Source organism: Jaculus jaculus, chromosome X, assembly GCF_020740685.1.
Source record: "Jaculus jaculus isolate mJacJac1 chromosome X, mJacJac1.mat.Y.cur, whole genome shotgun sequence".
Taxonomy (NCBI): Eukaryota; Metazoa; Chordata; class Mammalia; order Rodentia; family Dipodidae; genus Jaculus; species Jaculus jaculus.
Genome location: NC_059125.1, coordinates 132,010,400 through 132,082,019, shown reverse-complemented (window position 1 = coordinate 132,082,019; position 71,620 = coordinate 132,010,400). Strand labels below are relative to the sequence as shown.

The following is a 71,620-nucleotide window of genomic DNA, read 5'->3' as shown; positions in this document are numbered from 1 at the left end:
GGCTCCACGTACCTGTAACTTCAGTGCTGAGGCAGAAGAGGAGACCAGAAGATCACAGGGGACTCATAGGTCAGCCTATCTGACCCAAAAAACAGTAGCTACAAGTTCGGTGAGAGAATCTGATTCAAGGAAATAAAGGGAAGAATGATAAAAGACACCTGACATTCTCCTCTGGCCTCTTCATGTGTGTCCACAGGGTGTCTGCACACACCACACACACACACACACACACACACACACACAAAAGTGAAAAGAGAACTTGGAGTATACTTCAGTTGTAAAGGCACTTGCTTGCAAAGCTTAAGGACCCAAGTTGATTCCCCAGTACCCACTTAAAGCCAGATGCACCATGTGGCACATGCATCTAGAGTTCGTTTGAAGTGGCAAGAAGCCCTGGCATGCCCATACTCATTTTTTCTGTGTCTACCTCTTTCTCTATATCTCAAATAAATAAACAAATACATTCTTAAGGTAGTGTAGTGGACTGGCATAGTTCAGTGGTAGAATATTCGCCTCACAAACACAAGGTGCCAGGTTTGATTCTGAGCTCTGCAAAAACAGTGCTGTTAGCTGGCAGTGGTAGCAGTTGACAGGCTGACACAGGAGGAACATAAATTTGGGAGTAGTCTGGGCTCAAAAAATAGACAACAAATCCCCTTCCCCAAAACAATATAATTAAAACTGAACTTCGGTTGGTAGAGTGCCTGCCTAGCATGCAGGAGGCCCTGAGTGGTATAAGCCTGTAAACCCAGCACCTGGGGGTAGAGGTAGGAGGATCATTCTAGGTCATCCTTGGCTATATAGCCCATTTGAGGTCAGCCTGGACTACATAAGATTCCATCTCCAAAACAAACAATCAGCATTGCATCTCCCTATTTATGTGTTTATTTGAGAGAGAGAGAGAGAGAGAGAGAGAGAAGCAAAGAGAGACAGAGGCAGATAGAGAAAGGGGTTACCAGGGCCTCCATCCTCTGCAAATGAACTCCAAATGTATGTGCCACCTTGTGCATCTGGCTTACGTGGGTCCTGGGGAATCGAACCTGGGTCCTTGGCTTTGCAGACAAGTGCCTTAACCGCTAAGCCATCTCCCTTTGGATATTTGGAGATTATCCTTGGTCTCTTGAGAGCCTAGGAAGTATGCAGCTGGAATTTTAGGGGCATTTCTTGAGATGAGCCAATTTGAGTGTTTGCTTTTGACTCCACGTAATGTGGGAAGTAGGAAAATAGGATGAGACGCTCAGAGATCAGTGAATATTGCTGTTTCAGATGAGGATGTATCCCAACACCCCAATCCAACAACTTCCACATGTCTGTTTAAACTTTTGCAAAATGTATTTATTTAAGAAAAATTATGTGTGTGTGTAAGATATATATATATATATATATATATATATATATATATATATATATGCATACATACATATATATATGGAGAGAGAGAGAGAATGGATATACTAGGGCCTACTACTGCTGCGATGTCTGTGCCTCTTTGTGTACCTGACTTTACATGGGTGCTGGGGAAATGTGATTTGGCACACTCTCCTGTTGCTGTTGTCTACCTGATGTTGGCCAGGAGATGATGTCCACCCTTGCTCATGCCATCGTTTTCCCCTGCCATCATGGAGCTTCCCCTGAAGTCTGTAAGCCAAAATAAACCTTTTTACCCCCCCACATACAAAAAAAAAACCCTGAACTTATTGCTAGTAATGGTGCACATGACTGTAATCCCAGTACTTGGGAGGCATAGGCAGGAGGATCACAAGTTCAAAGCCAGGGTTGAAATTGAGCTGCACAGAGATACTATTTCCAAAAAACAGGGATATAGATGGTCATAGCTAAACAAGGGGTCAGGTATACAGCTCAGTACGAGAGCATTTGCCTATAATATGAGGTTCAAGTCCCCAGCCAGTAATAATAATTTTATAAGGCCAGACATAGTAATTCACACCTGTAATCCAAGCAGTCTGGAGGCTGAGCAGGAAGACCACCCTGAGCTCAAGGCCATCTTGGGTTACATACTGAGTTGCAGGCCAGCTTGGAATACAGGCTAAGACTCTGTCAAAAACAATGGAAAAGAAAACGACATGGAGAAAAATTGGTTGAAAAAAGTTTCATATTTTTTTTTCCAGCAAAGGGAGGGGGTATAAACTGGATTTACAAATCACAACTGGAACAGGCCTTCTATCTTCCCACAATGTCATGTGAGTAGCTGCTTTCTTGTCCTGCCTATCCTTCAGGCATCCCTAAAGTTCACTCTGAAGATATTAGAAATAAACACAAAATCTTTGAATTAGAAGTCGATCCTGACATTGACTTGAAGACAAGCATTGATTTTGCATGAAGGTTACAGAGGTGGTAATTGGAGAAAATAGTTCCCCAGATTGTAAGAGCTCACTGAAGACACTGACACTTTAAAAAAAAAAATCAGTAAAGGAATGTATATAATATTGCTCTTGTAAACCGGACGTGGTGGCGCACACCTTTAATCCCAGCACTCAGGAGGCAGAGGTAGGAGGATCGCCATGAGTTCGAGGCCAGCCTGAGACTCCATAGTGAATTCCAGGTCAGGCTGGGCTAGAGTAAGACCCTACCTCAAAACAAAACAAAACAAAATCTTATTGTACCAATTGGTAAACTATTAAATGCCTATAAAACTAAAAAAAAATATAAAAGAAACATTAATTAATTATTAATTAACATTAATAATTAATAGATTGGTAGCAACCAATTCCTCAAACAAAATTCCTAATATTCTTGAGCCAAAATGTTTTGATTATGTGTGTGGTATGTGTGTGTGTGTGTGTGTGTGTGTGTGTAGACTGTTCTCAGAGGCTTATGCAGGCTAAGTAAATGTATGCCAACCCAGCCTCATACACTTGAAATTATCCATAAATCATGTGTTCGTCAAATTATAATAGTAGAAGAATACAAAGATAGTGTTACCTCCTTTTTCCCCTTTGAGACAGGGACTCATATAGCCCAGGATGGCTTTGTATTCCCTTTGTAGCCAAAACCGATCTTCTACTCCTGATCCTCCTGCCTCTACCTCCCAAGCGCTGAGATGATAAGAGAGTTCCACAACACCCAGCCTCTCTCTTTCCTTCTCCCTCCTACTCAAGAAAAAACAGTACATTATTCTTGTCTCACTGTGGGTCCCTCTATCATGAGCGATTTATACAAGTCTTTCTCCAAACCAACATAACATTCCTCTAAGTAGAATACACACATCTAAATAGAGAAAAATAGATGAGGGCTGGAGAGATGGCTCAGCAGTTAAGGCGCTTGACTGCAGAGCCTAAGGACCCAGGTGTGATTCCTCATTACACACGTAACGCCAGATGTACAAGGCGGCATCTGGAGTTCATTTTCAGTAGCCAGAGGCCCTGGCACACCCATTCTCTCTCTTTATTTATTTATTTATTTATTTATTTATTTATTTATTTATTTGAGAGCGACAGACACAGAGAGAAAGACAGATAGAGGGAGAGACAGAGAATGGGCGCGCCAGGGCTTCCAGCCTCTGCAAACGAACTCCAGATGCGTGCACCCCCTTGTGCATCTGGCTAACATGGGACCTGGGGAACCGAGCCTCGAACCGGGGTCCTTAGGCTTCACAGGCAAGCGCTTAACCGCTAAGCCATCTCTCCAGCCCCCATTCTCTCTTTTAAAAAACAAAGTAATTTAGGGCTGGAGAGATGGCTTAGCAGTTGAGTGCTTGCTTGTGAAGCGTCAAGACCCTGGTTCGAGGCTCAATTCTCCAGGACCCATGTTTGCTAGATACACAAGGGGGCACATGCATCTGGAGTTCGTTTGCAGTGGCTGATGGCCCTGACACACCCATTCTCTATCTGCCTTTCTCTGTCTGTCACTCTCAAATAAATAAATGAACAAAAAATATTTTAAAAATAATTTATTTGCTTAAGAGAAAAAGAGAGAGAGATAGAGAATGGGTGAGCCAGGCCCCGAGCTGCTGCAAATGAACTCCAGATTCATGCACCACCTTGTGCATCTGGCTTATATGGGTCCTAGAGAATTGAACCTGGGTACTTTGGCTTTGCAAGCAAGTGCCTTAACAGCTAAACCATCTTTTCAGCCCCCCATTCCTTCTTTATCTGCCTCTTTCTCTCTCTCTCTCCCTCTAATAAATAAATAAAATATTTTAAAGAGTTATTTTATTTATTTATTAAAGACAGAGAGAGGAAAAAGGAGAGAGAGAGAGAGTGAGAATGAGCACGCCAGGACCTCTAGCCACTGAAAATGAACACCAGTTGCATGTGCCACCATGTGCATCTGGCTTACATGGGACCTGGAGAATTGAACCTGAGCCCTTAGGCTTCACAGGCATTTTCCTTAACCACTAAGCAATCTCTCCAGCTCAATAAAATATTTTTTAATTAAAAAAAAAGAATAGATGGAAGAGTAGGACAGGGGGAACCTAACCTAACATGGAATCCAGAAAACATTTCCCTGAGCCAGGTCTGGTGACTTAGGCCAGTGTTCTCAGCACTCAGGAGGCTGAGGGAAGAGGATTTCACGTTCAGTGCTGTCTTGGTCTACAGAGTGAGTTCAAGGCCAGTCTAGGCAGCTGAGCAAGACTATGTGTCCAGAGTAAAAATCAAGGGGCTAAGGAAATGGATCAGTGGACAAAGTGCTTACTATGCAAGCATGCTGACCAGAGTTTGGATCCCCAGAAACCATGTAAATGCTGGGCAGGCTTGATGGCCCACCTATAATCCCAGCATCTGGGAGTTGAAGGTAGGAGAAGCTGGCTGGCTACACTAAGTGAGCCTTGGATTTAAGTGAGAGATCCTGTGTCAGTAGATAAAGTGGAGAATGACCAAGCAAGACATCTAACATCAACCTCTAGCCTCCACACGCCCACACAGACATGTGCAAGAACACCTGCCTACATGCATCTCCACACATACATGACTATGCATAAACACATGTGTGCATACCACACGCACACACTCACACATACACACTCAATAAATAAACGTAAATAGTAAAATAAAATAGGAATGAGGATATAGATCAATAGTAAAGTGTCTGCATATCATAGATGACTTTGGTTCAATAACCAATACAAAAAAAAAAAAAAGGCCAGCTCTCTCGTCACTCAGCAGTTAGGGACTGCGGGAGCAGGCGCTGTCGCGAGGGAATAGAAGTGGCTGGGTCGGTGACTTGTAGCCTGTAGCATTCCCCCGCATTAGCAATGAGTCTATCCCTCAATCCCAAACCTTTCCTCAATGGACTAACAGGAAAGCCAGTAACAGTGAAACTTAAGTGGGGAATGGAGTACAAGAGTGACCTGGCATCTGTACATGGCTATATGAACATGCAGCTTGCAAACACAGAAGAATACATAGATGGGGCATTGTCTGGACATCTGGGTAAAATTATTATCAACGTACTTCATATGGATACATCATGTGTTGGTTCCCTCTTTTCCCTTTTCCCTGTCCCCATTCCGCTGGGGACCCTCCTCAGTGAGGTTGCAGGTATTCCTCAAGGGATTGTGGTTTATGCGTCGTGGGAGCAGCAGCCAGTTATTTTGGGGGGGGGGGCGGGGGAATGTCTCTGGGCATGATGTCTCAACCTGTGGCTCTTACAATCTTTCTGCCCCCTCTTCCTTAAAATTCCATGAGCTGTGGTGGATGAGTTTTGAGTCTACTTCAGTGATGAGTTCTTAGGAGCCTCTGGATCTCTGCTTTGATGGCTTTTGAGTGTCCTCAGGGTCTGTCTTCTTGGGTAAAGTTTTTTTTTTTTTAATTTTAAAATTTTTATTAACATTTTCTGTGATTATAAAAAAATATCCCATGGTAATTCCCTCCCTCCCCACCCCCACACTTTCCCCTTTGAAATTCCATTCTCCATCATCTTACCTCCCCATTACAATCATTGTACTTACATATATACAATATCAACCTATTAAGTTCCCTCCTCCCTTCCTTTCTCTACCCTTTATGTCTCCTTTTTAACTTACTGGCCTCTGCTACTAAGTATTTTCATTCTCACCCAGAAGCCCAGTCATCTGTAGCTAGGATCCACAAATGAGAGAGAACATGTGGCGCTTGGCTTTCTGGGCCTGGGTTACCTCACTTAGTATAATCCTTTCCAGGTCCATCCATTTTTCTGCTAATTTCATAACTTCATTTTTCTTTACCGCTGAGTAGAACTCCATTGCATAAATGTGCCACATCTTCATTATCCACTCATCAGTTGAGTGACATCTAGGCTGGTTCCATTTTTGGGTGAAGTTTTAATAAGGTGTAACAATGTACTTTATATCAGAGGTGTTAGAGAAGAAGCGAGAGGAAATGAGAGAATAGCACCTTTTGTTGGAGATTTTTTCTGTGTATTTCTAGACAATAACGATTGTTTGTTTTGTTCAAAAAAAAGGCCAGAAAATATTTTTCCAGAAACATAATAGAATTAAAGGTGATTGTGCATAAATGATCACAGGAAGCTGTCTTTCTTAAAAAAATAAAAATAAAAATATTAGCCAGGCATGGTGATGCATGCCTTTAATCCCAGAACTCGGGAGGCAGAGGTAGGAAGATAGCTGTGAGTTTGAGGCCATCCTGACATAGCGAATTCAGGTCAGCCTGGGCTAGAGTGAGACCCTACCTTGAAAAACCATATATATGTGTGTGTGTGTGTGTGTGTGTGTGTGTGTGTGTAATTTGCAAGCAGAGAGACAGGGAGAGAGAGAAAGTCAAAGAAAGAGAGAACGGGTGTGCCAGGGCTTCTTGCCATTGCGAGCAAACTCCAGATGCATGCACCACTTTGTGCATCTGACTTTACATGGGTACTGGGGAATCAAACCCAGGCCGTCAGGCTATGCAAACAAATACCTTAACTACTGAGACATCTCTCCAGACCTCTTTTTTGTGGGCACTATCTGTTTCCTCTTTTATTTCCCACTCCCTTTGAAAGTCCTTTTTAAGGGCTGGAGAGATGGCTTAGCGGTTAAGCGCTTGCTTGTGAAGCCTAAGGACCCCGGTTCGAGGCTTGGTTCTCCAGGTCCCACGTTAGCCAGATGCACAAGGGGGCGCACGCGTCTGGAGTTCGTTTGCAGAGGCTGGAAGCCCTGGCGCGCCCATTCTCTCTCTCTCCCTCTATCTGTCTTTCTCTCTGTCTGTCACTCTCAAATAAATAAATAAATAAAAATTAAAAATAAATAAGCCAACAGAGACCCAGGTGTAGTGGCACAAGCCTATAATCCCAGCACTTGGGAGGTGGAGGCAAAAAAAAAAAAAAAAAAAAAAAAAAAAAAAAAAAAAAGTCCTTTTTTTTAAAAAAAAAAAAACTTGTTATTTACAACCTCCATACATATAGACAATATATGATTATCATAATCCCCAACAGCACCCTCACTTTTCCCTTCATGAATATCCCTCCCACTGTATTCCTTCTTCATCCCAACTGGTCCTTGTTCTATAGTTTTTCAATTATGTATTTATTATTTATTTGTGTATGCATGTAAGTACATAGGGGGGTACATGTGCTGTGGCACATATGTGGAGGTCAAAGGACAACCTCGGAGTGTCTGTATTTTCTTCCCTTCTTTTTCAAGAGGCAGATGAAAGAGAGAGAGGAAATGGGTGTGCCAGGGCCTCTAGCTGCTGCAAATGAACTCCAGATGCATGTTTCTGCCACCTGGTGCATCTGGCTTATGTGGGTACTAGGGAATCAAACCTGGGTCCTCGGGCTTCACAGGCTAGCACCTTAACCTCTAAGCCATCTCTCCAGCCCCTTTGTTCTATCCTGATGTCATCATTTCCTCCTCTTATTATTCAGGTCTTGTGTAGGTAGTGTTAGCCACTATGAGGTCATGGATACCACAGCCATTTTGTGTCTGGAAGACATTATTGCAAAGCATTCCTCCCCCGTTTTTGGCTCTTACATTCTTTCTGCCCCTTCTTTTGCAATGGTCCCTGAGTCTTGGAGAGAATGAGAGAGATGTCCCACTTAGTGCTAAACACTCCACCATCACTGTTTCTCAGCACTTACAGGAGTTTTACATCTCCCCAGTGGTCACTGCCACCTGAAAAGAGAAGCTTCTCTAACCAAAAGTGGAGTAGCAATAATATATGGGCAGAGGGCTGGAGAGATGGCTTAGCGGTTAAGCACTTGCCTGTGAAGCCTAAGGACCCTGGTTCGAGGCTCGGTTCCCCAGGTCCCACGTTAGCCAGATGCACAAGGGGGCACACTCGTCTGGAGTTCGTTTGCAGAGGCTGGAAGCCCTGGCGTGCCCATTCTCTCTCTCTCTCCCTCTATCTGTCTTTCTCTCTGTGTCTGTTGCTCTCAAATAAATAAATAAATAATTTAAAAAACAAACAAACAAAAATAATATATGGGCATAAACTTAAGTATTTAGAGGGCCGATTGATGTGTATAATATAACCATTTAGCCAGACAATAGTAGTAGTTTCTCCACTAGGGCTTATGAGGAAATTGCCTTTCTATGTAGCCCAGGTTGTCCCCAAACTTCTTGTGTAGACTGGAACTCCTTGTGCAGGCTATCCTCAAATTCACCATGCAGCCTAGGCTGGTTTCCAACTTTCTTTTTCTTAAAAACATTATTTATTTATTAGCAAGGAGAGAGAAAAAGAAAGAAAGAAAAAAGAAAGAAAGAAAGAAAGAAAGAAAGAAAGAAAGAAAGAAAGAAAGAAAGAAAGAAGACAACCAAAGAGAATGGGTGTGCCAGGGTCTCCAGCTGCTGCAAACAAACTCCAGATGCAGGTGTCATTTGGTGTATCTGGCTCTATGTGGATACTGGGGAATTGAACCCGGTTGTTAGGCTTTGCAGGCAAGGGCTTTAATTGCTGCCTCCAACTTTCTTTTTCTTTTATTAAGTGAAGGAAAATTAATTTTAGTGGAGAAGCTACATTAGGTCATGTCTGTCCTTTTAAAAAATATTTTATTTTTTAATTTACTAATTTGAAAGAGAGAGGCAGAGAGAGAGAGAGAGAGAGAGAGAGAGAGAGAGAGAGAGAGAGAGAGAGGAAATGCACATTAACCTATAGTCACAGAAAGCAGGTCAGTGTTTGCCTGGATGAAGAAGAAAGGGAGGAAGCAATGGGAAGGATGACAGAGGGGCACCAGGAGATTTTTTTTGGCGGGGGGGATGATAGATATATTGTCTGTCTTGCTTGTTATGATTTCATGGATATATGTATACATCAAAACTTATCCTTTGAAGACTTTAAACAAATGCAATTTGTGATATGTTTATTACACCTCAACTAATAAATATGGAAACTCTTTTAAAAATTTCATCTCAGGCCTAAAGGATAAATGGTAGGAAATTGTGATGCTGGCGTTGGTGAAGGGCTTCACCAGCTGAGCGGAGAATGCTTCTAGCAGTGAGAACAGCATGTGCAGGTTCTGAGTCAAGAAGAACCAGGCCTCACCAATGGGGATTCAGAAATGTCCTGTTGCAATAGGATTGACAAATCAAAGGGAATCATTGCGGGGCGGGGGGGGGGGGGGAGGTTGCAGAGGGCAGCAGGGCCTCCTGTTTATCTAGTCTTTTGGCAAATATTTGCCGAGTCCTCACTCATGCACCAAAAGCTGTCCCTAGGTGTTTGGAATTCTATTAGTTTCAAGAGCTGCCCAATAGCAAGGCAGAATGGGGAGCTGAACAACACAGATGTGTCTCTTCACAGTTCTGGAGACAAGGACCTTCAAAGCCAAAGTACCACCAGGGTTGGTCTCTCCTGAGGGTTCGTTCTCTCTGCTGTAAAGATGGGCCAGAAATGGGAGTATGTGCTTGGAATCACAGATCTTGGGGAGGAGAGGCAGGAGGATTTGAAGACCAGCCTCAGCTATATAGGAAGTTCAAGGGCAACCTGGGCTGCAGGAGACTCTGTCCCCCACCACCACCACCACCAAAAAAATTTCCAAAGATTTATAGTCTCATGAGTTTGTATTCTAGCCTGGGCTGACCTGGCAAGACCCTACCTGGAACCCCACCCCTAATACAAGAGTATCCAGGGGTACAGCTCAATTACTGGTAGAGCACTTACCTGACATGCAGAAAGTCCTGAATTTGACTATTCCTGAGCACCACATAAAACCATAAACCAAGCATGCCTGTAATCCTAACACTTAGGAAATGGAGAAAGAAGGATCAAAGTTCAAGATCATCCTTGGCTACACACACTGACACACACACACACAGAGAGAGAGAGATTTCCTTTGGATAAAAGTCTCTTGGGGGCTGGAGAGATGGCTTAGTGGTTAAGCGCTTGCCTGTGAAGCCTAAGGACCCTGGTTCGAGGCTCGGTTCCCCAGGTCCCACGTTAGCCAGATGCACAAGGGGGCGCACACGTCTGGAGTTCGTTTGCAGAGGCTGGAAGCCCTGGCGCGTCCATTCTCTCTCTCTCCATCTGTCTTTCTGTCTATGTCTGTCGCTCTCAAATAAATAAATAAAAAATGAACAAAAAAATTAAAAACAAACAAACAAACAAACAAAAAAGCCCAAAAAGCCAAAAAAGGGGGAAAAATGGTGGGAGGGCAGATAGAAAGCTATAGTAGTCCAGATGAGAAATAATTTGGGTTGTGAAGTAGAAAAATAATGGGAGATACACTTAAGATGTGTTGAGGAAATAGGTTCAGTAGGTAGGGGAGAATGGATAAAACAAGGATGGCCCTAGGGTGATGTCCTGTAAAACTTGATGGATGATGGTGCCAGTCCCTGGAATGAGGAGCATGAACGGAGGACTTGGTTTCAGAGAAAAGTCATAAGCTGGAGTTGGCATATGTGTAGGGTGAAATCCCCAAGTAGGGACACACGATGGTTAGATGTGTGAATCTAGAATTAGGGGGAAATTGTGAATTAGAGAGACAGATGTGGGAAAAGTAAGCTTATAGATGGTGAAAGCAATAGGAACGGTTAGTCAGCACAGCCTGGCATGACTACTTCGTTCCTCTGGTATGCTTCTCCCATTTTTTTTTTCAAAGTCCTGAGGTTTGAACCTAGAGCCCACTCAGGAGCAGAGGTAGGAGGATAGCCATGAGTTCAAGGCCACTCTGAGACTACATAGGAAATTCCATTTTAGAGGGGCTAGAGCAAGGCACTACTTTGAATAGATAGATAGATAGACAGATAGATAGATAGATAGATAGATAGATAGATAGATAGACAGATAGATAGATAGATATCTAGAGCCTTGCCCATGCTAGACAATCTTCTAACACTGAAATCACTGAGCTACTGAGCTATATCCTGATCACCAATCTTTTTTTTTTTTTTGCTTTTTTGAGGTAGGGTCTCACTCTAGCCCAGGCCGACATGGAGTTTACTCTATATTTCCAGGCTGGTCTCAAACTCACAGTGATCCTTCACCTTGGCCTCCCAAGTGTTGGGATTAAAGGTGTACTCCACCATGCCTGGCCACCAATAGCTTTTTGGGTTTTTTTTTTTCTTTGTTTTTTTTTGAAGTAGGGTCTCACTCTAGCCCAGGCTGACCTGGAATTCACTATATAGTCTCAGGGTGGTGATCTTTGTACCTCGGCCTCCAACGTACTGGGATTAAAGCCATGCACCACCATATCCAGCTTCCAATAATTTTTTTTTTAATTATTTTGAGCAGGCCTTATTTTGTGTCTGGTGTGGTGGCGCACGCCTTTAATCCCAGCACTTGGGAGGCAGAGGTAGGTGGACTGCGGTGAGTTCAAGGCCACCCTGAGATTACACAGTGAATTCCAGGTCAGCCTGGGCTAGAGTGAGACCCTACCTCAAAAAAAAAAAAATTATTTTGACACCAAGTGGTGTTAAGTTGCCTGGGCTAGTTTTGTACTCTCACTGTTGCAAAGGCAGGCCTTGGACTTTTGATCCTGCTGCTTTAACCTATTAAGTAGCTGTGATGACAGCTCTTGGTTTCCTACTTTCTCCAATGACAGTTGCACACTTTTCTCACCCTATTCAAACCTTCTATGACTCCTACATAAATAATACACAAACACATGCCAACACTATCTCCGACACCATCATCCTAACTGAGCTCCAGACCTTAAGTTCCTTTCCTTGAATCTTGCTCATTATTATTCCTTCTTTCTTTCTTTCTTTTTTTTTTTTTTTGCGAGGTAGGGTCTCACTTTAGCCCAGGTTGACCTGGAATTCACTATGGAGTCTCAGGGTGGCCTCGAACTCACGGTGATCCTCCTACCTCTGCCTCCTGAGTGCTGGGATTAAAGGCGTGCGCCACCACACTCCTTCCTTCTTTCTTATGTAAACTTTTTTAATTCAAGCTCCAGACCCTCATATCTTCAGAACAATTACGCTTCACCTCACCCCTCTTGCCAGCCACCATCCTTTTTCCACATCATCATTAAGCATCTCCGGAGACTCTTCTATTCTTTTTTGTTTGTTTGTTTGTTTTTTGAGGTAGGGTCTCACTCTGGCTCAGGCTGACCTGGAATTCACTATGTAGTCTCAGGGTGGCCTCAAACTCTCGGCAATCCTCCTGCCTCTGCCTCCCGAGTGCTGGGATTAAAGGCGTGCGCCACCACGCCCGGCTTCTTCTATTCTGTTTTTTTTTTAATTTTTTTTATTTATTTATTTGAGAGCGACAGACACAGAGAGAAAGACAGGTAGAGAGAGAGAGAGAGAATGGGCGCGCCAGGGCTTCCAGCCTCTGCAAACGAACTCCAGACGCGTGCGCCCCCTTGTGCATCTGGCTAACGTGGGACCTGGGGAACCGAGCCTCGAACCGGGGTCCTTAGGCTTCACAGGCAAGCGCTTAGCCGCTAAGCCATCTCTCCAGCCCTCTTCTATTCTTTTTTAAAGGTTTTTAATATATCTATCTATTTTTTTTTCTTTTTTAGGTGAGATCTCATTCTATCTAGCCCAGTGTTGCAGTCCGGTTCGCATTGCTGGTAGAAATCACCCAACCAAGAGCAGCTTCTGGGAAAAAGAGGTTTATTTTGGCTTACAGGCTCTAGGGGAAGCTCCACGATGGCAGGGGAAAACGATGGCATGAACAGAGGGTGGACATCACCCCCTGGCCAACATAAGGTGGACCACAGCAACAGGAGGGTGTGCCAAACACTGGCATGGGGAAACTGGCTATAAAGCCCATAAGCCCGCCCCCAACAATACACTCCCTCCAGGAGGCATTAATTCTCAAATATCCATCAGCTGGGAACTTAGCATTCACAACACCTAAGTTTATGGGGGACACCTAAATCAAACCACCACACCTAGGTTGGCCTGAAATTCACTGTGTAGTCTCAGGCTGGCTTCAAATTCACAGAGATCCTTCCACCTCGGCCTCCCAAGTGCTAGGATTGAAAGTGCACGCCACCACACCTGCCAGTCTTATATGCTTACTGCCTTCATTTTTATACTACCTATTCATTTCTCAGTCTTCCTTAATCTGTATTCTGCACAAAACATTGCATTGAAATCTTTTTTTTAAAATTTTTTTGGGGTTATTTTTATTTATTTATTTGAGAGTGACAGAGAAAGAGGCAGAGAGAGAGAGAGAATGGGCGCGCCAGGGCCTCCAGCCACTGCGGACGAATTCCAGATGCGTGCAACCCCGTGTGCATCTGGCTAACGTGGGTCCTGGGGAATCGAGCCTCGAACCGGGGTCCTTAGGCTTCACAGGCAAGCGCTTAACCGCTAAGCCATCTCTCCAGACCTGCACTGAAATCTTATAGAAGGATCAGCAGGCTCTTCGTACGCCCATGTCTACCGGGAACTTTTTGATTCTCATCCTCCTTGTCATCTCACAATCATTTGGGGCAGCAGACAATAGTGGAGAACAAAGGCTGTTTTCTAAACTTAAAGTGGTAAGCTCACTTCATTCGTTTATGAAAAAATTCTGACAAATATTCAAATATAAATAACCACAGTTTGTCAATTCTTCTCTCATGTAATTTGACGAACAAAAGCAGTTAGTTTGTGACTCAGCTAAGCAAATTGCTTTTCTGACCTTTTTTCTTACTTCTGTTTTTTATTATCTTTTATGTTAAACTTTGTACAAAACAATGACTTTTTGAGGCAGTCTCACACTAGGCTGACCTAGAACACACTCTGTAGCTCAGACTGACCAGGAAGTATGACAATCCTCTTATCTTATCCTCCCAAGTGATGGGATTAAGGGCATGAGCCACCATGCCCAGCCTGCAAATTACTTTTTTTTTTAAATTTTTTTTATTATTTATTTGAGAGCGACAGACACAGAAAGACAGATAGAGGGAGAGAGAGAGAATGGGCGCGCCAGGGCTTCCAGCCTCTAAAAACAAACTCCAGACGCGTGCGCCCCCTTGTGCATCTGGCTAACGTGGGACCTGGGGAACCGAGCCTCGAACCGGGGTCCTTAGGCTTTGCAGGCAAGCGCTTAACCACTAAGCCATCTCTCCAGCCCTGCAAATTACTTTTTATGTTTTTGTTTTATAGAGGTAGGATCTCTAGCCCAGGCTGACCTGGAACTCACTCTGTAGCTTCAGCCTGGCCTTGAACTCAGAGCAATCCTTCTACCTCAGCCTCCTGAGTGCTGAGATTAAAGGTGTACACCACCACACCTGGCTGCAAATTACTTTTCCAGATGACCACTGTACATCTGTTTGCTGAGCATACTTTCAACTGTGTCCCACAGAATATTGCAAAGACTTGTATTCGAGGGTTGACACTTAATAAAGTTAACACATTTTAGTGTTTTGTCTGGGAAAAAAATATATTTTTCCTTCTTCAAGTATGTGATAATGGCCAGGAACGGTGACTCATGTCTATAATCCCAGGACTTGGAAGACTGTAGCAGGAGAACTGTCATAAAATTTGAAGTTAGCCTAGGCTTCTGTTGGAGTTACCGTCTCATTGTCAGGACAAAGCACCTGACCAAAAGCAGCTGATGGGATGGCAGTGACGTTGGGATGACTCAGAAGGCGTCATGGTGCTGGAAAGAAGTGACCAGAGTGCTCAGTACTGCAATATTTCTATCACACCTTCCAAGGCTCAGGGTCTATTGCGAAAGAGGTGGCGGAAAGAATGTAAGAGCCATAGGAAGGGTAGGACTCCTTACAACGTGCTCCTCCAGACACAAAATGGCCTGGACATCCATGACCTCGCAGTGCCTGACACTACCTACACAAGATCATCATAAAAGGAGGAAAAGATGATGACATCAAAATAAAAGAGAGACTGATTGAGATGGGGAGGGGATATGATGGAGAATGAAGTGTCAAAGGAGAAAGTGGGGGGAGGGAGAATATTACCATGGGATATCTTTTTTATAATCATGGAAGTTGTTAATAAAAAAATTGAGAAAAAAAAAAGCAGCTGATGATGGGAAGAAAGTTTGTGTTTTGGTTTACAGTTTTGAGGAGGTTTCACAAAGGCAGGGTAAATAAAGCATGGCCTGGCATGGTGGGCATCATCTCTGCCCAGCATGTGGAAAACAGCAAGAGTGTGAGCAAGGCCTGGCAAGGGAGAATTCTCTAGAACACCCCTAAGCCCATCCCCAATGACATACCTCCTCCAGCAAGTCTCTACCTCCCAAGTTGCCAAGAGCTGGGGACCAAACACATGAGTTTATGGCAGCGGGAATGGGGAAAGGACATCTGATTCAAACCAGCAGAACTTCATAGTGAATTCAAGGCTAACCTAGGTCATGGAGTAAGACCCTGTTTCAAAAACCAATAACGAAAGTGTGTGGTGATGAGAAGAACACCATCACATTGATTTGCAGCAAGGTACTAGCAGTTTTTACTTCCCATTTCAGCCCATAAATGAAAATACTTACATAGAAAAAGAAGACGGTGGGGCTGGAGAGATGGCTTAGAGGTTAAGCTCTTGCCTGTGAAACCTAAGGACCCCGGTTCAAGGCTCGATTCCCCAGGACCCACGTTAGCCAGTTGCACAAGGTGGTGCATGTGTCTGGAGTTCATTTGCAGTGGCTAGAGGCCCTGACTAACACCTTTAATCCCAGCACTCTGGAGGCAGAGGTAGGAGGAGCGCCATGAGTTCGAGGCCACCCTGAGACTACCTATTGAATTCCAGGTCAGCCTGGGCTAGAGTGAGAGTCTACTTTGGAAAACCAAACTAAATTAATAAATTAAATTAAATAAAAAAGGAGAGCCATGTGTAGTGGCTCACACCTTTAATCCCAGCACTCTGGAGGCAGAGGTAGGAGGATCGCCATGAGCTCAAGGCCACCCTGAGACTACAGTGTGAATTCCAGGTCAGCCTGAGCTAGAGTGAGACCCTACCTTAAAAAATAAAAAAGGGAGAGACTGATTGAGATGGCGAGGGGATATGATGGAGAATGGAATTTCAAAGGGGAAAGTGGTGGGGGGGAGGGAGGGTATTACCATGGGATAGTTTTTATAATCATGGAAAATGTTAATAAAAATTGAGAGAAAAAAAAACAAACAATAAAAGGAGGGTGCTGGAGAGATGGCTTATCAGTTAAGCGCTGGCCTGTGAAGCTTAAGGACCCCGGTTCGAGGCTCAATTCCCCAGGACCCACGTGAGCCAGATGCACAAGGGGGCGCACGTGTCTGGAGTTCGTTTGCAGTGGCTGGAGGCCCTGGCGCGCCCATTCTCTCTCTCTCTATCTGCCTCTTTCTCTCTCTGTCTGTTGCTCTCAAATAAATAAATAAAAATAACAAAGAAAATACAAATAAAATACAAGTAAAAAGACCACACACCTGTAGGAAGCTGAGACAGTAAGACTGCTTGAGCCTAGAGTTCAAGACTGGCCTGAGTTACAGATCAAGACTGTCTCTGTCTCTGTTTCTCTCTCCTCCTCCTCCCTCCCTTTTTCCTTCACTATGGCTCACTATATAGGCCAGGCTGTTCTCAAACTTGCAGTGTTTCTACCTCATTCTCTCACACGCTAGGATTATAGGTGAACACGTAGCTCTTTGTTCTTTTTTTTTTATTTTACTAAGGGTTGAACCAAGGGCCTTACACATGCTAGCAAGTGTTCTACCATTAAGCTACATCCCTGGCTGTCCTTTTACATTTATTTTATCTTGAGGCCAAGTCTCACTAAGTTGCCCAGGCTCTCCTTGAACTCACTCTGTTGTCCAGGTTGGCTTTGAATGTGAGATCCTCCTGCCTCAGCTTCCTGAATAGTTGGAATTACAGGCCTGGACCACCAAGTCCGGTTTAAGCCCTGTTTCTGCTTAGGTGAGGTGGTGCACACCTGTATTTCACACACTAGGGAGGTCGAGGTGGAATTGTCTCCAGTAACAGGCCAGCTTGGGGTTACATAGTGAGTTCAAGAACAGACAGAGCTGCAGAGCAAACCTCTATTTCAAAAACCAAAAATACTACTGCTTTTGTTTGTTTGTTTCCATTTCTTAAAAAGAATACTAAATTGCCAGGCGTGGTGGCGCACGCTTTTAATCCCAGCTCTTGGGAGGCAGAGGTAGGAAGATCACTGTGAGTTCAAGGCCAGCCTGAGACTACATAGTGAATTCCAGGTCAGCCTGGGCTAGAGTGAGACCCTACCTCAAAAAAAACAAAAAAAAAAACAATATCAAAGGAAAAAACACTAAATTAACAATAAATGAAAGAACAGGGCTGGAAAGATGGTTTAGCAGTTAAAGGTGCTTGCCTGCAAAGCCAAAGGAGCCCGGCTCGATTCCCCAGGACCCACATCTATTTCTCTCTCTCTCTCTCAATCTCTCTCTCTCTCTCTCTCTCTCTCTCTCTCCCTGCCTTTCTCTTGCAAATCAATAAATAAAAGCAAATTTAAAAAAAAATGGAAGAGCAAGCCGGGCATGGTGGCTCACGCCTTTAATCCCAGCACTCGGGAGGCAGAAGTAGGAGGATTGCTGTGAGTTCGAGGCCACCCTGAGACTACAGAGTGAATTCCAAGTCAGCCTGAGCTAGAGTGAGACCCTACCTCGAAAACCCCCAAAATAAATAAATAAATAAATAAATAAATAAATAAATAAATAATGGAAGAGCAAATAATAACTATTTTTATACAAATAGTTTTGATTTGATGAGACCTTGGAAAGGAAACTCCACCAACCACACTTCAAAAATTGTCATTTCTAACCAGGAATGGTGGCACACATTTTTAATCCCAGCACTCGGCAAGCCGAGGTAGGAGGACCATGGTGAGTTCGAGGCCACCCTGAGACTACATAGTGAATTCCAGGTAGGCCTGGGATAGAGTGAGACCCTACTTTGAAAAACCAAAAAAATTATCATTTCAAAGTGTGGCCTGATAATACACACTTGTTATCCCAACATTCTGGAGGCTGAAGCAAGAGTATTGCTATGAGCTGGAGGCCTATCTGAGTCCTGAGATTACAGCTGGGCACTCCTATGCTGAGAATTTATGAGTAAGTAGGTGGGAAAGTACTTCAAAAAAGTATTGAAGTTGTGTGTGGTGGCTCATGGCAGTAATCCTAGCACTCAGGAAGTGGAGGCAGGAGGAACTGAAGTTTAAGGACATCCTCAACTACATAGCAAGTTTGGGGGCAAACCCAGATTACATGAGCCCCTGTCTGAAAAGAATGATATAGAATACACCTCTGGTAAGTGACCTGTCTTCTTTTTATAAAAAAAAATTATTTTTAATTATTTATTTTACAGAGAAAGAGGGAGAGAGAGAGAGAATGGGCTCACCAGGGCCTCCAGCCACTGCAAACGAACTCCAGACTTGTGCGACCCCTTGTGCATCTGGCTAACGTGGGTCCTGGGGAATCGAACCTGGGTCCTTTGGCTTTGCAGGCAAATGCGTTAACTGCTAAGCCATCCCTCCAGCCCAACCTGGCTTCTTTTTTTGAAATTTTTTTTTGTTTATTTTATTTATTTGAGAGTGACAGACAGAGAGAGAAAGAGGGAGAGAGAGAGAGAGAGAGAGAGAGAGAGAATGGGCACGCCAGGGCTTCCAGCCACTGCAAATGAACTCCAGACGCGTGCGCCCCCTTGTGCATCTGGCTAACGTGGGTCCTGGGGAACCGAGCCTCGAACCGGGGTCCTTAGGCTTCACAGGCCAGCACTTAACCGCTAAGCCATCTCTCCAGCCCTACCTGGCTTCTTTTTAAAGTATTTTTTTATTTATGTATTTGACAGAGGAAGAGGGAGAAAATGGGTATGCCAGAGCCTCCAGCCACTGCAAACAAACTCCAGATGTATGCAACACTTTGTGCATGTAGCTTTACATGGGTACTGGAGAATTCAACCCACAGTGGCGGCTTTGCAACAAGCGCCCTGAACCACTAAGCCATCTTTCCAGCCCACGTTCTGGGTTTCTGAGATAAGAGTGGAACTTTGAACAAGAGCAAATGGAAAATATTAGGATAAAAACATCCATGGGAGATGGAAGGGAGTAAATATATAACTAGAGAAGCTTTCATTTCCCTGGATTGAGACCTGACTGCCTCTGGGAGGAGCTGACTCAGGCCTCCAGATTTCAGGTAAGGTTTCAAAAAGAGCAGACCATGAAATTATCACACCTCAAACATGGTGGAAGGGAAGGGCCTACACCCAACATTAGTGGCACACATGCTCCTGCACACACACACACACACACACACACACACACACACACACACACACAATAAAATAGAAGATCAAAAATGAGGCTATAAAATGCCTCTTCTCCATGTTTTTAATGCCTGCCTCCTGGCATTCACATTTAGGGGGAAAAAATGCGACTGGATTATAGGTCTGGTCACTTTTGAAGTACAAAATCACATGGGCTACAGCAGCATATAATTATATCCAAGCTACATCTAAGTATGTGTTACTGCAGGATCGTTCTGCAATGGCTTACTTACTCATTCCAGTCAGTGAAACCAGCTGGGCCTCTGTGCTTACCTTAAAACATGCTTTTGGCCAAGTGCATTACCTCAGTCTGCCTTTTAAATTTGCTCATGTGGGTGAGTGTCATAGTTTCTACACATTGGATACTTCTCTCTCTCCCTCTCTCTCTCTCTCTCTCTCTCTCTCACTCTCTCTCTCTCTCTCTCTCTCTCTCTCTCTCTCTCTGTGTGTGTGTGTGTGTGTGTGTGTGTGTGTGTGTGTGTGTTTTGAGTGCTGGGACTACATACATGTACCACCATGTTCAGTTTGATTTTTGCTTTCTTATTGTCTTCTTCCTTTTACTCTACTCCTTTCCAAAGTCTATATTTCCTAGGGCCCTATGTTTTATATTTACCTCCTTGGCTTCTCTCAAAAAAAAAATGGTGGGCCTGGGCTAGAGAGATGGCTTAGTAGTTAAGGCACTTGCCTGTGAAGCCTAAGGACCCAGGTTCAATTCCCCAGTACCCACATAAGCCAAATGCACAAGGTGGCACAAGCATCTGGAGTTTGTTTCCAGTGGCTAGAGGCCCTGGAGGGCCCATTTCTCTCTCTCTCTCTCTCAATCTCTCTGTGTCTAATGAATAAATTAAATAAATAAATAAATTTAAATACATTTTATTAAGCTGGGCATGGTGGCACACACCTTTAATCCCAGCACTTGAGAGGCAGAGGTAGGAGGATCACCATGAGCTTGAAGCCACCCTGAGACTCCATAGTGAAATAGTGAATTCCAGGTCAGCCTGGGCTAGAGTGAGACCCTACCTCAAAAAAATATTTATTTATTTATTTATTCATTTATTTATTATAGAGAGAAAGGAAGGAAGGAAGGAAGGAAGGAAGGAAGGAAGGAAGGAAGGAAGGAAGGAAGGAAGGAAGGAAGGAAGGGAGAGAGGAAAAGAAAAGGCACACCAGGGCCTCTAGCCACTGCAAACAAACTCCAGATGCATGTGCATTTGGCTTATGTGGGTTCTGGGGAATCAAACCTGAGTCCTTAGGCTTCACAGGCAAGCACCTTAACGTTATGTCATTTCTCCAGTCCTCTTCTTTTTTTAAATTTTTATTTATTTATTAGAGACAGAGAGAGAGAAAGATAGAGAGAGAGTGAGAATGGGTGCACCAGGGCTTCTAGCCACTGAAAACGAACTCCAGATGCATGTGCCACCATGTGCATCTGGCTTACGTGAGACCTGGAGAATCTATCCTGGGCCCTTAGGGCTTCTCAGACATGCGCCTTCATCACTAAGCCATCTCTCCAGCCCCAGTCCTCTTCTTTTTTGAGACAGGGTCACATATAGCCTCAAACGACATGAGTAGAAGTTGGCCTTAAAGCCGGGCGTGGTGGCGCACACCTTTAATCCCATAACTCGGAGGCAGAGGTAGGAGGATTGCCATGACTTCGAGGCCACCCTGAGACTACAGAGTGAATTCCAAGTCGGCCTGGACCAGAGTGAGACCAAAATTTAAAAAAAAAAGAAGTTGGCCTGTGTCTCCTAAATGCTCAGATTAAAGATGAGGGGGCTGGAGAGATGCTTCAGCAGTTTAGGCATTTGCTTATAGAACCTGACGACCCGGGGTCAATTCTCCAGGACCCACGTAAGCCAGATGCAGAGGGTGGCACATGCATCTGGAGTTCGTTGGCAGTGGCTGGAGGCCCTGGCATGTCCATTCTCCCTCTCTCTCTTTGCAAATAAATAAATCAAATTAATTTTAAAAAGATGTGGGCCGGGCGTGGTGGTGCACGCCTTTAATATTCAGCACTCGGGACGCAGAGGTAGGAGGATCGCCGTGAGTTCAAGGCCACCGTGAGACTCCATAGTGAATTCCAGGTCAGCCTGGGCTAGAGTGAGACTCTACCTCAAAAAAAAAAAAAAAAAAAAAGGAAAAAAAAGATGTGGAGTACCATGTTTGCCTTATTTTTTATTTTATATTTTAGGTTTTTTTTTTTTGGCTTGTTTATTTGTTTTGGTAGGCTGGGTCTCAAAGTAGCGCAGGCTGACCTGTACCACCATGCCCGCCTAGTGGGGTTGTTTTGCTGTTTATTGTTTTATATTGTTTTGCTTTGTTTTTGACACAAATCTTGTTAATATAACTCAGGCTGGCGGGAACTGACTATGCAGTCTACACTGACTTTGATCTCGTGACTCTACTTACCCCAGTCTTCTGAGTGATGAGATTACAGTTATGAACCACCATGCTCAGCTCAATCTTTTTTCTTAAAGACTTAATTTTCTTAGAGCAGATTTAAGTTCACAGAAGATCTACGAGAAAGATACAAAGATATCTCTAATAGCCCCCACTGTTACTCATGGAGAGCCTCCCCCATTGCCAACGTCCCCTTGATGTTTTACAGTAAAGTTGATTAGCCTCAGTCACCCTTTCTTTTTCCTTTTTTTTTTGAGGTAGAGTCTCATTCTGGTCCAGGCAGACCTGAAATTCACTATGTAGTCTCAGGGCGGCCTTGAACTCATGGCAATCCTCCTACCTTTGCCTCCCAAGTGCTGGGCTTAAAGGCGTGTGCCACCACGCCCAGCTAGACACCCTTTAAGCCCCAGATTCTCCACAGTAGCAGCTGCCATGGGCTGAAGGTCTCCTGTGACCTAGTCTTATTACAAACATGCCTCAGCTCAGGTCAGAAAAGTTAAGCAACTTACCCCAGCTTTCATGAATCCTGAAACCATGCTTCTTCCACGAGCCCACATGCTTAATGTGCGTCTTTCTATGGCCATATTCTGTCATCAGAAAGATTTCCTAGCCAGGCATTGGGGCACATCCAGCTAGTGGGGGGTATGGGCAGAAGGATCAGCAGTTTAAGGCCACAGGAGGAGAAGGCAGGAGAGGATTGCCATGAGTTTGAGGCCAGCTCGCATTACAACAGGAGATCTGGGCTGGAGAGGTGGTATATTGGGTAAGGTGCATGCCTGAGAAGTCTAAGGATCCATATCCAGTTCTCCAGATGCACATGGTGGTACACGCATCTGGAGTTTGTTTGCAGTGGTAGAAGCCCTAGTGTGCCCATTCTCTCTCTCTTTCTCTATCCCCCTCTCTCAAATAAATAATTTTTTTTTTTTGAAAAGAAGCAGGGCAAGTATGGTGGCGCGCGCCTTTAATCCCAGCACTGGGGAGGCAGAGGTAGGAGGATCGTGGTGAGTTCAAGGACACCCTGAGACTACGTAGTGAATTCCAGGTCAGCCTGGGCTCAAGTAAGACTCTACCTGGGGAACAGAAAAAAAAAAAAAAAGGAGACCCTGCCTCAAAAAATTAAACCAAACAAACAGGCAGAAAAAGATTGTCTTTTCTCTTAAAACTATGCTTAAAACTGTCTCCCTGTCTTGGTCAACTTCCTCCATTGTAGTGACTGGTGAACTTGTGTAATACTGCTGTAATCTGATCGACACAAAGAGTCCCGCGTGTCCTTGTCACAGCAGAAGGTAAAAACGATCCTTGGCACTTCCCACAGATTCTATCACCCACAGGCTAAGTCATAGTCCCCTTTTGACATCCGTAAGGCCACCTCCAGCTCCTGGAGCATGGAAGGTACTCCTACTCTTTAAAAATAACACAAACAAACAAAAAAAAAATGTGGGTTGGGGAGATGGCTTAGCAGTTAAAGGTGCTTGCTTGCAAAGCCTGATGGTCCAGGTTCAATTCCCCAGAATCCATGCAAAGCCAGATGCACAAAGTGGCACATGCATCTGGAGTTCATTTGAAGTGGCAGGAAGCCCTGGCATTTTCATTCTCTTTCTTGTCTGCCTCTTTCTCTCTGTGTGTCTCTTAAATAAATTAATTAATTAAAAATTATTAACACAGGCCATGATGGGGGGGTGTTCATTTGCAGCAGCAAAAGGCCCCAGAATGATCTTTTTTTTTCCCCCTCTCACTCTCCTTCTTTCTCAAATAAATGAATAATTTTTTTGGGGGTGGGGCGGTTTCGAGGTAGGGTCTCACTCTGGTCCAGGCTGACCTGGAATTCACTATGTAGTCTCAGGGTGGTCTCGAACTCATGGTAATCCTCCTACCTCTGCCTCCCAAGTGCTGGGATTAAAGGTGTGCACCACCATGTCCAGAAGAATGAATAAATATTTTAAACATAAAAAACATTCACCTATAGCATTGACATCTACCAGGTAATTTAGTAAGTTTTTCTTTTACTAGCTGATAGTTTAGTAAATTTTTGGTGTATGTAGTATGTGGTGTGTGTTTATGATATATGCATGTGTGTGCATACCTAAGGAAGGCTAGAGGAAGATGTCGAATATCCTCCTGTATTGTTTTTCTGCTTTATTTCTTTGAGACAGGGTCTTGTACTGAACCTGAAGTTCCCCATTTTTTGTTTTTTTTTTTATTTTTCAGTGAACCTCAGCAACCCTCCTGATTCCACCTCCCTCAGTCCTGTGTCCACAGATATGCATGGTTGTGCCTGACTAAATTTCGTAATTAAAATAAATTAAGGCTGGAGAGATGGCTCACTAGTTAAAGGCACTTGTTTGCAAAGCCTGATGGCCCAGGTTCAATTCTCCAGTGCCCATGTAAAGTCACATGCACAAAGTGGCACATGCATCTGGAGTTCATTTGAAGTGGCAGGAAGCCCTGGCATTTTCATTCTCTTTCTTGTCTGCCTCTTTCTCTCTGTGTGTCTCTTAAATAAATATAATTAATTTAAAAAAATTATTAACACAGGCCATGATGGGGGGGGTTGGGGAGGCTGTAAAGTGCAGGACAGTTTCTCTGTAGCTTGATTCTATAAGTTTAGACAAGGAATAAAAGCAAGTGAAAACCTAGTTCAGAGCCTTGGGCAGAAATTTCTAGCCAGGCCTATCAGAGGCTCAGTCTAGTTCAGCAACTCCCTTGTACAGATGAGTGAATTTCCAGGCCCAGGAAGAAGTAAGGCTTAGCTCGAGGTCACACAGCTACTTAGTGCAGCAATGAAAACTGGTTCTTACTTTTGCAAAAAGTTCTCCAGGCAATTTCGAGCTTCCATTCTCTGCTCAGCCACCACGTGCCTGCAACTGTGACTCCTATTCCTTATGTTTTCCGAAGTGAATTATTGCATAAATGAACAGGAAAGGAGTTCTGGGCAAAGGTGACTTAAATGGCTTAGCAATGTGACATGTCTGACTGCAAAAGTTCTGGCCTCACATACCTTTAGACTGGACTGACCATGTATTGGGATTGTCAGTGAATGGGAATACCAACCCTGTTTTGGCCACATCTTCCAGTGACCAACCCGTGAGGGAAGGTAATGGGGGGAACTAGACAATAGTCCTGTTTCTCTCTCCCTCCTCTCCTCTCACCTTCCCTCTTCTTCCTATTCCGAAATTGTTTCTGACAGGGTCTCACCCTGTAGTCCAGGGTAGCCTGGAAATTGTGTAGTCCAGGCTGGTCTTCATGTAAAGATCCTTCTGCCTCAGCCTTCCAAGAGTATTTAGTCATGCACCTCCATGACCAGCTCTTCCTAATTCCTCCCTTAAAGCTCTTCTCAAAACTAAGCTCAGCTCAACTCACACGTAGCATACTTATGTCAAGGCTATGAATAGTAAACTCTCACTGAGTACATAGCCCAAGATAGCCAGAGCCAGTGCCTCCTGGACTACACATCTCTCCTGAAGTAGCTTTGCCTATTCACTCTTCAACAAACACTCTTGGACCAGACCTGGCGGCATAAGCATATAATTCTCACTACACTAGAGGCAGGAGAATCCCAAGTTCAATGCTAGCCTGGGCAACTTAGTGAGAGCCCGTCTCAAAATAAAATAAAAGGATTGGTATTGTGTTTTGGGGGAGCTATGAACACGTGTCTGTTCACCCCAGATATGGAACAATTGAAAAACTGAAGGAATCATTCTATTCAAGTCTATTTTGGTAAAAATCAGCGATTTTCCAGTTGCATCAAGAGGTCCCACCCCAGCACAGGTGATGACTTCCCAAATATTGTATTGCTCCTCTTCAGTTTTTGAGTTCTCCTTATCTGAAAGGCCTTTCTTAAAAAAGAATTCTAGGGCTGGAGAGATGGCTTAGCGGTTAAGCGCTTGCCTGTGAAGCCTAAGGACCCTGGTTCAAGGCTCGGTTCCCCAGGTCCCACGTTAGCCAGATGCACAAGGGGGCGCACGCGTCTGGAGTTCATTTGCAGAGGCTGGAAGCCCTGGCGCGCCCATTCTCTCTCTCCCTCTATCTGTCTTTCTCTCTGTGTCTGTCGCTCTCAAATAAATAAATTTAAAAAAAAAAAAGGTTTTTTTTTTTAAAAAAGAATTCTAGAGCTGGGTGTGGTGGTGCACGCCTTTAATCCCAGCACTCAGGAGGCAGTGGTAGGAGGATCACCAGGAGTTCGAGGCCACCCTGAGACTACATAGTGAATTCCAGGTCAGCCTGAGCTAGAGTGAGACCCTAGATCGAAAAATCAAATAAATAAATAAGAACTCCTCTAGCCGGGCATTGTGGGGCACACCTTTAATCCCAGCACTCGGGAGGCAGAGGTAGGAGGATCGCCGTGAGTTCGAGGCCACCCTGAGACTACATAGTGAATTCCAGGTCAGCCTGAGCCAGAGTGAAACCCTACCTCAGAAAAACAAACAAACAAACAAACAAAAAGAATTCTAAGTTAATTTGTTTTCATAAGTTAATATCTTAAACTGGAGAGATGTCTTAGAGGTTAAGGCACATGCCTGCGAAGCCTAAGGACCCAGGCTTAATAGTCCAGGTCCCATGTAAGCCAAGTACATATGGTGGCACATGCATCTGGAGTTCGTTTGCAGTGGCTAGAGGCCCTGGTGGGCCCATTCTCACTCTTTCTCCCTCTCTCTGTCTCTAATAAATAAATAAAAATAAATCTTAAAGGGCTGGAGAGATGGCTTAGCAGTTAAGGCACATGCCTGTGAAACCTAAGGACCCAGGTTCGACTCTCCAGGTCCCATGTAAGCCAGATGCACATGGTGGCACACGCGTCTGGAGTTTATTTGCAGTGGCTTGAGGCCCTGGTATGCCCATTCTCTCTCTCTCTCTTTCTCTCCCTCTCCTTCTGTCTGTCTCAAGTAAATAAATAAAATCTTAAAAAAAATAAATGTTTTTTTTTTTTGTTTTTGTTTTTCAAGTAGGGTCTCACTCTAGCCCAGGCTGACCTGGAATTCACTATGGAGTCTCAGGGTGGCCTCGAACTCACAGCGATCCTAAAAAAAAATAAATCTTAAAAATAACTGGTTATAGCGGGGCATGGTGGTGCACGCTTTTAATCCCAGCACTAGGGAGGCAGAAGTAGGAGGATTACCTAGAAAAACCAAACAAATAAAAATAAATAAATAACTGGTTATAGCAGAGCTTTATATCCTACACATGCCCCAGGCTATGGGGTCATTTCAACTGCATTGCCAATCTTCGCATTGTGTATTTGGTAGGGCTGAGAATCTGTTTTTAAAAGGAGCCCAGGGTAATTCTTTTCCTTATGCAAATTTTGGAAACATGATCTAAACAAGCTGTCCTTAAAGATAGAACTAAAGACCCAGCTACACCACTCTTTGGTATATGAGGAACCTACGTCAGTACACCACAGAGATACTTGTTCATCCTGTTTATTGCTGCACTATTCATAATCGCCTGGCAAAGGAACCAGCTTAGATGTCCACCAACAGATGAATGGATGAGGATAAATGACCCATATACACAGTGCATTTTTTAAAAACACCTTTATTTACATTTTTGTATATTTTTATTTATATGAGAGCGACAGACAAAGAGGCAGATAGAGAATGGGCGCGCCAGGGCCTCCAGCCACTGCAAACGAACTCCAGACGCATGCGCCCCCTTGTGCATCTGGCTAACGTGGGTCCTGGGGAATCGAACCTTGAACGGGGATCCTTAGGCTTCACAGGCAAGCACTTAAGCACTAAACCATCTCTCCAGCCCCTGCACTTTTTCAATATACTTATTTATTTATGTGAAAGAGTGAGAGGGAGAGAGAATGCAAAGGAACTCCAGATTTATGCACCACCTGTGCATCTGGCTTATGTGGGTCCTGGAGAACCGAACCAGGATTCTTTGACTTTGCAGGCAAACGCCTTAACCACTAAGCCATCTCTCCAGCCCCACATTGTAATTTTGTTCAGCTGTAAAGAAAAGTAAATAATATCTTCGGAAAAATGGATTCACTATAATAGCAGCATAGTAAGAGAAATAAGCCAGACTCAGCAAGACAAATACTCAAGTTTTCTCTCATATGTTGGTCATAGATTTTTTAGAAAAATGTGTGTGTGTGTGTATGTATGTGTGTGTGTGTGTGTTTGTACATGGGTGTATGTAGTTATGCATGTGTGTAGATCATGAAAGTAGAAAGGGGGCTGGAGAGATGGCTTAGCGGTTAAGCGCTTGCCTGTGAAGCCTAAGGACCCCGGTTCGAGGCTCGGTTCCCCAGGTCCCACGTTAGCCAGATGCACAAGGGGGCGCACGCGTCTGGAGTTCGTTTGCAGAGGCTGGAAGCCCTGGCGCGCCCATTCTCTCCCCTTCTCTCTCTATCTGTCTTTCTCTCTGTGTCTGTCGCTCTCAAATAAGTAAATAAAAATTAAAAAAAAAGAAGAAAGTAGAAAGGGATCAGAAAAGGAGAGGAAAAGATCTCAAAGGACAGATGGAAAGGATAAGGGAATACATATGATGTGAAAATGAAAAGGGGAACTACTGGGGGAAGGAAGGAAATGGGGGACAGAGCACATGGACAAGGGCAATGGGGGATGTAGTAGATTAACAAAGTATAATGATAGCTGGCTGGAGAAATGGCTCAGTGGTTTAATGCACTTGCCTGTAAAACCTAAGGATCTGAGTTTGATTTCCCAGTACCCAAGTAAAGCCAGATGCACAGAGTGGTACATGTGTCTGGAGTTTGTTTGCAGCAGCTTGGGGCCCTGGTGCACCCATTCTCTATCTAACCGCATGTGGTGGTGCATGCTTTTAATCCCAACACTTGAGAAGCCTGGAGAGGAGGATCTCTATGAGTTCAAGGCTAGCCTGAAACAACATTGAGAATTCCAGGTCAGCCTGGGCTACAGCGAGACCCTACCTTGAAAAACCAAAATAAATAAATAAACAAACAAATTAAAAAGGTGTGTGCCGCCACACGTGGCACACTTATTTATTTATTTAATTTTGTTTGTTTGTTTTGCGAGGTAGGGTCTCACTCTGGGCCCAGGCTGACCTGGAATTCTCTATGGAGTCTCAGGGTGGCCTTGAACTCACTCCGATCCTCCTACCTCTGTCTTCTGAGTGCTGGGATTAGAGTGTGCCACCACGTCCTGAAGCCCAGGCCTTTAATCCTAGCCCTTGGGAGGCAAAGGTAGGAGAATTGCTGTGAGCTCAAGGCTACCCTGAGATCACACAGTGAATTCCTGGTCAGCCTGGGCTAGAGTGATACCCTACCTCTAAAAATAAAATTTAATGCATAATGATTGATATGCATGAGCATACCATAATGAAATCCACCCATTATTTTGTATGCTTACTTATGAGATAAAAATTATATTAAAAAAGTAAGTACTCTCCCCAGGAATTTACCTTTTGATTTTTTTTTTTTTTGAAGTAGGGCTTCACTCTAGCCCAGGCTGACCTGGAATTCACTATGTAGTCTCAGGGTGGCCTTGAATTTATGATGATCCTCCAACCTGTGCCTCCCAAGTGCTGGGATTAAAGGCGTGCGCCACCATGCCTGGCTTGACTTTGATTCTTTTTTTTTTTTTTTAATGATTTTTTAAATTTTTTTTGTTTATTTTTATTTATTTATTTGACAGTGACAGAGAAAGAGGCAGAGAGGGAGGGAGAGAGAGCATGGGTGCACCAGGGCCTCAAGCTACTGAAAATGAACTCCAGATGTGTGCGCCCCCTCGTGCATCTGGCTAACGTGAGTCCTGGAGAATCGAGCCTCGAACCGGGGTCCTTAGGCTTCACAGGCAAGCGCTTAACCTCTAAACCACCTCTCCAGCCCTTGCCTTTGATTCTTAAGCACCCATGGTTAAATAGTGAAGAATCAAGAATTTAAAAAATTAGAGCTACCAAAACTACAGGCTAGGGAGATGGTTCAGTAATTAAAGCACTTGCTGTACAAGCATAGGCACCTAAATTCAGCTCCCCAGAACACACTTAAAAGCTCCAGTTGCTGTGGCTGGTTTCTGTAATCCCTGTGCCTCTATGACAAGAAGGGAGGCAGACAGAGTAGAATCTTCCAGAATGTTCACTGGCCAGCTAGTCTGGTGAACGCAATTGTGAAGAAATGAAAGCTCCTACCTCCAAAACAAGGTAGAAGGTGAGAAACACACACACACAGATACACAATAATGTTACAGGCTGGATATGGTGGTGCATGCCCTTAATCCCAGCACTCAGGTGCCAGAGGTAGGAGCATTGCTGTGAGTTGGAGGCCAGCCAGCGACTACATAGTGAATTCCAGGTCAGCCTGGGCTAGAGCAAGACCCTAGCTCAAAAAACAAAAAGCCCTCTCCCAAAAAAGGGGGAAATATTTTTAACTTATTTGAGGGAGAGAGGAAGAGGGAGAGAATGGGCACGCCAGAGCCTCCAGCTGGTGCAAATGAATCCAGACACATGCACCACCTTGTGCATCTGGTTTATGTGGGTCCTGTGGAATCCAACCTGGGCCCTGGCTTTGCAGGAAAGTGCCTTAAGTACTCAACCATCTCTCCAAACCACAAAGGAAAAATAATCTTACAAATTTAATATGTTTTGAAAAGCATCCTGGAGTTTATAGTATCACAATTACTACATTAGAAACTTTCAGGAGCCTGGTACACTGGGTAAACCAAGGATTTGCATCCCTATTTTTCATTTTTATTTTTGGTTTTTCAAGGTAGAGTCTCACTCTAGCCCAGGCTGATCTGGAATTCACTATGGAGTCTCAGGATGGCCTTAAACTCACAGTGAATCTCCTACCTCTGCCTCCTGAGTGCTGGGATTAAAGGCATGTGCCATCACGCCCGGCTTGCATCCCTATTTTAAGGTTACAGCAAACCTGCCATATGGATAGCTTGTAATATAAACAGAATATAAATGCACCCTAAACGATTGAAGAGCAATACAATGCAAGGTGCCCACTTTTTCAAAAGAATACTTCATAACACAAGGTGTAATGTTTGAAGGGACATAGAACCCAAGGGTAGCTGAAACAAATAGGATTCAAAAGCCCCTCCAAAGCTAGGACACAACAGCTATTTTGAAACTCAACTATTTTCTATGGCACCACATACTTCTGCACTGGGCTCTGTGTGAGCTGTACCAGCTATGTTTTTTACAACCACATATTGTACCACAAACCAGTCTGACCTGCAAGGGAAGCGCACACTTTGGTCCTTTTGCAACATGCTGCTGCCTAACCAGTTTGTGTTTGCAAAAGCAACACATGGCCAGGTCAAGATGGAGATGTCTTAGTGAAAGGAGGGCTCTTGTCATCATGAAGCCTTTCCTAGAGTCTTTTCTGGGTCTACTTAGGGCTTTTGATGCAGCAGAGATAAAGATTAATAATAACAACCATTATTATTATTATAATTATTATTTTGGTTTTTCAAGGCAGTCTCACTCTAGCTCAGGCTGACCTGGAATTCACTATGTAGTCTCAGGGTGGCCTCGAACTCACAGCAATCCTCCTACCACTGTCTCCTAAAATTCTGGGGATTAAAGGTATACGCCACCACACCCAGCTGAGACAAGATCTTATGTATAACAAGCTGGCTTCAAACTCACTATGTAGCAGAGGATGACCCCTGAATTTGTTATTCCTGCTTCTACCTCCCAAGATCTTTTTTTTTTTTTTTTTTTTGGTTTTTAGAGGTAGGGTCTTTCTCTGGCCCAGGCTGACCTGGAATTCACTATGTAGTCTCAGGGAGAGTGGCCTCGAACCCACGATGATCCTCCTACCTCTGCCTCCCAGGTGCTGGGATTAAAGGTGTGCGCCACCACGCTCAGCCTCCTCCCAAGATCTATTAAAACACTGAGTTTTTAGTGCCTTGCCCTGAAAAATGACCCTTCATCTGGAAGGACACGTGAACAGCACCATCTGCCTGGCACCACTCCCGTGGCAAGGAGTGATAAATAACATTCCTGGGAGTAAAAAGGGTGCCAAGCTATAAATTTACTGGGGTGAATTGGAGCGGTAGAGGCAAATGGGCATATTAAAATCATACCAGGAAAAGCAATCCTAAGAACTTCTGGGACATACCTGACCAAGGAAAGGTAACTCCCTTACCAGGTCCCCATAAAGAAGCGGTCATGTAGCACTGGGATGGCAACAGTCTCCATTGCCCTATCATCTGACCACCTAGTTTCAAGGAACTCCCAATGGTTGCAGGGGCTTGGCTAGGTCTTGCTGTTGACACTGGCCTCCTCAACTGCTATGTGCCTGTTCACCTCTTTGTACCTGCTATCTGTCCATTGGTCTGGACGCAGTCTTGCCTTTTACTGTGTCTGGCTCTAGCAGCTCAGCTCTGAGCCTCCAGCCTGACTCAAAGGCCAGCAGCTTCCCTAGCTCGGTGTGTTATCTTATCAACACAAAAACCTTTGCATTTTATCAGTTTCCCCAGTTCTGGCCTCTCAAGCTCCTTGGAAAACCTTTTACCTCTATAACCCTTTGTAGTCACTATGTAACCTACATATATGCATACATAGAGAGACTAGATATATTGACTGTGTGATGTGTGATTTGAGAGTTAACAACAACGGTGATTAGAATTAAAAAGCCAGGTGTAGTTTCAGAGGCCTTTAGGAAGATCACTGAGGCTAGCCAGGGGCTACAGAGTAAGTTCCAGGTCATCAGGAAGACAGTGAGAACCTACCTCAAAAACATACAAACAAGACAAAAAGATTTGAATATGGGCTAGAGAGATGGCTTAACTGTTAAGGTGCTTGTCTGTGAAGCATAAGGACCCAGGTTTGATTTCCCAGTACTTCCATAATCCATGTGCACGTGGTGGCACATGTGTCTGGAATTCTTTTGCAGTGGCTAGAGGCCCTGGCATGCCAATTCTCTCTGTTAAATAAATAAATAAATAATACGTAAAAATATTTTTGGCTAGAGAATCTTATCTTTTTCAGATAACATTGACTTGGGATGGCTCAGAAGGCACCATGATTCTGAGACAGAGGAGTGTTCAGCACTGAAATATTTCTATCACATTTTCCAAGGTTCAGGGTCCATTGTGGAAGAGGTGGAGGAAAGAATGTAAGAGCCAAAAGATGGAGGGAGGGTTAATCAAAATCTAAGATATAAAAAAAATCATATGGAAACCTACATTTTTTGGACAATGGAACACTCAGGAGCCATAGATTGTTGCATGAAAATTTTCAGTGCCAGGGATGGGACACTTTCCAGTGAGTTGTTGGCTAGGGAGGTCCCTGATGCCCCCAAAACATTATAGGCCATTGCTGAGGCCCTTGGTTTCCCACCACAAATAGATGGTAAGACCCTATTGCTGAAGACTCCACATACTTGGGCTGCAAGACCACTGAGAAATCCTGCTAGAACTGAGCTGATCACCTCCTCCATGTAGACCAGCTGACAGAAAGCTGGAAAAAGCCATTCTGCATGGAGTTCAATGGGAGAAAGAGAAAACACCAGTGAAGATACTCAACAGTGGACACTGCAAGCCTTATATTTGGCCAGCCAGGCAAAATGAGCCAACGGGTGCAATAGTGACACGTCTGTCATGGTGGAAACCAACTGCCCTCTAATTGGACTGGAGGCCCACTCCATGGGAGGGAATACATCTCTGATACTGAAAACTTAGAACAGGGGTAGTCATGAGCCCTAAGGGTGTAATGTCTGCTGCTGTCTGGCTAAACATATATACTATGCTTATCAAACTGCCCAGTAAGCACTTCTCTTAATGTTCATACCCTTATATTAATGCTACTCTCACTTTTGGCAAAGAATCTTCTCTTTTCAGATGGCAGTGACCTTGGGATGACTCAGAAGGCATCATGGTGTTGAAAAGCAGTGACTGGAGTGACCAATACTGCAATATCTCTATCACACCTTCCAAGGCTCAGGGTCTAATGTGGAAGAGGTGGCAGAAAGAATATAAGAGCCAAAGGAAGGGTAGGACTTCTTATAACGTGCTCCCCCCCCCCCCCCGACACAAAATGGCCTGGATATCCATGACCTCACAGTGCCTGACACTACCTACACAAGACCATCATAATAGGAGGGAAAGATCATGACATCAAAATAAAAGAGAGACTGATTGAGATGGGGAAAATGGAGTTTCAAAGGGGAAAGTGTGTGTGGGGGGGGAGGGTATGACCATAGGATTGTTTTTATAATCATGGAAGTTGTTAATAAAAAATTTAAATAAAGAAAATAAAAGAATGTAAGAGCCAAAGGAAGAGTTGGACTCCTTACAACGTGCTCCTCCAGACACAAAATGGCCTGGATATCCATGACCTCACAGTGCCTGACACTACCTACACAAGACCATCATAAGAGGAGGAAAAGATCATGACATCAAAATAAAAGAGAGGGCCTGGAGGGATGGCTTAGCTGTTAAGGCGTTTGCCTGCAAAGCCAAAGGACCCAGATTTGATTCCCCAGGACCCACATTAGCCAGATGCACAAGGGGGCGCACGTGCCTGGAGTTTGTATGCAGTGACTGAAGGCCCTGGCACGTCCATTTTCTCTCTCTGTCTCTCTCTCTCCTTTCTCTGTCAAATAAATAAATAAATAAATAAATAAAAGTTTAAAAAAATAAAAGATTGATTGAGAGGGGGAGGGTATATGATGGAGAATGGAGTTTCAAAGGGGCAAGTGGGGGGAAGGAGGGAATTACCATGTGTTATTGCCTACAATTATGGAAATTGTCAATGAAAATAAATTTTTTTTAAAAAGATTGGAATAGGGCTGGAGAGATGGTTTAGCGGTTAAGGCTCTTGCCTGTGAAGCCTAAGGACTCATGTTCGACTCTCTAGGTCCCATGTAAGTCAGACACACAGTGATGCAAGCGCGCAAGGCCACACATGCGCACAATGGGGCATATGCGTTGAGTTTGATTGCAGTGGCTGGAGGTCCTGGTGCACCAGTTCTCTGTCTCCCTCTCTGACTCACACACACACACTTTTGCTCTCTTGCATAAAAAAGGCCAGTCTGTTAGGCTTTCCTCAAAAAAAAAAAAAAATGGAACAGAAAAAGTTGTTTGGCTAGGAGTGGTGATGCACACTTTTTAATCTCAAAACTCAGGAGTCTGAGTTAGGAGGATCACAGCAGTAAGTCAGAGGTCAGCCTGAGCCTACAGAGTGAGGTCCAGGTCAGCCTCGGCTGGAGTGACACCTTCCCTCAAGAAAACCTGTTTGCCTGGGTCAGAGTGTCAGGGATAGGGTTACCAAGGAAAGCAGGCATATCTGGCAAATTTCTGCCATTGATACTGCATCACCTTGTGAATTTGTTGTTATTCAATAATCCCTGACAATATGGAAAGTGCATCTATGCCTTGAACACATCAGACCCACAACAGTGGGACAACCAGGGAGAATCTATGGAGTTTTATACTTGTGGTCATTATACCTGATTCTTCCTTTCCAAATATGTTTTTTTGTTTGTTTGTTTTTCAAGGTAGGTTCTCGCTCTAGCTCAGGCTGACCTGGTTCACTATGTCCTCTCAAGGTGGCCTTGAACTCAGGGCAATCCTCCTACCTCTGCCTCCCAAGTGCTGGGATTAAAGGCGTGGGCCACCACGCCCGGCCAAATATGAATTAATTTTAAATTTGAAACATTTCTTTTTTAAAAAAAATATTTATTTATTTTAGAGAGAGGCAGAAAGAGAGAGAATGGGTGTACCAGGGCTTCTAGCCACTGCAAATGAACTCCAGTTGCATGGACCATTTTGTGCATCTGACTTACATGGATACTGGATAATCAGGCCCAGGTCCCTAGGCTTCACAAGCAAGTGCGCTTAACATCTAAGCCATCTCTCCAGTCCCCTGTCTTTTTTACTTGTGCATGTGGCCTATGTGGGTCCTGGGGAATTGAACTTGGGCCCATAGGCTTCACAGGCAAACACCTTAACTGCTAAGCCATTTATCTCTCCAGCCTGGAAATTCTTTTTAATTTAAATCATTACATCTTTATTCAGGAATATCAAGGATATGAGAGACAGGGAGAGTTAGAAAACCAAGGAAGTGAAGATGGACACACCCATGTGGTCCAGGAGCCCATGTGGGTGTCAAACATGGGTCTTGGGACAAAATGTGGAAGAGGAATTTTTGATTTAGAATGGAAAAGAAAAGTACAGAGAGATCATCACTACTCCCAGCCAAACAACTTTTTCTGTTCCAATTTTTAGGGGTCAGGGTCTCCTCCCAGCTCAGCCCAACTAGCCAAGATAAGGGGGCTTACTTGAGCAGGCACCTGGAAATTCAGGAGAGGTGCAAAGCCAAGAAGAAGGCTTGCCCTCCGGCTAAGGATCTGTATATAATTCTGTTGTGGTGGGCTTTACCTTCAGGCTCAGGTAAGCCTCAGAGAGGGCTGACTGGTCTGGCCTAAGGGCTGGCTCAAAAAGAGGCCAGACATAATGCCAAGTTTAAGGTCGAGTTGAATCAACCGGAATTCCAGGATCAGGGAAATTCTATGGTTTTTGTTTGTTTGCTTTTGGACCGTTGAAGGTAGGGTGTCTCTATCCCAGGCTGACATGGGAGTCACTCTGTAGTCACTGTAAGTTCAAGGCTAGCCTGAGGCTACACAGTGAATTCCAGGACGGTGTTGGTTAGAGCAAGATCCTACCTCAAAAAAAAAAATAAAATAAAATAAACCATAAAAACAAACAAACAAACAATAGGGCCGGAGAGGTGACTTCGCGGTTAAACGCTTGCCTGTGAAGCCTAAGGATCCCGGTTCGAGGCTCAATTCCCCAGGACCCACTTTAGCTAGATGCCTGGAGTTTGCTTGCAATGGCTGGAAGCCCTGATGCGCCCATTCTCTTTCTCTCTCTCTCCCTCTCTGTGTCTGTCGCTCTCAAATCAATAAATAAAAATAAACAACTTTATGTGGCTACAGAACTTGCTGATACTATGCATTTCTTTTTCTGACACAAGCTGTCACTATGTACCTAGGTGAGCTAAATTCAAGATCCTCCTGCCTGAGAGTCCTGAATCCTGGGATACCGGCCACATGCACGACTTCGCTGGATGCCTGGGGTCGCTATGGGGAAGATGGCTCCTGTAGCCAAAGGTAACAGTGGAAGGCAAAGAACCAAAAGAATCTGCTGCCTAAGCGGAGATGAAGAAAGAGCAATGGTCAGCGAGCCAAGGCTCAGGAGTTGTAAAAGCCTTGGATTCGCAGTAGGCTCATGCGGGGAGGGGGAGGGGAACGAAACTAAGCCGGCGGCCAAGGTGACAGCCAGGCATGTGCAGAGATAGCCCCGAGTGACAGCCTTCCGTCCTCCCGGGGGGCGGGGGCAGGGGAGGGGCAGCGGAGGACAGAGAAGGAAGTAGTTTGGGGCTCAGAGAAGGAAGAAGCCATGAGAGGCCAGGTGGTGACATCGAAGCCCCGCCCCCGGCCCCACCTCCTCCCCCTCTTCCCACCCAGCCCCCAGCCACGACTCATCCTCGGGGCGGGGAGAGGTGGCACCGGAGTCCTCCCGTATCCCAGCAGGCAGTGCAGTCCGGAGACGCTGACAAAGGAGCCGAGGAACAGTCGCAGCTGCTATCCGAGGAGCCGGTGTTGCCGAGGTGAGCGTCCCCCGCCGTCCCGTCACCCACTTCCTCTGGCTGGTGACAACGTGGGATCTCTGCGTTGGAGAGGAGGGTCCCCAGCCCCCGCGCAGAGAATGCCCCGTCCCCTACGCCACAGCTTCACTGGGAGGCTGGCCGCGGGGCTGCACGTCGGTGGACTGCGGGTGGGTGGCGCGGAGGCAGAGAGGGTCTGTTGCATTCGGCCGGATCTGTCACTGTCGCTGACGCTGACGCTGGTCCCGCGGGTGGCGGCTGCGGCCGCAGGGTCGGTGGCCGCTGGTATGTGGCTAGCTCTTGCCCGGGCAGAGCTAGGCTCCGGAGACTCTCGGTGCCTGCCCTGTGGAGTTCAGTTGCCCAGGGGATGTGGCTCCAGGGACAACTCTTTGGCCGACGTTCCAAGGAAAAGCTGTGGGAGGGAGGTCGACTCCCTGTCCCCTGTCCGGGGTGACACTGTCCTCGATCCTCGCCCTTCCTGCAGCCTAGCCAGTCCTCCCCGCCAGCCAGCAACTGGAAGGAAATGGAGGGGGGCGGGCTGGAACGAGGCGTCCCGGATGGCTTCAGCTCTGCTCCTTTTGCCCAGAGGGACTTGAAAGTGAAGCGGAGAGGTTAGGACAGGGGAGATCGAACACCTTCCTGGAATCTTGGAAGGGGGGGAAGGGGGAACGTGGCCTGTATCCTTCCCCCTCCCTGGACCTCTGCACGGATCCTGATGGTTGCACCAGCTGCTCGGCTGTAAACAGGCTCACATGACTAGTTTCACATAGAGCCACCAGTGTGGGGACTGGGCTGGAAAGGCTGGGCGCTAAGCAGGTTGGGCTGATGTCTTTAAGGACCAAGCGTTTTACACTCCCTCCCTAGACCTCAGTCCCCAACGTTTCTAGGTTTCCCATCAAAGGAAAGAAACTGACATCTCTGCCTTCTCCCACTGAAGTAGAATTGCTGTCCCAGTAGAATCAAAGGAATTTCACTTCGAAGAGCAAGGGGCAATTATTATTTATTTATTTATTTATTTATTTTGGTTTTTCGAGGTAGGGTCTGACTCTAGCCCAGGCTGACCTGGAATTCACTATGGAGTCTCAGGGTGGCCTTGAACTCACAGTGATCCTCCTACCTCTGCCTCCCTAGTGCTGGGATTAAAGGCGTGCGCCACCACGCCTGGCTAAAGGGGGCAATTATTAAGTGAAACCAGTCCCACCCTTTTGATCTTTGTGGGGAAGTAAGAGGAAATGAACCAGAAAAAAAAAGGGTTGTCTGAATTTTGCCTAAAAAGCAAAAGTACTGTTATTTTGGAATGCACTTTGTTCCTAATGTGAAATCCAGACAGAAAGAGGTCTACTTTTCAGGCAAGGCATACATGAGATTTAATACTTTTATTCATTTATTTGCTTGTTCATTTATTGTTTGTTTCGAGGTAGGGTCCCACTCTGGCCCAGGCTGACCTGGAATTCACTATGTAGTCTAAGGGTGGCCTCGAACTCATAAAACTCTTAGCAGTCCTACCGCTGCCTCCCAAGTACTGGGATTAAAGGCACGTACCACCATGTCCAGCTTAATACATTCTTTTTTTTTCTTTTGAGGGGGGAGGAGGTAGGCTCCCACTCTGGCCCAGGCTGACCTGGAATTAACTACATAGTCTCAAAACTCACTGTGATCCTCCTGCCTCTGCATCTGTCTCTGCTGGGTTTAAAGGTGTGTGTCACCACACCCGGCTGCTTAATATATTCTTTTTTTTTTTTTTTCGAGGTAGGGTGTCACTCTAGCCCAGGCTGACCTGGAATTCACTATGTAGTCTCAGGGTGGCCTCGAACTCATGGCGATCCTCCTACTTCTGCCTCCCTAGTGCTGGGATTAAAGGTGTGCGCCACCACCACGCCTGGCTTACTTAATACATTCTTGATGATGAAAATCTTGTCCACACTTCCTCTAAATTGTGACATCTCTTTTCCTATAAAATATTACATTCAGAAAATAGAGTCAGGGGTGAACCCATAGCTGTTGGATTATATGTCTATTTGGCATTGTTGTAGTTTGAACCAAATGTTTCCTTATAAACCCACATGTTTTGAATGCTTGGGCCTCAGCTGGTGGCAGTTTGGAAGGTGGAGACCTTCTGGAAGAGGTATGTTGCTTGGGGCCAGCTTTGGGGTGTTGTATCTTGCTTTCCTCTTGCCAGAGCTTATCTCACATTCTTGCTATTTCTGCAAGTTGCTATGGCAAGAAGAAATGTCCTGTCTCTACCATCCTTCCCCTGGTATGATAGAGCTTCCGTTTGAGATTTTTTTTTTTTTTTTTTTTTTTTTTTTAGTTATTTGAGGTAGGATCTCTTTCTTGCTTAGGCTGACCTGGAATTCACTGTGTAGTCTCAGGGTGGCCTTGAACTCACAGCAGTCCTCCTACTTCTGCCTCATGAGTGCTGGGATTAAAGGCGTGCACCTACCACTCCTGACCTCCCCTCTACATGTTTTTAGATTTTATTTTATTTGAGAGAGAGAGAGAGAGAGAGTGCCAGGGCCTGTAGCCACTTCAAATGAATTCTAGACACTTGTGCCACTTAGTGTATCTGCCTTAAGTGGGTACCGGGGAATTGAACCTGGGTCCTTAGGCTTCACAGGCAAACCAATCATATCTCTCCAATCCACCCACTAGATTTAAAGAAAAACAAGACCTTTCTTCAAGCAGGGCATAGAAATAAAGTTCCTTGAATAGAAGCTGTGAGGAACCATGACATGCAACCATTCGTTATAGTGGAGACCCCAGGATTTTGGAGATGATAGGACTATGGGATGGCCACCAAAATGGCTGCTGGCTCAGGATGGCTTTTTCCTCCTGGCCTGTGAGATTGAAGGGTGGAACTACTCAAGCCTTCTGGAGCATTTGATCAGAAGTCCTGGATGCCAGGCATGGAGCTGAAGGATTTTATATTTGCCCTGCTTGCTTGTTTTTGATCTTGCATTAGTTCAATCTTTCCTTGAAATGCTTTCTTTGTACTGGAAATGTTTACTCTGTGCTGTTATGTGCTGAAAGTATTTAACTTGTGTTTTGCTTTTACAGGCTCATAGTTAAGATACAGTCTCAGATGAGACTATGGACTTTAAAATAGTGTTGTGATTGGTAGAGAATACGGAAACTTTTAAAGTTGTACTGAATGCATTTTACATCATGAGATATTCGTGAGTCAATGAGGACCAGGGGCAGAATGTTGTAGATTGAACCAGATGTCCTCCATAAATTTATGTGTTTTTAAAATTATTTTATTTATTTGAGAGAGACATAAAAAGAGGCAGATAGAGAGAATGAAAGCACCAGCATCTTTAGACACTGCAGACAAACTCCAGATGCATGTGCCACCTTGTGCATCTGGTTTATGTGGGTACTAGGGAATTGAACCAGGGTTCTTTTTGGCTTAAAAGTAGGCAAGCACTGTTAAGCCATCTCTCCAGCCCAAGGTATGTGTTTTGAATGTTTGGTTTCCATTTTGCTCACTCTTGCTGCTCGTCCGTGGCTATGGCAAGAAGTTATGTCTGGCTTCTGCTCTACGCGCCTTCCCCTGCCATGCTGAAACTCCCTCTTGAGACCAAAATAAAATTTTTCCTCCCATCAGTTGCTTTTGGTCAGGTGTTTTGGCCCAGCAATATGAAGGTAACTACAGTTGGTCTTAAGCAGTGGAAAACAGGAAAGAGGGCCTCATGTGTCTAAAGTTGTACAGTCTATAGACTCCAAAAGGTGACTCTACTTTTTGAAGCATTCAAAGAATTCTCAAAACAAAGGTTGGGCTGGAGAGATGGCATCGCATTAAGGCGTTTGCCTGCAAAGCCAAAGGATCCCGGTTCAACTCTCCAGGACCCCCTTAAACCAGATGCACAAGGTGGCGCATGCATCTGGAGTTTGTTTGCAGTGGCTGGAGGCCCTGGTGTGCCCATTCTCTGTCTGTTGCTTTCAAATAAATAAATAAAAATCAATAACAACAACAACAAAAAAAACCAAAGGTTCTCTGAAATACCAGGGTACTTGAAATTTTTGAACTTTTTTACATTTGTAAACAACAGTTGTGATAGATTCCATTTATATGTATTATTAGTTAAATTTAATGGATAGAACTCAGAATAAAGTAACCCGTAATAGGCAAAGACAAAAACTAATGTCTTTCCTAAATTATTCTTATATATTATTTTCCATTGTTTAAAAAAATATTTATCTATTTATATTAGTGAGAGAGAATGAGAATGGGTATGTCAGGGCCTCCTGCCACTGCAAACAAACTCCAGGTGCATGTACCACTTTGCATTTGGTCCTACCTGGGCATGGAAATTGAACTTGAGCTGCCAGGCTCTGCAAACAAGTGCCCCAACTACTGGGCCATTTCTCTAGCCCCAAGCCACTTTCATTGTTTTTTGAGGTAGAGTCTCAATCTAGTCCAGGCTTAACCTGGAACTCACTCTGCAGCCCCAGGCTGTCCTTGAACTCATAGTGATCCTCCTACCTCTGTATCTCCACTCTACCTTCTTAGTGGTGGGATTAAAGGCATGGACTACCACACAAGGATTTCCCATTTTTTTGTTTTGATATTTATTTCTTGTTCTTTTTTTCAAAATAGGATTTGGCCTCAAGCTCATGGTGATCCTCCTACCTCTGCCTCCCAAGTGTTGGGATTAAAGGCATGAGCCTCCATGCCTGGCTCAGTTTATTTACTATTTTTATTAACAACTTCCATGATTGTAAACAGTATCCCATGGTAATTCCCTCCCTCTTCCCACTTTCTCCTTTGAAACTCCATTCTCCACCATATCCCCTCCTCGTGATCAGTCTCTTTTATTTTATTGTGATGTCATCATCTATTCCTCCTATTGTTTATTTACTGATATTTTATTTATTTGTTGTTTGGGTTTTCAAGGTAGGGTCTCACTCTAGCTCAGGCTGACCTGGAATTCACTATGGAGTCTCAGGGTGGCCTCGAACTCTCGGCGATCCTCTTACCTATGCCTCCCGAGTGCTGGGATTAAAGGCGTGCGCCACCACACCCAGCTGAGAATTTCTTTTTAGTTTTAAATATTTTTATTTATTTATTTGAGAGAGGGGAGGCAGAGGCAGATAGAGAGAATGGGCGCACGAAGGCCTCCAGCTACTGCAACTGAACTTTAGATACATGTGCCACCTCGTTCATCAGGCTTACGTGAGTCCTGGGTATTGAACCTTGGGAGTTTGGCTATGCAGGCAAGCGCCTTATCTGGTAAGCCATCTCTCTAGCCAGAGAATTTCTTCTGAGACAAGGTCTTACTATCCATCCTGACCTAGAACTCACTATGTCTCAAGTTTATGCAAGTGTGCAGGTTTTTTTTTTTTAAATTTCTTTTGTTCATTTGTATTTATTTATTTGAGAGCAACAGAGAGAAAGACAGATGGAGGGAGAGAGAGAGAATGGGCGCGCCAGGGCTTCCAGCCTCTGCAAAGGAACTCCAGACGCGTGCGCCCCCCTGTGCATCTGGCTAACGTGGGACCTGGGGAACCGAGCCTCGAACCGGGGTCCTTCGGCTTCACAGGCAATCGATTAACCGCTAAGCCATCTCTCCAGCCCAGTGTGCAGGTTTTTTAAAAAATTACTTCTTTGTTTCTTTGAGGTAGGGTTTCACTCTAGCCCAGGCTGACCTGAAACTCACTCTGTAGTCTCAGGCTGGCCTCCAACTCACAGCAATTTTCCTACCTCTGCTTCCCAAGTGTTGGGATTAAGGGCATGCGCCACTACACCCTGCTTTTTATTTTAATTTTTATTTAAGTGTACAGTTTTTTAGATATATATTTGCAAGCAGAGAGATAGAAGAGAGAGAATGGGTGCACAGGGCCTCTAGCTGTTGCAAACAAGCTCCAGATGAACGTGCCACTTTGTGCATTTGGCTTTATGTGGCTACTGGGGAATCAAACCCAGCTCATTGGGCTTTACAGATAAATGTCTTAACTGCTGAGCCATCTCTTCAGCCCAAGTGCAGTTTTTTTTTTTTTTTTTTTTTTTTTTGAGGTAGGGTCTCTCTCTGGCCTAGGCTGACCTGGAATTCACGGTGATCCTCCAACCTCTGCCTCCCAAGTGCAGGGATTAAAGGCATATGCCACCACGCCTGGCTCCAAGTACAGTTTTTGATAGGGAACTATTTGGAGACAAATAAATTGGTCAAATAAACCAAGATATTGATACCTACTAAAAACTATGTAGTTATAAGGTATCCAGAGTCATGATAAAAATGAATGTTGTACCCTGTAAAATTCACATAAGGTAAATGAGTCATAGGTTGACTTGAATCTCTCGCTCTAAATCAGAAAATTGAAGATGGCCTGGGCTCAATCATGCCCCCTGAGTTGGAAATAGCAGCTTCACTTGACTTTCTTGACTCTGAGAATGTAGAATATTCTATTTCAGTCATTCAATTCAAGTTGCTTCCTGATTTCAACAGGGTCTGTGGTTTTAGTGACAGTGTTAAAAAACAATAACGTAAGGTCTCGCTCTCTAGCCCTGGCTGACCTGGAACTCACTGTGTAATCTCGGGGCAGCCTTGAACTCATCATCTCAGTGACACCTTTGTATGATTGAACTTTGTCACCTCAGATCATTTCTTGTAGTTTTCTCCCTTCCATTCCTATTGCCTTAGCCTAGGCTTGCATCATCTTCATGTTGCATTGGCTCAACCGTGATTGTGTTTTGCTTGTGACTGCTCTGGAATTGGGTTAGACTTGGTTAGTCACTTTCCTACTAGACATCGCATCAGGTCAGTTCTTCACTGTTTAAATCCTTCACACAGCCTGCTCTGAGGTTGGGGAGTGCCACAGTCACCAAGAGGGCCAAGTCCACTTCTAGGATTTCTTTTTAAAAAATATTTATTTATTTATTTGAGAGAGAGAAAGAGAAAGAGAGAATGGGCACTCCAGGGCCTCTAGCCACTGCAAACAAATCCAGACACATGCACCCCTCGTGCATCTGTCTTACGTGAGTACTGGAGAGAAACCAGGATCCTTAGGCTTTGCAGGAAAACACCTTAACTGCTAAGCCATTTCCCCAGCCCTAGGATTTCTTTTTAATTAATTAACTAATGAGAGAGACAGAGAAAGAGAATGGGCACATCAGGGCCTCCAGCCACTGCAAGCAAACTCCAGACACATGTGTCACCTTGTGTATCTGGCTTACGTGGGTCCTGGGAAATTGAACCTGGGTCCTTTGGCTTTGCTGGCAAACACCTTACCCACTAACTAAGCCATCTCTCCAGCCCCCGTCTAGGATTTCTGATTTACTAGGCCTGGAGAGGGGGGGGACTAAGAAGCTTCGTTTCTACCAATCTCCAGGCATAGGGAACCCAACTTAAGCTCTTTCACAGCCCCCCTTTTTTTTTTAAATGATAGGTGGTGCCAAAACTTATTGTAAGGGTCCCTTTTATTCCTCTACACGTAGTATTCCTGGAATTCTATCCTTCCACATCTAAAGCAGAATGACACTTTCTGCTCAAAGCATTCTGTATCTACTGGCACATTTTTTGTTGTTGTTTTCTGAGGTAGGGTTTCACTCTAGCTCAGGCTGACCTGGAATTCACTAGGGAGTCTCAGGGTGGCCTCGAACTCATGGGCTGGGATTAAAGGCATGCGCCACCACGCCTGGCTTTTTTTGAGGTAGGGTCTCACTCTAGCCCATGCTGATGACCTGGTACTCACTCCAGGCTGGCATCAAACCCATAGTGAACCTCTTACCTCTGCCTCCCAAGTGCTGGGATTAAAGGCGTGCGCCACCACGCCCGGCTAAAGCTACTCTTTTAAAAATCTTAAAAAATAACACTACTGAACTCTTGAATATGGAATAACATAGCATTACTAAGACATTTGGATAAAGCATTTCCTCTAGGAAGATACTATAGTATATCAAACACCTAAAATAATATAAAAACAAGATTACCTGCTATTGGGCTGGAGACAATGGCTTAGCAGTTAAGGCGTTTGCCTGCAAAGCCAAAGGACCCTGGTTCAATTCCCCAGGTCCCATGTGAGGCTGATGCACAAGGGGGGTGCACGCATCTGGAATTCATTTGCAGTGGCTGGAGGCCCTGGTGTGCCCATTCTCTCTCTTTTTCTCTCAGTAAATAAATAAAATATATTTTTAAATGCTTTTTAAAAAGATTACCTGCTATTGGGCAATGAATATGATCAATGAATATGAAATAAATATCATTTGTGAAATCATTGACTTTAGAGTCATACCAGTCATTAAAAATTCTAAAAGGCAACAGTGAGAATTCAAAGAGGAAGAGCACAGGAGGTTTTAGTACTAGTGAGGTGAAAGCAGTAAAGTTAGTCTTGATAATTACATATTCTTGGTCTTTGGCAAGGACTCTACCGTGCCCAGTGTGGGGATGGAGATAGCCCCTGCACTCAGATAAAAAGGGACTGGTCTGAAGGTGGAGCTGGGAAACAGTAAACAGCTAGAGCCTGGAACAAGAGTTTAAGTAGGTGGGTCACTACTTCCCAGGGAGGCCTAAACTCTGAATCATTCTTTTTGCTTATTTTGTTGGTTGGCTCTTCCAGATTGAGTCTCACCATAGTCCCAGGCTGACCTGGAATTCACTGTGTTGTCTCAGGCCGGCCTCAAACTCACACTGATCCTCCTACCTCTGTCTCCCGAGTGTTGGGATTAAAGGCGTGTGCCACCACCCCAGGCTCTGAATCATTCATTTTTTTTTTGTTTGTTTTTCAAGGTAGGGTCTCACTCTAGGCTAGGGTGGTCTCGAACTCATGGTAATCCTCCTACCTCTGCCTCCTGACTGCTGGGAAAAAAGGCATGTGCCACCACGCCCAATTTGAACCATTCAGTTTTTCATAGTGTTCCAAGAATCTCCAAGGACTGCTCATTTGCTTCCTCTTGCAGCCTCCTTTGCCCCCCAAAAAGTGGATAGTGGATGAAAATATGCTTCAGATAGGGTTTCTGTGTTTATTAACAGCTCCTTGGCGGTGAAGTCTTTTGGAAGTCCCTTGTTTATTTCTGCCTTACCTTCCCCTTCCTCTTAATGTACAGGGATAGATGCTGATATGATCGTTTTTGGCTCCACTGGCCTCCCTGGACTGAGGGTGGAAGGCAGTGTGGACACTTCAGTATTGCCAGACATGATTCTAGTACTCAGAAAGCTACATGGTGAGAACCTGCCACAGAAAATAAAAGAAAAAAAAATCAGCCAGGCAGGTGGCGCACGCCTTTAATCTCAGCATTGGGGAGGCAGAGGTAGGAGGATCACTGCGAGTTTGAGGCCAGCCTAAGACTACTAATTCCAGATCAGCCTTGGCCACAGTAAGACCCTACCTCAAAACAAAGAAAAAAATTAGTAGAAAAGGCATAGTTAGGGGGAAAATTAATCTGCAAGATTCCTTAGAAGCCAGGTAATGAAAATATGATCAGAAACACTACATCAAATGGAATTCCAGATCAGCCCGAGCTAGAGTGAGACCATACCCTGGAAAAAAAAAAAAAAAAACACTGCTTCTTATGGGAGAGTAGTTCCCAAACTGGTCACAAGGTGGTGTGCATACATAAAGGTTCCTGTCCAATTTCTTCTTTTTCTTTTTATATATATATATAATTTTTTTTAAAATTTTTTATTTATTTATTTGAGAGCAACAGACACAGAGAGAAAGACAGATAGAGGGATGGGCGCGCCAGGGCTTCCAGCCTCTGCAAACGAACTCCAGACGCGTGCGCCCCCTTGTGCATCTGGCTAACGTGGGACCTGGGGAACTGAGCCTCGAACCGGGGTCTGTAGGCTTCACAGGCAAGCACTTAACCACTAAGCCATCTCTCCAGCCCTATATATTTTATTTTGAGAGAGAGAGAGGCAGATAGAAAGAGAGAGTGGGCACACCAGGGCCTCTAGCCACTGCAAACAAACACCAGATACATGCACCACCATGTGCATCTGCCCTCTGTAGGACCTGTAGAATCGAACTTGTGTCATTAGGCTTCGCAGGCAAGTGCCTTAACCAATAAGCCATCTCTCCAGCCCTCCCTTCAACAATTTCCATTCAGGATTGCATTTCTGTGCTGTTGGAGGGACAAGGATGTCACTACTTAACTGTGCTGCCTGCTTATAAGGCTAGGGACAGGTTGGAGCCTCAGATTTTAGTTCTAAACACTGCTGGTCAGGATTGACTGAGGAGGTGACAAGGAAGCAGGAGGCATGGGGACAGGAGAGGAGAGGAAGCTGGGATTATGGATTCTGCTTTCTGCTCTTTCAACCAAACATCTACCTTACATGGACCCATCTATCTTCTATCTATCTATTACTATTATTATTATTATTATTTATTAAGGAACATATAGTATTCAGCTGTAAGAAGATTAAAAATATAACATTAGAAGTCAGGCATTGTTAATCCCAGCACTTGGGGGGATTAGGTACTAGGGTCGTCATGAGTGCAAGTCTAGCCTGGGCTACAGTTTCACATTAGCCTGCACTATAGTGAGAACCTGCCTCAATTTATATATGCATATCTCGGTTGAAGTGGGTGTGTGCATGTGTCTCTCCATCTCTCTTGGCTTTCAAATAAATAAACAAAAACTAGCCGGGCATGGTGGACATGCCTTTAATCCCAGCACTCAGGGAGGCAGAGATAGGAGGATCACCTGAGTTCAAGGCTACCCTGAGATGACATAGTCAATTCCAAGTCAGCATGGGCTAGAGTAAGACCTTACCTCGATAAACAAAAAACCAAACAAACCAAAAAACCCTGTCAATCAGAAGTGTTAGGCTTCATAATGTTTGTTGGCAGTTGTTAATGTTGCCCAGGTGACCTGGGAGTAATTCTTCCCTTATCTAAGGTGGTTAAAGTATAGGAGGCAACACCTATCTTAGGCAAGATAAGTGACAAATACTCAGAAAGGATTAAAAACTTTTTTTTATTTTTTGTGTTTTTTTTTTTTTTTTCACGGTACGGTCTCACTATAATCCAGGCTGACCTGGAATTCACTATGTAGTCTCAGGATGGCCTCAAACTCACGGCGATCCTCCTACCTCTGCCTCCTGAGTCCTGGAATTAAAGGCGTGCGCCACCACACCCACTAGTTTGTTCTTGTCTTACAGATCCAGGGGAAGTTCCATAATGGCAGAAGAAGCTGGCCTGTCCTTACAGGATGAGGCAGAGAGAGCAAAGCACAAGCCAAACAGCCCAAAGCCACACAGCACATATCAGGATCTCCTGCCAGGCACACTCTGCATCTCTTTAGATTGAAATCTCAAACCCACCACCTCACCTTAAGATCCGCCCAGTGACACTTGCCTCCAGCCAGGTGGATGTAGATGCAAATTACAAATAAAACACTGAATATATTGGGGGCCGTCTCTTCAAACTATCACACTTGCTTTTCTCATTTAAGCCACTATCTTTTTGGTGGGTGTGCTGGAAAATGAACCAAGGGCCCATAGCTGAACTTGATCTCCAACTTTGTTTTTGTTTTGATTATAATATGTATCTGCCTGCCTGCCTGCCTGCCTATCTATCTATCTATCTATCTATCATGTTCTAGCTACTGAACCCAGGTTTTTTTTAATTAATTTATTTATTTGAGAGCGACAGAGAGAAAGACAGAGGGAGAGAGAGAGAATGGGCGTGCCAGGGCTTCCAGCCTCTGCAAAAGAACTCCAGACACGTGCGCCCCCTTGTGCATCTGGCTAACGTGGGACCTGAGCCTCAAACCAGAGTCCTTAGGCTTCACAGGCAAGCACTTAACCGCTAAGCCATCTCTCCAGCCCTGAACCCAGGGTTTTACACTTGCTAGGCAAATCCACAAATACTGAACTATATCCCCAGACCACTACTTATTGTTTTGAGACAGTACCACGTTAAGTTGCCCAGATAAGCCTTAAACTTGGGATCACCCATGTTAGCCTCCTGAGTAGCTAGGATTACATGCCTGCTTCACCAGGCCCAGCTTAATCATGAATCTGCAGAATCAGCTCATGCCCAGCTACACACACAGCTTCCTCTTTCTTTTCCAAGATATCTGGCTTCCCATGAACGTACTTTAGTGAGCCCCCTATTTATTAATGGAGAGTTAGGCTGTCCCCACTCTTTTGCTATGAAACTGGCTTGTAGTGAGTGCCAAGGCCTTTTCACTATGCTTCACATAAATCATTTTATTTCGTCCTCAGTTCTTCAAAGAAACCCTTTCACACTTGTAAATTTGCACAGTGGGGAAATATACATGCCAGAAACCTTCTTAGAAGAGCACTTTGTGGACCTGAGGGTATGGGGATTTACTTTTGGTGGGATAGATGATAACATACATGGTACAGCTTTAGTTTGCATTTCACTTTTTGTGAGGTCAAATGCCCTTTTAGAAGCTAAGTCCCATTCCTATAGATTGTTCTTTTTTTTTTTTTTTGGGGGGGGGGTTTCGAGGTAGGGTCTCACTCTAGCACAGACTGACCTGGAATTCACTCTGTAGTCCCAGGGTAGCCTCGAACTCACAGTGATCCTCCTACCTCTGCCTCCCAAGTGCTGGGATTAAAGACACGCACCACCAAGCCCGGCCTTCTTTTTGGTTTTTCGAGGTAGGTTCTCACAATGGCCCAGGCTGACCTGGAATTCACCATGGAGTCTCAGGGTGGCCTTGAACTCACGGATCCACTTACCTCTGCCTCCTGAGTGCTGGAATTAAAGGCATGCGCCACCACGCCCACTAGTTTGTTCTTTTCTTGTAAAATTTATTTGCAAGTAGATAGATAGAAAGAATGGCCATGACAGCCCTCCAGCCGCTGCAAACAAACTCCAGATGTGTGCACCAGTTTGTGCATCTCGCTTTACATGGGTACTAGGGAATCAATCCTGGGTCTTTAGACTTTGCAAGCAAGTCATCTCTCCATCCCTAGTTTCTACTTTTTGTGGGGGATGGAGAGCTTGATGTCATGTCTCAGCTCAGGCTAATCTCAGACTACGTAGCTTAGGCTTGCCTTGAACTCCCAATACTCAGGAGAATGAAGTAGGAGAATTGCTGTAAATTCAAGGCTAGCCTGGGCTCCAGGTTAGCTTAGGGATAGAATGATTCCCTGCCTCAAAAAAAAAAAAAAAATTGGAGAACTCACTGCCTTTACTCAGAAGACAACTGTGTAAATTGTTATCTGTTGAATTTACATATGTGGCTCCACAACGTTCCCTTACTGGAAATATCAGTATTTCCATATCATAGTTCCCAAAAGAATTCAACCTCAGCAATCTTCCTACCTCTGCGCGTGCGCCACCACACCCGCCTTCTTTTTATATTGTATTTATTTATTTGAGAAAGAGGCAGAGAGAGAAAAACAGAGAATGGGTGTGCCATGGTCTCTAGCTACTGCAAACAAACTTCAGATGCTTGTGCCACCTTGTGCATCTGGCTTATGTGGGTACTGGGGAATAGAACCTGGGTCCTTAGGCTTCTCAAACAAGCACCCTAACCATGAAGCCATCTCTCCAGCCCAGTCTTGACTTTTTTTGATCTGTCTGCCACAGAGATGAGTTTCAAGAGATTGTTCACAGTCATAAAGTAGGGCTTCTTGTTTAGAGTCTTTACCAAAAGATCAAAGAACCTGTGAACTTTGCTTGTACATTCTCAGTGGGAACCCAGTGAACTGTTATGGTAACAGATTTGCAAACTTGCCTGACTGATACTGTTCATAATTACTAATGTTTACTGCATGTCCTGTTGTAATGGCAGCAGCTGGCTTTTCATTGTCAAGATGTTCTGGTCTCTTCTGTGATCACTGAAGCATCTTGTTCCTTTTTTTCTGTCTCAATCTTGGAATTTTAGCTGCAAGGCCATCATATACTCTTTTTTAATGGACTTTTCAAACAATGCCTTTCAATCTTCTAGGTCTTTCTGTAACTCCTTCAAAGGTAAAAGCATGGTCCAGAGAAAGGGTCAGGCCCAAGGGCAGATCCCTGTTTTTCTGAGACAAGGCCTTACCATGTAGCCCGGGGTGCATTCCAACTGGTGATTGTCCTCTGTCGTCCTCCACAGGCTGGGATAACAGATGTCCACCACCAAGCCTGAGGCCAGCGGCTGTGCGTACCTTCTACCTTCATATGACTGTGCAGCTTCAGATGGCCTTCCTGGCATTAAAAAATGTGTTTATTTGAAAGAAAAGAATACACAGTTTTCTCTTTTCCATTTTTTTATTAACAACTTCCATGATTATAAAAAAAATCCAATGTTAATGCCCTCCTCCCCCCCACTTTCCCCTTTGAAACTCCATTCTCCAGCATATCCCCTCCCCATCTCAACCAGTCTTTTATTTTGATGTCATGATTTTTTCCTCCTATTATGATGGTCTTGTGTAGGTAGTGTCAGGCACTGTGGGGTCATGGATATCCAGGCCATTTTGTGTCGGGGGGTAACACATTGTAAGGAGTCCTACCCTTCCTATGGCTCTTACATTCTTTCCGCCACCTCCTCCGCAATAGACCCTGACCCATGGGAGGTGTGATAGAAATATTGCAGTGCAGAGCACCAAAGAATGCACATTTTTATATATGATGTTCCTATATGATGAAAGTTCAAAAGGCTTTAATAACAGTCAGGACTGAAAGGTGATAAAACTAAATCATTTATTCATTGGTTTCATTGGTTATAGTTCATTCTGAATGCATGAGAAGATGAACTCATAGTATTAAATGGCTTACAGCCTTTTTGAAAAATGTGATCTGCAGGGTGAATTTCAGACATTTTCTGAATGTTTTTCATTTTTTTAAAAAAAAGTGCTGGGGGCAGTTGGGCATGGTGGCACACGCTTTTAATCCTAGCACTCGGGAGACAGAGGTAGGAGGATTGCTGTGAGTTCGAGGCCACCCTGAGACTACACAGTGAATTCCAGGTCAGTCTAAGCTAGAGTGAGACCCTACCTTAGAAAACCAAAAAAAAAAAAAAAAAAGTATTGGGGCTGGTGAGATGACTCTGGTTAAAGGCACATGTTTGCAAAGCATGCTGACCTGAGTTCAATTCTCCAGCGCCCACATAAAGCCAGATCCATGAATTGGCACATGATCTGCAGTTCATGTTTGAAGCACCAGGAGATCCAGGTGTTCCCTTGTCCCTCTCTCTCATAAATAAATAGGCAAATAAATATTTTAAAACCATTTATTAATAATAAGTAAACCATTCATAAGCTAATGAATTTTTTTATAAATATTTATTTTAGTAAGAGGGAGAGAGAAAGAGAAAGAATTGATGCTCCGTGGCCTCTTGTCCCTGCAAATGAACTCTAGGCACATGCTCCATTTTCTGCATCTGGCTTTCAAGCCTGGGCCTTCAGGCTTTGCAAGAAAGTGCCATTAACCACAAAGCCATCTCTCCAGCTCTGATTTTGCTTTTTTTTTTTTTTAAAGCCAAAGTGTAACTGTTTATTTACTTAAGTATTTCTCTGAGCCAGACAGCAAGAGGGAAGAAGGGAGGGAGAGAGAGAGAGAGAGAGAGAGAGAATATGTGGGCACCAGGGCCTCCTGTTGCTATAAACAAACTCCAGGTGCCTATGTCACTTTGTGCATTTACATAGGTAACGGGGAATCAAACCTGGGCTATCAGGATTTGCAAGCAAACACCTTTACCACTGAGACTTCTCTCTAGCCCTTCTGATTTTGCTGTTTTAAGAATATTTTTATTCATTTGCAAGAAGAGAGAGGAATTGAGAGAGTCTGGGTGCACCAGGGCTCCTTGCCACTTCCAACGAACTCCATACACATGCAACACTTGGTGCAGCTGGCTTTTCGTGGGTACTGGGGAATTGAACCTGAGCTAACAGGCTTTGCAAGCAAGGGCCTTTAATTGCAGGGCTGTCTCTCCAGCCCTGATTTTTTTTTTTTTTTTGAGGTAGGGTCTCGCTGTAGCCCAGGCTGACCTGGAATTCACTATGTAGTCTCAGGGTGGCCTCGAACTCATGGTGGTCCTCCTACCTTTGAGTGTTGGATTGAAGGTGTGCACCACCATGCCTGGCTGCTTTTTTATTTTTTTTTTTTGAACTAGGTTTTCACTATGTGGCTGGAATTAAACTCTTGGCAATCCTCCTGCCTCAGCCTCCCAAGTGCTGGAATTGTAAGCATGTGTCACTACAGCTGGTCTGATTTTACAATTTTCTTTTTGATGCTCTTGCATTTTATTCCTAAAATCTACTCTTGAGACATTTGATAAATCAGAATATTGATGAAAATGAGATTAGGAAGTAACTCCAGAAATAATCACACTAGACAGACACATTTCTGCCAGCTACAGTTACCTCCTGGCACACATTCAAGAACCTCCGAAGGAATCCAGAGTACTCTCTGAAGTTGGAAGAAAACAGTTCACAAAAGGCCCAGGCACTTGACCAGAGGGAAAGAATGGTGTCATGTGTGCCAAAGCACACTTATGGACTTTGAATTTTCAGAGAAAACTCCAAGGTCTCTTGAAGCCAGTATGGTCATTCAGCTTCAAGACCCTTTAGCTTGTCTTGAGTATCAGTAGAAAAAAAGATTAAAAGAATTCTCCTAACCATGCTTCAAGGAGGCACTGAATAAGGTATTATTGACATGACTATAAAAGCCATTGCCATGGTTTTTTTCCCCCCCCAAGAAATCATGGAAATTTACTTAAAATTTTGTTTAGTCTAAGAATCCTGATTGGCTCACATAAAACCAGTTGCAACAATACTTAGTTTATTCTACTTTTTAAAAACGGGGGCTGGAGAGATGGCTTAGCGGTTAAGTGCTTGCCTGTGAAGCCTAAGGACCCCGGTTCGAGGCTCGGTTCCCCAGGTCCCACGTTAGCCAGATGCACAAGGGGGCGCACGCGTCTGGAGTTCGTTTGCAGAGGCTGGAAGCCCTGGCGCGCCCATTCTCTCTCTCTCCCTCTATCTGTCTTTCTCTCTGTGTCTGTCTCTCTCAAATAAATAAATAAATATTAAAAAAAACGGCTGCTTTTTCACAAGAGTCATGTGTGCTTGAATCCACCTTCAACAGGAGATGATTTATTTGAAAAAGCCTTGATTATTCCTCTTTTTAAGGGGGGTGGGGTTGAAGTAGGGTCTTGCTGTAGTCCAGGCTGGCCTCAAACTCAAAGCAATCTTCCTAACTCGGCTTCCTGAGTGCTGGGATTAAAGGTGTGTGTCACCCTGCCCTAGAGAGATGGGGGGGGGGGAGGGAGGGAGGGAGGGAGGGAAAGAGCACAGGAGTACCAGGACCTCCAGCCGTTGCACATCAACTCCACATTGTGCACCTGGCTTTAAGTGGGTACTGGGGAGTCGAGCTCAGGTTGTTAGGCTTTATGGGCAAGTATTTATGTGATTTATCATTGCGTGAAATCCTAAACATGAAAGACACATGGAACTTTCTTTGTGTAATTTGGTAAAAACTATACAGGAAAGCCAGGAGTAAAGATCAAAAGGCCTAATGAGTTGGGAACCAAGTTTAGTGCATGCCAAACATGTGGGGTGAATTTTTATTTCATTATTATGACAGTCTGGCCTCAAATTCGCTGTATAGCTAATAAGTAACTTGAACCTCTCATCTTTTGCTTCCACCTCTCAAGTACCGGAATTACAGATATGTGCCCTCAGTCCTGATTTTTTTGTGGTGCTGGGGATTGAACCCAGGGCCTCGTGCATTCTAGCCAAACACTCAACTGCGTTACATCCCCAGCTCTGCGCAATGACGTTAGATTAATGAAACATCATTGCCATGCGGTTTTCCTTTTTCTCCCTCTATTTCTAGATTGCCAAAATGTGTTGGAGCTTTTAACTGAATCGAAGCAAATCCAAACTAAATTTGAGACTGTAAAGACAGAAGCTGCAGCAAGGAGGATTCAGTGCCAATGCAACAAAAAAGACAACCAGAGTTAGTGGAAGGAAATCTTCCTGTTTTTGTGTTTCCCACGGAGCTCATCTTTTACGCAGATGATCAGTCAAAACACAAGCAAGTGTTGACTCTGTATAATCCCTATGAATTTGCCTTAAAGTTCAAAGGTGAGTCTTCTAGGTCTAGCTTATGAATAGTTCTACTGATTTTTCACTTGTAGAGACTAATTGATTTAAAAGCACTGATTTCCATTGTGACTTTCTTTCAGTTTTGTGTACTACTCCAAATAAATACGTTGTCGTCGATGCTGCGGGTGCAGTAAAGCCTCAGTGTTGTGTGGATATGTAAGTCAAAATCACTTCCTGGTCATATGCTTCTTGGTGTGTTAATATTTATGTTTAACTTGAAAGGGGTCTTTTTTGTTTTTGTTTTTTTCGAGGTAGGGGCTCACTCTAGCCCAGGCTGACCTGGAATTCACTGTGGAGTCTCAGGGTGGCCTCGAACTCACAGCAATCCTCCTACCTCTGCCTCCTGAGTGCTGGGATTAAAGGCGTGTGCCACCATGCCCAGTGAAAGGGGTCTTTTTTAGATGCTATTCCAACATGGGTGTCTACAGTCTTATTATTATTATTCTTTTTTGCTAAAAGCATGTCTATCAAAACTTAAGCAGTTTCTTGAAAATTCTGAACAAAGTAATCAAATACTTAGGCTATTTGTATCAATATGCCCTTTAATATTTCCTCATTGTGCTTTTAACCGAGGCAAGCACTTTTATGAAGGTGACGTTCTGAGTTGCTCCTTTAAAATTATTTTTCCAGTTGTAGCAGGGGACTTAGCTTTCTTTTGAACTTCCTGCTATTAGGATGTCATTTGTGCAATTAATAATACCACATTGTAAGAACAATAGTGATAGCAGATCATCCGAAATGATTCAGCAAGTAAGCCCGGGAATGTATCTGTGTAAACAGGAAGCAGGGTATAGCTTCTCATCTGTAGAGCGCTTCTAGGTAATTTCATCTTAGAGTGTCAGATAAATGATTGTTTGTTCAAGCTGTTCATATTTAATTTTCACTTTAGAACCAGTGGCAACCAGGTGGATCCACTGACCAGCTGTAAATTTAAACTACCAAGTAATCTGTTCATTGAAATCCTTTGTAAGAATGAGAAGCAGAGCTCTGTGCTCTTGGATGTATTTCATCATGTCAGAGTTACAAGATAGATCTTTGAGAATGTTTTGGACACGTTTCATTTGATGTGAATTCAATGCACAATATAAGCAGGAACCATTCCAAAGAAACATAGTCTTGCCAAATAAATGCATTACTCTGAACCAAACTGTTTTGCTTTCCCTAGGAAGAACAAAGGGAATTATAGAAAGCCCATAGAAATTATAGTGCTTTTGGCTCTTTTCTCTTAGAGAAATACAGACTTGTATTGTTAGCCTTCTGTTGCCTTGTCAGAGTGAAGTAACTATTCAGTTTATTTTTACCTTTGTGTAAATCAATTTAAGTGTTTTATTACATGAACAATGAGAAGCAATTGAAATTTATGTTCATGGGGAAGAAACCATTTCATAGATTTCGAGTTAGCAAATTGTATATATGTAGAAAAGAAGTAATTGCTGAAGGGAATTTATCTGTCATTCTATTATTTAAGACTTATTCTGGCCTGGGGCTATAGCTCAGTAGTAGGTTGTTTGTCTAGCATGATTGGGGATCCTGTTCAATCCACAGTTTTGCAAAATATTTTTAAATAGTTTTTTAAAATATTTATTTGAGAGAGAGAATGAATGAATGAATGAATGAATATGGGTACGCCAGGGCCTCCAGTCACTGAAATTATCACCTGCATCACCTTGTGCATGTGGCTTATGTGGGTACTGGGGAATCAAACCTGGGTCCTTAGGCTTCACAAGCAAGTACCTTAATCACTATTTTTAATTTTGTAAGTTCACCAGTTATTTTAGCATATTCATAGCTTCTTGGGTTGTATGATGATTTTGAGTATTTGCTTATAATCAGTATTGCTTTACCATATTGCAATCTTTTGATGTCATCTGTTTGATAGGCCACAGGCCCGTAAACAGCTCTTTTTATTTTTGCTGTTTTCAGTGTCATTCGTCATAGAGATGTCCGATCCTGTCACTATGGTGTAATCGACAAATTTCGTCTCCAAGTTTCTGAGCAAAGCCAGAGGAAGGCTTTAGGAAGGAAAGAGGTTATTGCCACTCTTCTCCCATCTGCAAAAGAACAACAAAAGGAAGAAGAGGAAGAAAGGATAAAGGAACATTTGACAGAAAGCATATGTACATATTGTTAAATATTTTTTTATTATTTTTTTGCAAGGAGAGAGAGAGTGGGATGGAGTGAGATGAAGGGAGAGAGAGAGTGTGTGTGTGTGTGCATGTGCCAGGACCTCTTGTTTCTGCAAAGGAACTCTGGGCACGTGTCACTTGTACATCTGGTTTATATGGGTACTGGGGAATAGAACCTTGGCTATCAGGCTTTGCAAGCAAGCACCTTTAACTGCTGAACACCGAAAAGTTTATTTCTTGAGCAGTTATGTTAACCAGGTAGTATTGTTTTTCTAAGCCTTTTAAAGTCTCATACATATCCAACTTTAGTCAGAGAGCTAAGAATAATTACTACTTCGAAGTGGAACTTAGGGAATCAAGTCCTTGAAATCAAGAGACAGAGTCACTGGACTAGGCGGGATGTATGCATGTTGAAAATTGCATATCTCCAATATACATGAAATTGGAGAGTGTAGGCACCATGCTTATATACCTTTCTTTCTTTCTTTGACTTTCCTATCTCCTTTCTCATTTAATTGGTTTGAAGGAGATATTCTCTCTGTTTGGCAATAGGCCAAGGTTAGTGTGCTGCTCATATTATTTTGAAAAAAAAAATCTCATTAAAGTTGAAGTTAATTAAACTAAGCAGATTATAATATCCCTGGTGGGCTATTAATTGAATCCCTCTCCATTCTTCATTTCCTTCCAGCTTAGACATTCAGAAGTGTTATGATATATACTTCAACATTGACACGATCCTCATACTCAACTTTTGGATGTCATTCCCATCCTAAATTCTAATTAGCCCCCTCCATTCCTGTTATAAGGACAGGGAGATTAAATTTTTCCATAGAAAAATAAAGATTTTTAAAAATATTTAAAGCCGGGCGTGGTATCACATGCCTTTAATCCCCGCACTTGGGAGGCAGAGGGAGGATCACTGAGTTCAAGGCCATCCTGAGACTACATAGTGAATTCCAGGTCAGCCTGGACTAGAGTGAAACCCTACCTCAAAAAATAAAGAGGGCTGGAGAGATGGCTTAGCGGTTAAGCACTTGCCTGTGAAGCCTAAGGACCCTGGTTCGAGGCTCGGTTCACCAGGTCCCATGTTAGCCAGATGCACAAGGGGGCGCACGCGTCTGGAGTTCGTTTGCAGAGGCTGGAAGCCCTGGCGCGCCCATTCTCTCTCCCTCTATCTGTCTTTCTCTCTGTGTCTGTCGCTCTCATATAAATAAATAAATTAATTAATTAAAAAATATTTTAAAAAATAAAAAAAGAAAAAAGAAAAAAAAAGGAAACAAAAAATATTTTATTTATTTGAGAAAGAGAGGACACCGAGAATGAGAATGGGCACACCAGGGCCCCTAGCCACTGCAAACAAACTAGGCACGTGTGCCAAGCCACCTTGTGCATCTGGCTTATATGGATACTGGGGAATTAACCTGTGTCTTTAGGCTTCACAGGTAAGCATCTTAAGTGCTAAGCTATCTCTCCAGCCCCAAAGAAATTTTGTTTGTTTTTTCGAGGTAGGGTCTCGCGGTAGCCCAGGCTGACCTGGAATTCACTATGGAGACTCAGGGTGGCCTCAAACTCACGGCGATCCTCCTACCTTTGTCTCCCAAGTGTTGGGCTTAAAGGCGTGCACCACCACGCCCGGCCCAAAGAAGTTTTTCACAGTGAGACATAAATGTGACATGAGCTGTCCATATAAACAAGTGTGGTGGCACATGTCTGTAATCCCAGCACTTGGGAGGCTGCGGCAGAAGGATTGCTGTGAGGGTTACACAAGGAGACCTTGTCTCAAAAAACCAAGTATGTAAGTAAATAAAGTGTAACATATATGGGAGACTTGAAAAACTTGTCTATCAATTTGTTCATCTAACAATGTGTTTTAGTACAGAGAATGGTGCCTCTTGGCTTTACTGTAGCACCGTGTTTTTTTTTTTTTCAGTCCATGCAGGTTATGCTCAGTTTTCCTGTAAAACCAGGACTAGGAACTAGGTAGTCACTAACTTTTTCAGCAATGATTACCAACTGACAGTACCATCTTCTCATCTTTCCAGGAAAGGCAAGATTTGGCTGAGTCTGGTGAGACATCATGCCCTTGAACTCAGCACTTGGGAAGTGATGGGAAAATGAGTTCAAAGGTCATTCTTGACTACATAAAGTTTGAGGCCAATCTGGGCTACATGAGACCCTGCCTTAAAGCCAAAACAAAACAACTTTTTTTTTTTTTTATTTATTTGAAAGTGACAGACAGAGAAAGAGGCAGATAGAGAGAGAATGGGCACGCCAGGGCCTCCAGCCACTACAAACGAACTCCAGACGTGTGCACCCCCTTGTGCATCTGGCTAACGTGGGACCTGGGGAATCGAGCCTTGAACCTGGGTTCTTAGGCTTCATAGGTAAGCGCTTAACCGCTAAGCCATCTCTCCAGCCCCTTTTTGGATTTTTTGAGGTAGGGTGTCACGGTAGCTCAGGCTGACCTGGAATTGACTATGTGGTCTCAGGGTGGCCTCGAACTCACGGTGATCCTCCTATCTCTGCCTTCTGACTGCTGGGATTAAAGGCGTGTTCCACCACGCCCAGCTTAAAACTTACCTTTTTGTTTCAAATGATACTTTTTTCAGATCAGTATTGTTTACTTAATGGAAACATTTCCAAACCTTCTAGAACAAAAACATGCCACTTAATGTATTTGTTTTTTTTTTAATATTTTTTTGTTCATTATTTATTTATTTATTTGAGAGCAACAGACACACAGAGAAAGACAGAGGGGGAGAGAGAGAATGGGCGCGCCAGGGCTTCCAGCCTCTGCAAACGAACTCCAGACGCGTGCGGCCCCTTGTGCATCTGGCTAACGTGGGACCTGGGGAACCGAGCCTCGAACCGGGGTCCATAGGCTTCACAGGCGAGCGCTTAACCGCTAAGCCATCTCTCCAGCCCTGTTTTTTGTTTTTATTATTTTTCGAGGTAGGGTCTCACTCTAGCCCAGGCTGACCTGGAATTCACTATGGACTCTCAGGGTGGCCTCGAACTCATGGCAATCCTCCTACCTCTGCCTCCCGAGTGCTGGGATTAAAGGCATGCACCACCACGCCCAGCTTGTATTTGTTTTTTACTGTGCATGATGTATGTATGTGTTCATGTGTGGGAATGTGGCCATGCATACACAGAAGTCATGGACAATTTTGGATATTGGTCTTGTAGGGCCTCTAATTGTTCACTGCTGTGTTTGCCAGGCTAGTTGGCACATGAGCTTCTGGGAGATTCTTCTGTCTGTACCAACCTTCTCACTGTAGGTGCCGTGACATTACTGATGCTGGTACAACAATGACCAACTTTATGTGGGTTCTAGATCTGAACTCAGATACTCACACGTGCATAGCAGGCATTTTATCCACTGAACCATCTCCCAAGCCCCATTTAATGCATAGTTCTTCACTTTAAATTCATAATTAAAAGTAAATTCATTAAAATTCATTACATTAACACACCAGTGTAGCAGCCAAAAATAATCAAGGTTAAGATGTGTATGTGTGTATTTGAGGATAACTTTGTTTCTTTTTAATTATTTACTTATTTGTGTTTGGTTTTTCAAGGTAAAGTCTTGCTGTAGCCCAGACTGACCTAGAATTCACTACGTAGTCTCAGGGCGACCCCAAACTCACGGCGATCATCCTGCCTCTCTCTGCCCTCCCAAGTGCTGGGATTAAAGATGTGAGGCACCATGCTCGGCTCAATTCTTTGTATTTTTATTTTATTAGAATTGAGGACAAAATCATTCTAGAAGTCTAGATAATTATGTATGTGTGCATGTATTTATGTATATATGTTTGAGTCAGATCTCACTGTATAATGCAGGCTGTCATGGATTACATTATGTAGCCTAACTGGCTTTAACTTGCAGTAGTCCTCCTGAGGACAGGGATTTAGAGACATAAGCTACCATGCCCAGCTTCTTATTTCATTTATTTGTATGTTTGTTTGTTTGTTTGTTTATTTATTTATTTATTTATTGAGGTAGGGTCTCAACTATGGCCCAGGCTGACCTGGAATTCACTGTGTAGTCTCAGGGTGGCCTTGAACTCACAGTGATCCTTCTACCTCTGTCTCCCAAGTGCTGGGATTAAAGTCGTGTGCCGCCACGCCCGGTTTATGTTTATTTTTTAATAGGCTCTTAGAATATAACCTCGCTGGCTTGGAACACACTATGTAGAGCAGGCTGGTTTCAAATTTGTGGTAATCCTCTTGCCTTTGCCACCTGAGTGCTGGGTTCACACTCAGCCTTATTTTATTTTATTTTGGTTTTTCGAGGTAGGGTCTCACTCTAGCACAGGCTGACCTGGAATTCACTATGTAGTCTCAGGGTGGTCTCGAACTCTCAGCAATCCTTCTACCTCTGCCTCTCAAGTGCTGGGATTAAAGGTGCGTGCCACCACTCCCAAATCTTATTTTATTTTTATAATGAACCTTGCCATCTAAATTGTATTAGGAGAAAAATGATTGTAAAATTGGAGAAGGAGACGAACGGGAGTAAATGGCACCGGTGTAACACATGGTGTGCTTTTTTTAGGGGAAAGATTTAATCATTAATGCCAGGAAGTTCATTGAGGGCAGGCACCTGATTTGTGTTGTTTACCATTCTGTCCTTAGTACCAGTACGGTACCTGGCACAGAACAATCCTAAAGTTAACGTAGGAGTAGACAGAAGAGAATGCTCCATTTTGTCGTCCACAAAAACCTGTCCCATTGACGAGTATTCATCGTATTGTGTCTACTAATCTGGCAGTAAATTGAGTAAAGCAATTTTTTAACTGATAGCTTCCATAATTATAGACAATAAGCCATAGTAATTCTCCCTCTCACACTTTCCCCTTTGCAATTCCACTCTCCATTATACCCCTTCCCCCTCTCAGTCAGCCTCTCTTTAATTTAGATGTCATCATCTTTTCCTCCTATTACGATGGTCTTGTGTAGGTATAGAGTCAGGCACTGTGAGGTCGTGGATATCCAGGCATGTTGTGTCTGGAGGAGCACGTTGTAATGAGTCCTGCACTTCCTTTGGCTATTACATACTTTCTGCCACCTCTTCCACAATGGATCCTGATCCTTGAAAGATGTGATAGAGTTATTTCAGTGCTGAGAAGTCTTCTGTCTTGTCTTCTTAGCACCATGGTGCCTTCTGAGTCATCCCAAGGTCAACCACCATCTGAAAAGAGAAGCTTCTCTAACCAAAAATGAGAGTAGCGTTAATATACGGGGATGGACATTAAGAGAAGCACAAAGCTATTTTGTTTTGTTTTGTTTTTTAGTGTGGCATTGAACCAAAGAAGTTTTGGTGAACTAAACTGTCAAAATAAGCAGGGCATGGAGGAGCACGCCTTTAATCCCAGCTCTTGGGAGTCAGATAGGAGGAGTGTTTTGAGTTCAACGCCAGGCTGAGACTACATAGTAATTTCCAGGGCTGCCTGGGCTAGCGTGAGACCCTATCCATGACCTCACAGTGCCTGACACTACCTATGCAAGACTATCATAATAGGGGCCAAAGATAATGACATCAAAATTAAAGAGAGCCTGATTGAGAGGGGAAAATGTATGATTGAGAGTATAGTTGCAATGGGAAAATTGGAGGGAGGGAATTACCATGGGGTTATTGTCTATAATTATGGAAGTTGTCAATAAAAATGAAGTTTAATTAAAAAGAAAAGAAAAACCAGCCAGGCGTGGTGGTGCACCCTTTTAATCCCAACACTGGCGAGGCAGAGGTAAGGTAGGAGGATCACTGTGAGTTCGAGGCCACCCTGACACTCCATAGTGAATTCCAGGTCAGCCTGGGCTACAGTGAAACCATACCTAGAAGGAAAAAAAAAAAAAGGGAAAGGAAACACACACACACACACACACAAAACTTGTGAAAATAAACTAGAATGTTTTCTGGAGGTAGAAAAATGCCTCTGAGTTCAAGGCCAGTCTTTGATTACATAGTGAATTCTAGGTCAGCCTTGGCTACAGTGAGACCTTACCTTGGGCAAAAGGATATAGCTGGATCTTAGTGTGGTTGTGTTAATTACTTGATTAATAACAAATTGATGCCTTTGTTGTGTTTGAGTGTGTGCCCTCTGGCTTAAGAAAATTATATTCTTTATTATTGCTTGCAATAATAAAAATCTGAAAATGACCTAAAAGTCTATCAGTTGAGTACTGATTAAATTTGAGTGTTCGGGGCTGAGATAGGATTGCCTTGAGTGAGGCCATCTTGAGATAATATAGTGAATTCCAGGGTAGTCTTGTCTAGAGCGAGACCCTACCTCAGTGTCCTGAGTGCTGGGATTCAAAGTATGTGCCACTATGCCCAGTTGGGCTTAAAATTTCCATAAATAAATAAGTCTCATCACATATACATACATACATGTGTGTGTGTGTGTTGGTTTTTCGAGGTCGGGTCTTGCTCTATCCCAGGCTGACCTGGAATTCATTATGTAGTCTCAGGCTGGCCTCAGATTCATGGTTATCCTCCTACCTCTGCCTCCCGACTGCTGGATTAAAGGCATGCACCACCATACCCAGCTATAAAATAAGATAGTTTTTTTTTTTAATTTATTAGAGAGTGACAGAGAAAGAAATAGGCAGAGAGAGAGATTGGGCACGCCAGGGCCTCCAGCCCCTGCTAATGAACTCCAGCTGCATGCACCCCCTTATGCATTTGGCTTTCGTGGTCCTGGAGAATTGAGCCTCAAACCGGGGTCCTTAGGCTTCACAGGCAAGCGCTTAATCACTAAGTCATCTCTCCAGCCAAGACAGTTTTTAAAAGCTATTTATGTTAGTGTTTCATCCCAAGCAATAATCCCTGTGAAGTTTGAATATTTTTTTTTTACCTTTATGGCTCTGGTGAGGTTCAATTAAATTTTATGACAGCTAAGGTATTAATAATTTAGAAAAGCTCCATTTAATAATAGGATGAACAGCACTTTAATAAATTAATAAAACATTAATCATTAATAAAACACCAAGATTATGTCGCTTTTGGCTATTCCTTTTAATGAAATGAAGATTAATGGGGGGAAAGCATATAACATAAAACACTATCTATTGTTGTGCATATAGATTTATGCATACACCATGAACTGTGTAACAGCATGCTTGATAACAGACATTTACATACTTTCTTATTGGTACTGAGGATTGAATTCAGAGACTTGTATGTATATTCTAAGCAGACACCCTTACCACTGAGGTATAGCCACAGCCCCTTTTTATTTATTTTGGTTTTGTTACGTTTGGGTTTTCTAGGTGTGCGTGATGTGATGTGTGTATGGCGTATGCCCAATGTGTGTGCAGCTGTATTCATGTGAATGACAGAGGAGAGTGTTGGGTGTCCACGATTGTGGTATTTCCTTGATGGAGTCTGTCATTTTCTCCACCACTCCTGCGCTTTTCAGTAGGAACTCACTACTGCCCAGCAACATTTCAGCATGCCGTCTTACAGTGGCTGAGAATTAAGTTATAGGCTTCTGTATAAATACCGCATATAAGTCCCTTGCAACGGGAATGGTGGAGAAGGAATGAGAGAAGCCAAAATACAAGCCCGATGTCTAGCGTATGTGAAGGAGCTTTTGTCTTTAGCTGCTTTTATATACAAGGCTATAGGTTCTAATCTTTATTATTATTATTTCAGCAAACAGAAGTGTCTCTTCAGGGCCTAGTTTATTAACTGTCTTCCTGGGAGTGGTGTGCATTGCGGCCCTGATGTTGCCTACGCTGGGGGATATGGAATCGCTGGTGCCTCTCTACCTCCACTTAAGTGTGAATCAAAAATTAGTGGCTGCTTATATCTTAGGTAAGATGATCCAGTCTATGTATGGAGGGTTTCTTGGGTGCTGACAGTAGTATGGATTCTCTTTCTGAAAAACATGATTATTTTAAAAGGATGCTAAGGTCAGATGCATTTGAAAATTTACTCTTTGGTTCACATTTAATTCATATGAACTTATTTAGCACCAAAAACTGGACTGTAGTTGCTTAATTATTTTCGTTTTGCTGATTTACAATGATACAATATTGTACAATGGTTACAAGGCATGGATAAAGTGCATACATCCAGGCTGAAGAGATGGCTTAGTGGTGAAGGTACATGTATATGAAACCTAAGGACCCAGGTTCGATTCTTCAGGTCCCACATAAACCAGATGCACATGGTGGCACAAACTTCTGGAGTTCGTTTGCAGTAGCTAGAGGCCCTGGTTGCCCATTCTCTCTCTCTCTCTCTCTCTCTCTCTCTCTCTGGCTCAAATAAATAAAAATAAAAGCTTAAAAAGTGCATACATCTGAGTTGTTCATGGTGGCATGAACCTCTATAATCGTAGGACCTGGAAGGTGGAGGCAGGAGGACCAGAAATTTGAGGTCATCCTTCTTACTTTGCTATATAGTGCAAAGACAGCCTGGGACACATGAAATAGTCTCAAAAATAAAAGCAGTGCTGAAGGGATGTCTCAGTGGTTAAGACACTTGCCTGCAAAGCCTATGGACCCAAGTTCAGTACCCACACAAAGCCACATGCACAAGGTGGCACATGTGTCTGGAGTTCTTTGCAGTGGCTGGAGGCCTTGGTGTGCCCATTCTCTCTATCTGCCTCTTCTTCATGTCACCTGCCTACCTTCTTTCCTATATTATTTGAGACAGGGTAGTTTAGGCTGGTCTATCGCATCCCCAGCCATGGGCTTCTGAGCAGCTTAATTATGGCAATGATTTCACTTTATTGTATTTTGTTTTAATTTTTGAGGTAGGGTCTCATTCTAGCCCAGGATGACCTGGAATTCACTCTGTAGTTTCAGGGTGGCCTCAAACACACGACGGTCCTCCTACTTCTGCCTCCTGAGTGCTGGGACTAAAGGCGTGTGCCACCACACCTGGCTTCATCTTATTTTATTTTATTTGTTTTTTATTTCAAAACTACTTGTGTGTTCCTTCTCTCCCCGTACTTTCTTCTTTGATCTTCCCTACCAAAAAGAAACCATCACATTGCTGTGAGGTTGATTTCCATTCTGTTTGGGTTTCATAATAATTCCCATAGTCATTCTTTAAAAAAGAAAACCCTTCATTGGTTGCTCATGGTCTTGAGAGCAAAGTATAACTCCATAGTTTGGCACTTATAGCAGTCTTAGAGACCTCACTGAGCCAATCTTGTGTAGTTCTGCTGTATATATAAATCCTTGAGTAGAGCCTAATGAATTACTTATTGATTCTAGAAAAGCTCATCTAGATTCCTGGGCATCCTGCCAGATTTTTTTTCTTTGAGGTAGAGTCACACACAAGCCCCGGCTGACCTGGAATTCACTGTGTAGTCTCAGGGTGGCCTCAAACTCACAGCAATCCTCCTACCTCTGCCTCCCCAGTGCTGGGATTAAAGACGTGCGCCACCACGCCCAGCCCCTTCCAGATTTGTGATCATGTCTTGCCCACACTTGAAATGCCTGCTCATCCCATCATTGTGTTTCTTTCCCGTCCATCTTCTAAGGTTTATCTCAGTTTTTTTTTCTTTTTTTTTTGGTTTTTTTTTTTTTTTTTTTTTTGAGGTAGGGTCTCACTCTGGTCCAGGCTGACCTGGAATTAACTCTGTAGTCTCAGGGTGGCCTTGAACTCACGGCGATCCTCCTACCTCTGCCTCCCAAGTGCTGGGATTAAAGGCGTGTGCCACCACGCCCGGCTTATCTGTTTTTACATTTAGAGACTAACTTTTCTGAATGCCCCAGCCCTATGAGATCATGTTCCTTCTTTGTACCTTCCATTACCCCCACCATTCATTTAAGACTGAGCATGTTCCTCCCTCATTTTTGTTTTAAAATGGTTATGGTTCTGTACGTGGAGTCTCTGAACCAAAACAGGAACATTGTGCTACTATGTATTTGCGGTCTGAAGGCTCTTGATATTTCAGTTGAAGTTGGCTTGGCTTGACCAACACTCTAAAATGGCATGTCTACTATTATTATAGTTGATGTGACTAGATAGAGTAGGAAGTATGTTTCATGGTAAAATTAGCTATGACAAGACATTAGTGATTTCATTAAACATGTCCAATGACTGCCTATTGCTCTAAATTTGATTTCTTCTGTATAATATCAACTAAATACAAATTGACTGAATTCTTGGTAGAGTGCCTGCATATAGCGCTATATTTTATTTGCTTGTTGAGATCCAAACAATTGCTCATTGAATGGTAGATTTTGTCAACTGCATTTGTTTAACTGTCCTTCATTTCTTTTCTTTCAGGTCTTATCACAATGGCTATACTAAGAACATAAGCAAGGATTAAAACTGACTGACAAAGTAAATTTATCATGAATATGAATGTGGACTGCCTTTTATCTCTATCCCACTCCATTAACACACTACAAAATTATTGAATGATTTCAAATAACTGCAAATGTATAATATATATTTTCAATTAGTGTTTAATTTTGTCTAAAGACTCTAGCACTTTATGTTACAGACAATAAGAATACTTCTGAGTGATACCTATTGTGCAAATAACATTAATTAAAATTATTTTCTCATCTTTTTTTTTAAATTCACTTTGATAAGGGTCATGGGTCTTTCAAAGTTACAAGGCCTAAATGAGCTAATTGACCAGCCTAAAAAGAAAAATGTGCCGGGCGTGGCGGCGCACGCCTTTAATCCCAGCACTTGGGAGGCAGAGGTAGGAGGATCACTGTGAGTTCGAGGCCACCCTGAGAATACAGAGTGAATTCCGGGTCAGCCTGGGCTAGAGTGAGACCCTACCTCGAAAAACCAAAAAAAGAAAAAGAAAAAGAAAAAGAAATGCATTTTTATTATCCCAGATACAGGCATCGTTGTTGCTATGTAGATTTATATATTGCCCACTCTCACTGGGAATAGTTGTTACAGTGTTTCTAAATTGAGTTTTACTGTCACTGTGTGGAAGGTTGAGTAAAGCACAAAGCTATTAGTAAGGGAACATGCTTGTCTTAGGATCTCATAGAAGACAGGACATACTTCATTCATTTTAGTTTGCAATCCACACACCAGGCACTTAATAGCAGCAGACTGACCTCGTGATTGGCCCGAGTGTTCTAAAGGAAGACAGGCATTTGTTAATTAGTTACTTCACCCTGGCTTAACCCCTAGTTAATCTTTTGGGGAAAGTCACTTTGCTGTTTTCTTCTAAACCCTTTGTCTGCCCGACTGTAAGTGATTTGTCCAGATTGGCAGTATACCTGATGGTTTCTGTGGAGACCATTTTTCTCCTGGAAACTCTAAGGCCAGAAAACCCTTGACGCCTGTGTCTATAGTTATCAGTCACTGAGACATTTTTAAGTTTGTATTTATTAAAACAAATTTACCAAAAAAGTCCCCTAAGCACAACTATTTACATTTCTTTATAGTGTCTTCTGATCTCTAACATATATGTAGTTTTTGACTGTTCTTCTCATAGCAACTGATCTTTTGTCTTAGGATTTTTACCTGAAAGCACAATGCATTGAGTCTCTTGAAATCACCTTTGAGATCTTTTTACAAAATAAACTTTATGCACTGCTAATGTAGCATTCTCAAGGATATATGTAAACACAAATGTATGCCTGAAGTTGATTTTTGCAGGAAACATTACTCTGCTTCTAGAAGCTTTTTGTCTAGTTCTTGGGTTTTTTTTGTTGTTTGTTTGTTTTTTGCGTGCGCTCTCGCGTGCCGGCGTGTGGATGTGTGTGTGCGCGCGTGTGTGATGTATGCACAGTTACCTGCCCTCACAGGGCTCCATACACTCAGCCTGCGGCAGGGGTCACTTGCCTGTGGTGACTGGACTGGAATGTCAGGTGTCCCGTTCCATTCCTCTTCTGCCTGGTCTTGTTTTTGAGCAGAAGTCTGTTCTTACTGTATCCTGGAGCTTGTGGGGCTCTGTTGATTTCTCGGGTCCCTGCAGGACTGGGGTTACAGGCACATGTGGCCAGGCCCAGCTGTTTGTTGTGGGATCTGGAGATTTGAACTTGGGCAGTCTCAGGCTGTCATGCTTGCATAGGCAGTGCACCCAACTGCTGAGACATCTCTCCAGCCCTCCTCTAGTATTTCATAGGAGACCATTTAATCATGGGGGGCATTTAAAGCATTCAGTGAATCATGTCTGTACATCGTGTAACGACTGAGAAGCACATAATGTAATTGACTTGGAACTTGTTACAAAAAGATGTTGGGAGGCTCTTCCTCTTTATTCATTTCTCAAGTCCTCTGTGTTTATGCGTGCACAAGCAAGTGTATGCGCATGTGTATATGTGGACAGCACATAAAGAATGGTAATTACTTTCAAAATAAAAGAAAATGCAGACCTGAGTTTCATTGGTTTTAAACATTTCATTTGGGTTACCGGTGAGGAACTCCAGAGCATTAGCTGTCCTGTTTCTTCAAGTTGACTTCTATTTCTGTAAGTTTAGTAGGGGAAATAAGAGCAATGAAATAGCTGGGGTTGTAGCTCAATGATGTGTCAGACCCTGGGTTCAATTTCTAATATGAAAAAAGCCACAAACCAGAAAACTCACATACGTAAGATAGGAATCTCTTGAGTTATTTTTAGTTAGGTTATTGTTATTACTCTGGTTTTTTTTTTTTTTTTTTTTTTTTTTTTTTTTGGTTTTTCGAGGTACGGTCTCACTCTAGTCCAGGCTGACCTGGAATTCACTACGTACTTTCAGCGGTGCCTCGAACTCATGGCAATCCTTCTACCTCTGCCTCCCAAGTGCTGGGATTTAAGGCGTGCGCCACCAACACCCGGCTAGTAAGGTTATTTTTTCAAATTTATTTTTATTTGTTTCAACTTGTTTTCGCCCTTTGGGCCTTCATTTCCTGTTGTGTTTCAGTCAGGATCTTATTATATAGTCCAGGCCGCCCTCAAAAACTAACTATAACTGAGAATGACCTGAGCTCCTGATCCTCTTGCTTCCACCTTCCAAGTGGTGGGATTTTAGGTCTGTGCCCTCACACAGCTCAATTCATTTTAACTGGTGTTTTTTTTTTTTGTTTTTTTTTTTTTTTAGTAGGATCTTGTTCTAGCCCAGGCTGACCAGAAATTCATTATGTAGTCTCAGGCTGGCCTCGATCTCACAGCAACCCTCCTACCTCTGGCTCTGGAGTGTTGGGATTAAAGACGTGTGCCACCATGCCTGGCCATTTTTAACTTTTTTTTCTTTTTTTGATTTTTCGAGGCAGGGTTTCACTCTAGCTCAGGCTGTCCTGGAATTAACTATGTAGTCTAAGGGTGGCCTCGAACTCACGGCGATTCTCCTACCACTGCCTGCCTCCCGAGTGCTGGGATTAAAGGTGTGTGCCACCATGCCCAGCCATTTTTAACTTTTGAATAGATTAACAATCACTTGAAAAACTGAAAAGTATCTGGGTGTGGTGTCACATGCTTGTGTCACCACTTGAGAGGTGAAGCACAAAGACCACAAGCTCAAGATGAACCTGGACTACATAGACCCAATTTCAAGGAAAAACCAAAACAAAAAAACATTGGAAACTGTAAGGAAATACCCAGTAACAAAATCACACATCTTTATCCCTGTCCACCCTCCCTCCACAAGTAAGCACTTTTATTAGTTTACAAGTTTATATATAGTAAGTTTTCTTTATGAAAAATATTTTTTTTTTAGTTTTGCATACACAACTGAGGCAGGGTTTCATTTTAGTCCTGGCTGAATTGGAACTTCCTCAGTAGCCCAGGCTGGCCTCACTTCATGGTGATCCTTCTACCTCAAGTGCTATAATTAGAGGCTTGAGCCACCACACCCAGTAAAACAAAAAGAATTGAGTCGCCAGGGAACTGAGTTGAGCTGCCTGGTTGGTTAAATTTGATTCACATACACAAAGGAGTTAATTCCACCAGAAAAAGCAAAGATGAATGTGTTGTGAGGTGATGAGGTGTATTTTTTTCAATTTTTATTTATTAGAGAGAAAGAGAGATTATGGATGCATTCCAGACACATGCACCACCTTGTGTATCCAGCTTTTTGTGGGTACTGGGGAATCAAAC

The 71,620-nt window shown here is 43.6% G+C and overlaps 2 protein-coding genes across 2 annotated transcripts; both read left to right on the top strand.

The window, feature by feature from the left end:
* Positions 1–5,215: 5,215 nt before the first annotated feature.
* Positions 5,216–6,332, top strand: LOC123456577 (small nuclear ribonucleoprotein F-like). Its single transcript, XM_045139949.1, has 2 exons — positions 5,216–5,393; positions 6,295–6,332. The coding sequence occupies exons 1-2, from the start codon at positions 5,216–5,218 to the stop codon at positions 6,330–6,332; spliced, it is 216 nt and encodes a 71-aa protein (XP_044995884.1).
* Positions 6,333–37,337: 31,005 nt separating this feature from the next.
* Positions 37,338–69,924, top strand: Mospd1 (motile sperm domain containing 1). The gene is made up of 6 exons (XM_045141071.1): positions 37,338–37,477; positions 55,208–55,458; positions 55,560–55,635; positions 57,403–57,596; positions 65,263–65,424; positions 67,855–69,924. Exons 2-6 carry the CDS (start codon positions 55,308–55,310, stop codon positions 67,884–67,886), a joined length of 615 nt encoding a protein of 204 aa, XP_044997006.1. The 5' UTR covers positions 37,338–37,477; positions 55,208–55,307; the 3' UTR covers positions 67,887–69,924.
* Positions 69,925–71,620: the final 1,696 nt, after the last annotated feature.

Excerpts from the sequence above, each read along its gene's own strand:
- LOC123456577 (XM_045139949.1), top strand. The coding sequence starts at position 5,216 with ATGAGTCTATCCCTCAATCCCAAACCTTTCCTCAATGGACTAACAGGA. Across the intron at positions 5,394-6,294 it reads GGCATTGTCTGGACATCTGG|AGGTGTTAGAGAAGAAGCGA; the intron begins GTAAAATTATTA and ends ACTTTATATCAG.
- Mospd1 (XM_045141071.1), top strand. The coding sequence starts at position 55,308 with ATGCAACAAAAAAGACAACCAGAGTTAGTGGAAGGAAATCTTCCTGTT. Across the intron at positions 57,597-65,262 it reads ACATTTGACAGAAAGCATAT|CAAACAGAAGTGTCTCTTCA; the intron begins GTACATATTGTT and ends TTATTATTTCAG. Across the intron at positions 65,425-67,854 it reads AGTGGCTGCTTATATCTTAG|GTCTTATCACAATGGCTATA; the intron begins GTAAGATGATCC and ends CTTTTCTTTCAG.